This window comes from Rhinoderma darwinii, chromosome 4 (genome assembly GCF_050947455.1).
Source record: "Rhinoderma darwinii isolate aRhiDar2 chromosome 4, aRhiDar2.hap1, whole genome shotgun sequence".
NCBI lineage: Eukaryota > Metazoa > Chordata > Amphibia > Anura > Rhinodermatidae > Rhinoderma > Rhinoderma darwinii.
Window position 1 is genome coordinate 398246066 of NC_134690.1, and position 72089 is coordinate 398318154.

At 44.9% G+C, this 72089-nt stretch overlaps 2 protein-coding genes across 9 annotated transcripts in view; one reads left to right on the forward strand and one right to left on the reverse strand.

Annotated features, from left to right (window-relative positions):
• The first annotated feature begins 1203 nt into the window (after positions 1 to 1203).
• On the forward strand, positions 1204 to 50805 carry COQ8A (coenzyme Q8A). Its single transcript, XM_075863425.1, has 15 exons — positions 1204 to 1323; positions 19582 to 19783; positions 20643 to 21020; positions 24324 to 24390; positions 28840 to 28917; positions 33318 to 33440; positions 43503 to 43588; positions 45330 to 45470; positions 45620 to 45701; positions 45983 to 46076; positions 46983 to 47124; positions 48411 to 48518; positions 49545 to 49610; positions 49831 to 49917; positions 50121 to 50805. The coding sequence occupies exons 2-15, from the start codon at positions 19607 to 19609 to the stop codon at positions 50409 to 50411; spliced, it is 1920 nt and encodes a 639-aa protein (XP_075719540.1). The 5' UTR covers positions 1204 to 1323; positions 19582 to 19606; the 3' UTR covers positions 50412 to 50805.
• Positions 50806 to 67005: 16200 nt separating this feature from the next.
• Positions 67006 to 72089, reverse strand: part of CDC42BPA (CDC42 binding protein kinase alpha) — a 177600-nt gene continuing 172516 nt past the window's right edge. For 4 of the 8 annotated variants that reach the window (XM_075863428.1, XM_075863427.1, XM_075863431.1 and 1 more), the window contains 3 exons: positions 70289 to 70406; positions 69627 to 69781; positions 67007 to 69150 (listed from right to left, as the gene is read on the reverse strand). In XM_075863428.1, coding sequence (XP_075719543.1) covers positions 69019 to 69150; positions 69627 to 69781; positions 70289 to 70406 — 405 coding nt within the window. In that variant the 3' untranslated portion in view covers positions 67007 to 69018. Of the gene's footprint in view, positions 69151 to 69626; positions 69782 to 70288; positions 70407 to 72089 lie in introns of those variants that run through there. The other 4 variants (XM_075863426.1, XR_012883290.1, XM_075863434.1 and 1 more) reach the window with 4 other exon arrangements.

Genomic DNA, 72089 nt, shown 5'->3' on the forward strand with positions numbered 1-72089 from the left:
ATAAGTATGATGCTAGGAGCCCGGCTCCCTGCACTGTGTTCGGTCCGGTACTTGCGGCCGAAATACGTCCGTCCATTACGGAAGTAATTAGTGTGTGTGCACATACCCTGAGGGTATGTTCACACGACAGCGTCCGTATTGGCTAAAATTACGGGGATGTTTCCGCCTGAAAACATCCCCGTAATTTCAGCTGTAACGGCATGTGCAGGCGCTTGAACGCCGCGTCCATTACGGACGTAATTGGCGCTGCTTTTCATTGGAGTCAATGAATAACGGCTCAAATTACGGCCAAAGAAGTGACAGGTCACTTCTTTGACGCGGGCGTCTATTTACGCGCCGTCATTTGACAGCGGCACGTAAATTACGCCTCGTGTGAACAGACAAACGTCTGCCCATTGCTTTCAATGGGCAGATGTTTGTCAACGCTATTGAGGCGCTATTTTCGGACGTAATTCGGGGCAAAAACGCCCGAATTACGTCCGTAAATAGTGCGTGTGAACATACCCTGAAAATCAGGAGCTGTTTTCCCTTGAAAACAGCTCCGTATTTTGAGATGTTTTTTATTTTGTGTGTGAACATAGCCTTAGACTCCCGTATGAAACGCTAGTCTTGCAATAATCGCAAATTGCATGACATTTTTCCTCTAGGCGTCCATTGAAATCGTATATGGTTTTGTGCGCTCGTGATTTCACGCAATATGGCAATGCAACTTACATTTACCTCTAAAAACAAGGCTCCTCCCCCTAAGTTGCACGATGTAGTGATCACACATGATGTCGCGGTGCGATCCCAAGACATTACATGCAATAAACTATCGTGAAGCCTGAGCCATATTACACGACCCCTTCACGTGCAGCTCCTTATTTTGACCTGCACACTCAGGCTACGTCTATGTTCTCGTTTAGCGGCGGTGACTTCTGGGCCGGCATCTGGAAGGCGCTGACAAGTGACAACTTTCTTGTTATTGCGGACACCTGGGGTGTTCTGGGATTGCCGCGCTCTGATTGGCTTTCGGACTTGTTATTGCTCTACCGACTGACATGCCCATCGCTATCCGATTGGCTGAGCCGCTATGCACACGCTCTAGGCACGCTCCGTGACCGGCAGCAGCGTTAACCAATCGGTTTTCAGCTCAGCGTTTGTGCAGCCAATAGACGAGGTTCATGAAAGAAAAGGGGCGGAGCCGCAGAGGAGGTCTGGGGTGGTTTGGTGAGCGCCGCTGGTAAACACAGAGCACCTCGTGTCAGAGAGAGGAGGACGGGAGAAGACAGGAGCCTGCAGCCCGGAGAGGAGACGGGTGGGCCTGCTGGTGTGCACGGTGCTGTACGTACTACATAGACTGCTGTGACCTTACAGTCACGTGTGCACATACATACTACACACGTCACATATATATGTACACACATGCAACATGCAAACACCCCCTCTTAGTATACATACACATGTAATATATGTGTAGATATTGGCATGCGCCTAAAAAGGTGGAAAAAAAAATTCAATTCTGCGTTTGTGAAAGATGTGCGTCAATTTTAATGGTAGTATGTATTTGCAAAAAAAAAAACGCATGTAGAGGGGTGCTGATAGACTTTCCATGTTTGCGTCAAATTTATGTGCTCCAAATGCCTCTGTAATACAAGTTGGATACATCGTAGCTGCTGTGGTTTGCAATCTGTGACTCTTTGACAGTTGTAAAACTTCAACTCTCAGCATGCATTGACCGCCACCTGCTGGGAGTTGTAGTTTCCCGCCTGGCGGAGCGCTGCGGGATGCTGACCTACGTGGATGCATTGTGTTTCTGTGAATATTTGTGCCAGCTGGAGGTGAGGGGTGTGGCAGGACCGGGGCAGAACGGGCGGTGGCGAGGGAACGTTTACTTGTATCTGCGCCGATGATTGTAACGATACGTTGTGTGACAGTTTTATAGCTGCTGTGTGATTGGGGTTGATATTTAGTTTTGTCTTTGCGTTTAAAAGTAACTTTGTTGCGAGGAATCTCCATACACGCTGGCGTCATGGCTGCAGGATCCGCTATGATCTGTCTTGTAATGGATCCCATTAACCTTTTTGATAGGCTAATGTTTTTTTTTTTAATTTGATCTTGGATAGTATGGCGGTACCATCAAGGAGAAAGCCTCACGGAACGGAGAGCGACTTAGTGTGAACGGAGCCATATTCTGTGTGTAAAGATAGAGGTGACGAGTGTTTTCTGTCTTGTGCGGGTTGTTTTTCTTCCACACCATTGGATAATGGGTTCAACTTCATTGATTTTTTTTTTTTTTTATTGATTTTTGTTATAAATTTTTTTTTTCTACCAGCCAGTTTTCACCCTGTATCTATAGGGGTCTATTGACCCGATGTATCCTGGAAATTGTGTTTAGTGTAGTATCAGATCCCCTATCTGCCCAACATACCTCCGACAGAAAACTGAAACGCACTTTGTTAGGGCCTGTTCACACCTGCGTTGGTCTTCCAGTTCTGCTCCGTCAGAAGAGCAGAACAACGATAATACTGGAAGTGCCAGTTCTGTTGCACGACTGGCACCACCGGCCCCTGATAGAACACATTGACTTTAATGAGTACCGTCGGGGTGTCCGTGGATTTACTGGAAACAGTAGAGCAACGTGCTGCGCTATAGTTTACGGTATTTTCGGCCGGATCTGCGGCGGAGACAGATGTGAACAGACCCTTACTAGCATTATTCATGTTTTTGTATCGAATGATAATAGTAACATTGTTGCGAGGGAGTTCCTGTGCACGCCAGACGGGAGCTGCGCAGCGACTCGAGGCTGCCCATGTATCACGGTGAAGTTGCGGCACAATTTTGCGATATGGTCACGTTTTGTGCGATGGGTGCAAGGTCGCTTGCGACATTTTCCCTATAGTGAACATTGTAGAGGTGATCATAATTTTACCAGGACTCTGGGTGAACCAAAAAGTCATAAAGCGGCCGCCAACCTGCTGCAAGACTACAACTCCCATCATTAGTGTTGTTGCACATCTGGAGACCTAGGGGCAAGTTATGGGCTTGAAAAGGGGTCCCCTATAGCATTGACTGTAGCATTGACTGCTGTTATAGGGGGGCACTTATTTTATATGAATATTTGATTTATAATAATGGTCATTTTGTATCACGAGTCGTTGTGTGTAGCAGTTATTGGGGGGGGGGGTATTATGGTCGTTGCTCTTTTTCTCTCCGTATAAGTTGGTTGCACAAGATTTGGCTGAGTTTTTCTCTGACTTGGCACAGACTTGAGTAGCCGGAGGGAGTGTTAGGAATCTAGGACACTTCATTGTCTGATGCCCTGGGACTTGCAGATCTTTCATTATTGATGACTATAAATGACGTTGTATCAGAGCCGGGGGTGGTTGTTGTTGTTTCTATGACTGCTCTTGGCCCAACTGGTGATGCCCTCTATGCCACCTGCTCTGTTACTACTGGGGAATGCCCTGTTTTGACCTTGGCAGAGTGACCTTCTGTGCAGCTCAGGGGCACATGGAGTAGATAGTGAGCTCTGAATGTAAACCTGATCTGCATGAACGCTGGTGCATAGTAACGACGCCCTACAAAGGAAGGGTGAAGCGTCTAATTTTGGCGCAGCTTGCAAAAGATGTTACGCTGCATAACAAATTGATGTAATCCATGTTTCTCACAGCTGAGAGTTTGCTACATTTGTATCCAGACCATCCTAAACAAATCAGCAACACAAATCTCTTTGGGCTTTAAAGTTTGCAACAATGTATCAGCCTGGTTTTGCTCAGAGGACTGGATACAATTGTAACAAACTCTCAGCTGTGAAGTTTCAGGCCTCCTGCGCACAACTGCTTTTGCGGCTGCATTTTATCTGCTTTTTTGCAGACCCATTCATTTATATGGCCCCATGCACATGACCATGGTTTACACGGATCTTTGCCTTAGGTCTGTGCAAGTTTTCTGCCTCTGGATGTAAACAAGAATGTTCCCATTCAGTAAGAGCAAGCAGAGGTCTTGAACAGGGGCAAAGAATAGAAACCCAATATATTAAAGTGGCATAATCGATCATTGTACAATAATTGGAGTGTTTGTCCCATCAGGAGTGCGCAACTTGGGGTTTATTCCCCTTTCCTGGGAGAGGAGGTGGAGAAATAAAATATATGCACTTCTACCGTGAATACCGCGCTTTTTCACACAGTTTCTTCTGGCGATTGTCAATACACCCCTGATTTCCGTAACGTTTGGCCGCTGCGTCTGTTTCCCTGTGGTCCAGATGTTTGTTTTTTTTTGTAATGATTACAAGGTCACTCTGACTTTACCCGTAGAGAAATCTTGAATTTGCGACACAATTGCGATTTGATCGACAGAAATGGTTCACATCCAGTTGCTTGTCCAATAGATAGAAAAACAGTCAAAAACATTTGGTAGAAGGACAAAGATCTTGAGGAAGGAAGAATTATTACATGACCGCCCTGACATTTACAGCAGGGTGATTATTATACGCTGGAGGGGGGGGGGGGGCTCGGCTATTAGACTGCAAGCCTGAGGACATTATAACAGAAGAATGCCCCCTACTTGTGTTATGCCGGGTGTGATACATTGTTTCTAGTTATGACTCAATATGTGGGATGTAACTATATGGAAGTTCTGCTTCTTGTGGCGCTGCAGTCCTCTGTGGGTCGGGGAGGACCTGGGGAAGGGGGAAGGGAGGTTTGGTTCTTTTTACCCCTCGTTCTCTGGACATGTCTGCCCCTTGTTGTTCCAGTTCTGGCTGCTGCCGGCTTCTTCTTCCAGGTCTGTATTGTTGTTGTTGGCTTGCTGCCCTTTTTAGCTTATAAATGTCTGTGCTTGTTGGGATGAGATGGTAGAGCAGTTTGTGTTAAAATGTGTGCACGACGAACCAGATTTTGTTTTCTGCCTTAAAGAAACATGACCCTTTTACTGTTTTTTTTTTTTTTTGTGTGAATGGTAATGTCTTGAGTATCAGGTGCTTTTTATAAAGTAATCTCATGATGCAGCATAGGTAAAATTACATATATTATGAGCAGGTGGTGTTTTGCAAAATTCCCTTTTTTACGTGATCTTGATTGAACTACGTTTCTTTTTGAGATCATGCCCACTCTTCATATCCTTCTAACATGCCTCGCGTCATCATACGCCAAAATCTTGCATAAACTGCTTTAAATAATGTTGTCCATTGTCTTAATGAACAAAGCTACATCTATTTAGTGCTCCCTATATACAAGAATATAACTACTATAATACTGCCCCAATATACAAGAATATAACTACTATAATACTGCCCCTATATACAAGAATATAACTACTATAATACTGCTCTTGTATACAAGAATATAACTACTATAATACTGCTGCTATATACAAGAATATAACTACTATAATACTGCCCCAATATACAAGAATATAACTACTATAATACTGCTGCTATATACAAGAATATAACTACTATAATACTGCCCCAATATACAAGAATATAACTACTATAATACTGCTGCTATATACAAGAATATAACTACTATAATACTGCCCCTATATACAAGAATATAACTACTATAATACTGCCCCAATATACAAGAATATAACTACTATAATACTGCCCCTATATACAAGAATATAACTACTATAATACTGCTCCTATATACAAGAATATAACTACTATAATACTGCTCCTATATACAAGAATATAACTACTATAATACTGCTCCTATATACAAGAATATAACTACTATAATACTGCCCCAATATACAAGAATATAACTACTATAATACTGCCCCTATGTACAAGAATATAACTACTATAATACTGCCCCCTATATACAAGAATATAACTACTATAATACTGCTCCTATATACAAGAATATAACTACTATAATACTGCCCCCTATATACAAGAATATAACTACTATAATACTGCTCCTATATACAAGAATATAACTACTATAATACTGCTCCTATATACAAGAATATAACTACTATAATACTGCTCCTATATACAAGAATATAACTACTATAATACTGGCCCTATATACAAGAATATAACTACTATAATACTGCTTCTATATACAAGAATATAACTACTATAATACTGCTTCTATATACAAGAATATAACTACTATAATACTTCTCCTATATACAAGAATATAACTACTATAATACTGCTCCTATATACAAGAATATAACTACTATAATACAGCCTCCTATATACAAGAATATAACTACTATATTACTGCCCCCTATATACAAGAATATAGCTACTATAATACTGCCCCTATATACAAGAATATAACTACTATAATACTACTCCCTATATACAAGAATATAGCTACTATAATACTGCCCCTATATACAAGAATATAACTACTATAATACTACTCCCTATATACAAGACTATATCTACTATAATACTTCCCCCTATATACAAGAATATGACTACTATAATACTGCCTCTATATACAAGAATATAACTACTATAATACTGCCCCCTATGTACAAGAATATAACTACTATAATACTGCTCCTATATACAAGCATATAACTACTATAATACTGTCCCCTATATACAAGAATATAACTATTATAATACTGCTCTTATATACAAGAATATACTGCCTCCTATATACAAGAATATAACTACTATAATACTGCTCCTATATACAAGAATATAACTACTATAATACTGCCCCTATATACAAGAGTATAACTACTATAATACTGCTCCTATATACAAGAATATACTGCCTCCTATATACAAGAATATAACTACTATAATACTGCCCCCTATGTACAAGAATATAACTACTATAATACTGCTCCTATATACAAGCATATAACTACTATAATACTGTCCCCTATATACAAGAATATAACTATTATAATACTGCTCTTATATACAAGAATATACTGCCTCCTATATACAAGAATATAACTACTATAATACTGCTCCTAGATACAAGAATATAACTACTATAATACTGCCCCTAGATACAAGAATATAACTACTATAATACTGCTCCTATATACAAGAATATAACTACTATAATACTGCCCCTAGATACAAGAATATAATACTGCCCCTATATACAAGAATATAACTACTATAATACTGCCCTCTATATACAAGAATATAACTACTATAATACTGCCTCATATATACAAGAATATAACTACTATAATACTGCCTCATATATACAAGAATATAAGTACTATAATACAGCTCCTATATACAAGAATATAACTACTATAATACTGCTCCCTATATACAAGAATATAACTACTATAATACTGCTCCTATATACAAGAATATAACTACTATAATACTGCCCCCTATATACAAGAATATAACTACTATAATACTGCTCCTATATACAAGAATATTACTACTATAACACTGCCCCTATATACAAGAATATAACTACTATAATACTGCCCCTATATACAAGAATATAACTACTATAATACTGCCCCTATATACAAGAATATAACTACTATAATACTGCCCCTATATACAAGAATATAAGTACTATAATACTGCCCCCTATATACAAGAATATAACTACTATAATACTGCTCCCTATATACAAGAATATAACTACTATAATACTGCCCCTATATACAAGAATATAACTACTATAATACTGCCTCTATATACAAGAATATAACTACTATAATACTGCCCCCTATATACAAGAATATAACTACTATAATACTGCTCCTATATACAAGAATATAACTACTATAATACTGCTCCCTATGTACAAGAATATAACTACTATAATACTGCCTCTATATACAAGAATATAACTACTATAATACTGCCCCCTATATACAAGAATATAACTACTATAATACTGCTCCTATATACAAGAATATAACTACTATAATACTGCCCCCTATATACAAGAATATAACTACTATAATACTGCTCCTATATACAAGAATATAACTACTATAATACTGCCCCTTTATACAAGAATATAACTACTATAATACTGCTCCTATATACAAGAATATAACTACTATAATACTGCTCCTATATACAAGAATATAACTACTATAATACTGCCCCTTTATACAAGAATATAACTACTATAATACTGCCCCCTATATACAAGAATATAACTACTATAATACTGCTCCTATATACAAGAATATAACTACTATAATACTGCTCCCTATGTACAAGAATATAACTACTATAATACTGCCTCTATATACAAGAATATAACTACTATAATACTGCCCCCTATATACAAGAATATAACTACTATAATACTGCTCCTATATACAAGAATATAACTACTATAATACTGCCCCTTTATACAAGAATATAACTTCTATAATACTGCCCCTTTATACAAGAATATAACTACTATAATACTGCCCCCTATATACAAGAATATAACTACTATAATACTGCTCCTATATACAAGAATATAACTACTATAATACTGCCCCTTTATACAAGAATATAACTACTATAATACTGCTCCTATATACAAGAATATAACTACTATAATACTGCTCCTATATACAAGAATATAACTACTATAATACTGCCCCTTTATACAAGAATATAACTACTATAATACTGCTCCTATATACAAGAATATAACTACTATAATACTGCCTCCTATATACAAGAATATAACTACTATAATACTGCTCCTATATACAAGAATATAACTACTATAATACTGCCTCCTATATACAAGAATATAACTACTATAATACTGCCCCTATATACAAGAATATAACTACTATAATACTGCCCCTATATACAAGAATATAACTACTATAATACTGCTCCTATATACAAGAATATAACTACTATAATACTGCCTCTTTTTCTATAGGTCAGATCGTTATATAACGAGACATAATCCATTTTAAAGGACAAGTATTATAAGAATAGCTGTGTAATCTTGGCAGACAGATTCAGACCTGCTGTGAGAACAGATTTACTTGTCCTTTTTTACGTTGTTTTGCTGTACCAGAGAACTTTTTTGGGAAAAATATATAAAACTTGAATAGTGACTTTTTGAGAAACCATCATGATCAATGTGCTGGCGCTGTGGACAAAGATCGGGAGATTCTTTCTTCGTGGTTTTGTTCTCGCTGTAAATCCAGATGAAGTTTTCAGATTATTTAAATCAATGATATGACGGAGAGAATCGCACCTTCTCCCTGTAGAGACATCTGGTGAGGGCAGAAAGAGCCTCCACCCCGTCCCTCTGCGTTTATAGGGTAAATGACATAACGAGAATAAAGACTCAATGACTTTTCTCCAGCTGCCCTGAAATAAAACTTACTGGCCAAAAGTATGTGGACCCCTAATCACATCTATATGAACTTTATGGACATCCCATTCCAGAACCGTGGGCGTTCATTTGGAGTTGGTCCCCTTTATGTGGGTTGAACAGTTTCTTCTTTTCTTAAAAGGCTTTAGGACATGATTTTTGGGTTTGTGTCAGTTTGTGCCCACTCAGCCAGAAGAGAATTTGAGGCCAGGCGCTGACGTTGGGGAGAAGCTCCCAATCGGCGTGTCGATAAGGTGCCCGCTTTATGCACAGTAGCGGTCATACTAGAACAGGAAAGGGCCGAACCCCAAACTGTTACCACCAAGATGGAAGCTACAATTCAGTAAAATGTCTTTATGGACGGCAGCATTAACAAAACCCTTCACAAACCCTGAAAAACAGCCCCAAACCATTATACCTCCTCCCCCGTATGTTACTGTACTATGCGTTCTGGTAGGTAGCGTTGTCCTGGCATCTGCCTGATTCCTCCATCACACTGCCAGATAGTGAGCCGTGCTACATTACTCCAGAGAACACGCTGCTCCAGAGTCCAGTGACTACGTGCTTTACACCTCTCCAGCAGCCACTTGGCATTGTGTGTGTGTGATGATCTTAGACTTGTGTGCAGCGACCATAGAAACCCATTTAATGAAGCACGGTTCTGGTGCTGTAGTCACTTCCAGAGTCAGTCTGTAGTGAGTGATGGAGGATAGGCGATTATTACCGCCACGTGTTTCGGCACTCTGTGACCCCGCTCTGGCAGTTTGCGCAGTCTACTTCTTCGTGACTGAGTGGTTTTTCCTAGACACTTCTACTTCACAATAATAACACTTAGGCCTAGTTCATGCAGCATTTTTTGGCGCTGTTTTTGATGCAGAAAGTGTTGGAAATTGCTCTGAAAATGCCTCCTATTGAATTCAATGGGAGGTGGAGGCGTTTTTCCTACTCGCTCTTCAGGCGTTTCAGTCTCTGACCTCCCAATGCCGTCAATGGGAGGCAGAGAAAGTGTTTTTTGCTGCGTTTTTGTTTTTTTTGCCCACAGCGCTTAAACGCCACGGACGAAAAATGCAGCAAAAAACGCAGCAATAAGTGCAGGCAGGTTAAAAAATTGCCTCAAAATTCCTTAAATTTTGAGGCAGATTTTTCTGCCTGCAAAAAAAGTCAGTGTGAACATACCCTTACAGGTGACCGGAGCAGATCTGGCAGATAATAACACTTACAGGTGACCAGGTGAATCTAGCAGATAACACTTACAGGTGACCGGAGCAGATCTAGCAGATAATAATAGCACTCACAGGTAACCGGGGCAGATCTGGCAGATAACACTTACAGGTGTCCGGGCAGCTCTAGTAGATAATAATAACACTTACAGGTGACCGGAGCAGATCTGGCAGATAATAACACTTCTAGGTGACCGGGGACGATCTGGCAGATAATAAAACTTACAGGTGACCGGGGACGATCTGGCAGATAATAACCCTTACAGGTGACTGGATCAGATCTGGCTGATAATAATAACACTTACAGGTGACCGGGCAGATAACCCTTAAAGGTGACTGGAGCAGATCTGGCTGATAATAGTAACACTTACAGGTGACCGGGGCAGATCTGGCAGATAATAATAGCACTTACAGGTGACCGATTCTTTACCAGTTCATTTTAACGGTAGTTCGACATGGAAATATTTTATATTTTCTGCTTTAAACCCAAAAATAATTTTTACAAGTTAGATAAGATGATTTAGCCACTCGCAGAAATTACCCCAGAACAAATGGCAAAAGTGGTCCAGTAGATTTGGGTGCTGTTCTTGATCAGGTGGCTAAAAAAGGTTAACCTGCAAAAACATGACCCGACACAAAAACGTATCCACACGTAACGGAATTGCTGCGTAATTTTCCGTCCAGAATTGCAGATTGAAAATACGCAGCAGAATAAAGTAGCAGCAAAGTGGGTGAGATGTGACAAATATCATCCACACGCTGCGTAAAATCTCCGACCAGAAATTGGTGCGTATCACAGCGTGTCAATTCCTGCTCCGGATAGTGGACTGAATTGCTGCGTTTTTCAAAGGAGATGTCGCCATCCCCAACATTGAGGAAAACCCTGCAAAATCCGCACCATCTTCTGAAGTAAAAAACGCAGGAAATGGTGCGGTTTTTCCGAAGCGGAATGTCTACTAGTTTTAGGTCGTATCCACACGTAACGGAATTGCTGCAGAAACTATCAGGATAATGGCGGCACTAACTTTTTACGTGGCCAAAAAATAGCCATAGACCGAAGAGCCAAACTATTATTCGGCCGAACATTACGTTCCCTGACTCCCCATAAACCTGTCTGATCAGCTCCACAAATCATTTGTAAGGAGGAAGGGAGATAAGCGACAACTAGACACCTCTGGCGCCATTTACCTACAGTGAAAATGTCCCTGAATGTTTACCACCCCCTCCCCCACTCTTGGATGTGTTCACCATAAAGTTGGACAATTCCCATTTTCACGGTACTGTCCCTGCCAAGGTCCAAGTGGGGAAAAACCCCCCACAAATTAAGTCTGAAGCCCGGAGAGACCGTCTAATGTAAAGCAGCTAAAACGTCCTGTGACCACCTCTGCTCATGGAGCTACATGGAATAAAATGGTAGTCACCCAGACGGAGTCACGTGGTTGCTAGGTAACCGGAGTCGTGTAATAGTCATGTCGCACTGATTATGGGACGGGCACACAGTGGAATCTGAGGTTTACCTATATCCTGCTCATATCTCCGCCTGCCCACTCTCCTCTCAGTAAATAATTAAAAAAAGAAAACTCCTGCCCCTGTAATCCCATTAAGCAGCTTTTCATCGGGCAGAGCAAAGTCTATCGGATTATTCAGTTACCGGCTATTTAAAGAACAGCTCAAATGGTTACTCGGGGAAACAGCGACAACCACGACGCCAGTAACGGCGAGACACCGATTAGTAAAAACTGGGGGGCACTAAATAAAAGGCGGCCATACTGGATCTGTAGTGGGTAATGTGTGTGTGTGGCCTGTATATATCTTATGTATACACTAATCCAGCAAACGTTTGTCTGGAAATCCCTTTAACCCCTTGGTGACAAGTCTATTTTAGGCCCTAATGACCAAGCAATTTTTTTTTTTTTTCGTTTTTCTATAGTCGCATTCAAAGAGCTAGAAGTTTTTTTTTTATTTATTTTTCTGTCCGCATTGCTGTATAAGGACTTATTTTTTGCGGGATTAGCTGTACTTTTTTTAATGGCACCATTTTGGGGTGCACATAACTTTTTTTATTGACTTTTTTTTAGGGGGAAATAGAAAAGAAACTGATATTCCGCCCCTTTTTCTATGCATTTTTTTTAAAATTTCACGCTGTTCACTGTGCGGCATAAATAACATGTTACCTTAATTCTATAGGCCGGTACGATTACGATGATACCACATATGTAGAGGTTTTTATGACTTTTTTTTGCAGAATACAATCTCTTTTGAACTAAATTTTATTTTTGCATAGTCTTTTTACGTCAATGTAGCGATGTGAGGGCTTGTTTTTTTGCGGGATGAGACAGAGTTTTGATTTGGTAGTGTTTTGGGGTACATGGGACTTATTGATTAACTTTTTATTATGATTTTTTTTTTTTTTTTGTATTGCAATGGAAAAATAGCAATTTCGCCTTTGTTTTGCCTCTGGCACGACCTTATAGATATAGATAAAGCCGGGGCAGGCATAGGGGCCTTCATTAGGCCTCCGACTGCCATAACACCCCATCGTAGGCTTACGATTGCATTTGCGTGCTGCCAATGGGTGAGCGGGAGCTCCCTCCCTATGTAAACAAGTTAAATGCCGCGGTCGCTATTGATCGCAAGATTTAACGGGTTAACCGGCCGCGTTCTAAGTAAACTCTGATGGCTACCGTTGGAGCAGGAGCCCGGCTGTCATGAGAGGGCCGAGCACCCACCCCAGCCTGCACGGGACACCCATGCAGGACTTAGGCAAGGCTGACAGCTTTTCACGGCAGCCTAGATGAAGGCCCCTCAGCCGTTTTCACGGGCCATGCTCCCATTATAAAGTATAGGAGCACGGTCTGTAAAATAAAAAATAGGACATGTCCTATTTTTTTACGTCCGGTTTCTACAGCTGGGACATTCTGCCATAGAAATGAATGGGCCTGTAATTACGGGCGATTTTACGGTCCTGTGCGTGGGGCCTTATATTTTATATGTTTCGTCCCCTCTAAAAGACCATTTTTCATGGCAATTTTGGGTGGTTGTCCGAGTTTTCGCTGTATTTGTAAGTCATCCGATAAATAGGCCAAAACAAATATACAAAATCTTTATACAGACTTTCATGTTCCTTCACATTAGTTTTCTCTGAATAATCGGACAGGGTTTTATGTAAATGCCGCTCTTATCTTCAAGAACTGTGCCTGCTGTCAATGAAAGGAAACTCGAATATGTTCCTATAGCTGCGGTTTGTTGTAATGTACCCAGTCTAGCTAAACATGGCCATACAATTCTTTCCTCTTCAGGCTGGAACCTCTTACCTACACTGTAACAAAGCCTCATCTGTCAGCAGGGATGTTCAGAAATCTTCCTTCGAGGCATTATACTGCGCTGTAAGTTATGCCCTCCTGTTGTACCACGCTCTCCGTATTGAATATTCCGGTGTCCTGATCATGTACATCTTATTTTCCTGCCTGTGTGACCTGGGGAATATTGCGCGATGTGAGTGTCTGATTCCTTCACCAAGGTCAGCAGGAAAAGAGGACGGAAAAAACCACCAATGATTTACTTTAGTGGAACGATTAGAAACGTTACCAAGGACTTTGGTAGGTTAATTTTTTCGCTCGTTGTTTTGTAAAGATGCCTTGAGGATTAATCATTCCATAGTGTCCTTCATAAAGTGACCCCTCCACATTATCACCTCTCTACTTGATGCCGTTATTTTGGACATTTTGTAAATCCTAGCGTTACAAATAATGTACCGGTAAGGCTCTCTTCACATGACTAATTTACCTGTTTTTTTTGTTTTGCTAAATTAAAGGGGACCTATCCCCGCTCCTGACAGTTCTTCATCTTGATTCTTAGACTTCCCCAGCTTTCTCTTCCTCTCTGCTTTGCTATCAATCCCATGATGCTTCAGCAAATGACCAGCTAAAGACCATACCATGTCTGCATGCTGGGGGACACTGTGATTATCATTCTCTCCGTATTCTCCTAAATAAGCTGAGAAACCATAAGTATACAGACAGGGAGGCTGCACTATATTCTTCTACACTTGTGTGACCGGAACATAAGTATCAGTGGCAGCTGATGATAGAAGTTTCTGTCCCCCCCTCTGTAATACTAGTGTGGTAGAGGAAGTGCTGAAGCCTGTGATGGGTGACCCATAGATCTCAAGTAGAGAAAGTAGTCACCGAGCCGGATCCACTGCTGCTAAGCAACCATCCCAGTCTGATATATAGAGATAAATAACAGGTGAGAGACGGACACATGGAATATTATAATGGTACACATAGTTTAGTTTTGACAGGAGTGTCACTTTAATTTGTTATAACTGGAAGACCCCTTTATCGCCTGTCCTCCCTTCCTTTCCAGGCGTAGAATGAAGATTCAGTCGAGCTTGCGCCCTGCCGCCCCATTCATAGTCTTGGCAGTTTCCATCAGATAGGTGGTAACTTGTTATAACCGGAATACCCATTTATTAGAAGGGGGGGGGGGTCCCCTTTTTTTCAGGATCCACATCTCCTGGTCAGAGTGGAGAGCGGTTACATAGTGTCTCTGGAGGACCTGGTCTGTATTACACAGACAACCCATTACACAGACAACCCATTGATATAAATGGGCACTGTAATGCTTCATTTCCCCTGTGGCGGCGCTGCAGAGAAATTACACACTTACCGCCAGGTTTCCCCACAGATTACAGCTGATCACCGGGGTTCTCAGCAGGGGGACACTTTGATCAGCTTATTGTTGTGTCTACACTTTGTCTACCATGGCCTGAAATGTGAGATCTGCACCGTTGCCTGAAGTGACTTCTCGTTTGCCTCGCGCTCCGCTTGTTTGCCTCGCGCTCCGCTTGTTTGCCTCGCGCTCCGCTTGTTTGCCGGTGAAAGTCGTCAGATTTCAAGAAAATGCACATTCCAGACGGTCGTTCAAAAAACTAACTTCCAGCGGACTTCTGCACAGTACATCATGTCCTGCAGATCTGTCCGCCTCTATATAGCTAAGATTTATGTTGATGGTGGTATGTGAAAGATTAGTCTAGAATTGTGCGTCTGTAACTTAAGTGTACCTGTTGTATATCATGTATAATTATATACACATGCGCACAATTTCGATTCCGTGCACCCTGAAACGGTTCGATACGCACAGCTTTGTATTGTAACACATGAATGTAGTCCATGCATGGCTGCGGTTGTGTAATACAGCCACTGCCCCGCTCCTGACAACAAGTGTGCGCGCGTGGTCAGCATGATGATGATGATGATGCGGCCGGCGCCGCACTAATGAGCGACCGCACTGAAGACAGAGAACCGGGCGGGCGCACTGCAAAACACCCCCATGTTCTGTCTTCAGTGCTGACGCTCATTAGTGCAGCACCGGCTGCGCACGCACACTTGTTAGGAGCAGGGCAATGGCTGTATTACACAGGCGCAGCCCCACTCTTAACGGTGGAGATCAGAGAAACCTCATCTCTGCCGCTATTCCCTTGAATGTTGCGATCAAAGCTGACCGCAGCATTCCAGGGGGAAATCGGAAGGGGGATGCACATAGGATTTGGTCACAGGGAAACCCCCTGTGACGTGATGGAGGGACATACCATATATGGGCAGACAGCCCAGGGTCCATTGAAGGACCCCAGGGCTGCCTTACCAACAACTTCCTGTGTACTATCCGTATATAGATATAACCCAGTACATTAAAGTTTAAGGTCTCATGCACGTGACCGGCCGTGATTTTCGGTTCGGCCAGGGGCCGAGTGTTACCCGCAAGCCGCTCGCAAATCGCGGGCTGTGCACATGGCTATGGTCATGCGCATTCAGCCTTACTCTGTAAAAAAAAAAAAAAAAAAAGCTGCTTTTATTAATTTGAGGCACATGAAGGTTCCAAAAAAACACACCACTCGCCTCATCAGAAAATGGGAGAACTTTTTTTTTTTTTCTGTTTATTTCTTATTATTGTTGGCAAAATATCGTTTTGGTGTCTAATCGCAATACTACACAAAGTATTGGTATCGAAGTCCAAATTCTGTTATGTTGATCACCCTAATACGCAGAAGCACAGACGCGCAATACTTAAAAAAAAAATAACTTTCATTGACCAATAGTACATGTTAACACAAACTTTGCAATATATCTGATTAGGGGAAAGTGTCTACAGCTCCTGTCTCCATGGTTACAGACTACAAGCAACACCTTTGTAGTCTGATCCTGCAGTCCTGTATTACTCCACTACTTCTCACCGCTGTTTCTTGTTCACGTTTAGACCGTGAAGGGAATGGCGTCTGCTGTGAAAAAAATCCTTCTCTAGTCGTTTTGGGGTTTTCCAACTTGTGGTTTTCCTAATTTTTTAAGTGGCTCCCATATTAGAGCTTCATTTTAATCAGCGTTTCCCACTGAAATAAAAAGAATCATCTGTAGATACAAGTCCTTGGGGAGTGATCTTCTTGTAAAGTAGTTTCTTCATCTGTTTCTGGGAAAGCGCTGTGACCGCCAATATGGCCGCTAGCAAGTATTCCTGCACAGCAAATATGTCCTAGTATGCAGCGTTACAGGAGGAGGAAGGGGGGGGGTGTACCTAGCCCGATTCACTGTATCCGAACTCTAGGAAAGCTGGGTGACCACATCCATGCAAGCTTATTGATTTTCACCCAGCTTTCCCAGAAACTGATTGAACTAAGAAAGCGGACTGCCCTGGGGCTAAAGGGGTGGTGGTGCTGGTTTAGCCTTAGTCATAGCCGGATTCTGACATTATTACAGCTCTGGTCGTTGTATGGGTGTGGTACATGGGGGGCCCCCAATGGCTTTCTCTGTGGCCCCCTCAATCCGAACACAGATATTATTTTTGAGCTTTGAGAGCCGGAAAACTTAAATCTGCGCCTGCGATGAAATGACATAAATATGCGGCGAGATGTAACTGGTGAGAAGTCCATTCAAATTTTTTTTTTTCTTCTTGCAAATTTGTCACACTTTACCGTTTTGTGACATTTTTGTTGCAATTTACGTCAAAACCTGACGTGTACCGCTTAGTAATTCGGGGCCGTTGTGAATTTGACACTTTTTTATTTTTTATTTTTTGTTTTTTCGCACATTGACGGTTATAAAAAAAATTGCTAGAAAAAGGGGTGTGGCTTAGGAGTCGTAAAATGTACCAAATTTATTAACTGTGCGCTAAATCTTAGTGTAAATTTATACCCGCGGTGAGGTGCCGTCGGGTAGAGAAGGGTTTCCAACATGCTTAGGGAGTTACGACAAACTTATACCGGTAGCGGCATTTCAATAAATTTAGCACAGTTTGCGCCATTTTTGCCATGTTGTAAAATAAGGCATCTTATAACAACGTTGCTAAATCTCCCCCGTATTGCACAAACGATAGCGCCGTATTTATAGGGTAAATGTATCTATCTTTGTAGGACGCTGCCTTTTCCTTAGTTCCGCTATAGTGACTTTATATTTATACTGCGACATATTGATCATCCGTTACCCCAGTTCTGTTTGTTATTAAAAATGGCGGCCATGTGTGACTTACTAGAGATTCCTACAGTTCAAGTTCAGCTGTATGAGATGGGATGCAACTTGTCGCAGATGTTTGCAATCCTCCACATCCTCGTTACCCCTCCCCCCCTCGCATATATACTCACGTCTTTATGTTTTGTACACAGTGTAGCACCGTGTCTTGTAAACCGTTTCCCTCTATCGTCGCCCCTTTAGGTGGATTGAGGAATTTTACCAATAAACACTGTCTCGTGACGTCAGACTGATTATCTGAAGTGTGCAACTCCAGTCTTGTGTTTCCCATCCCCCACCCCTTCTGTGTGGACTACTTTATCATGAGTGAAGGTCATCCGTGCTCCGTGTTTTGTATCTGCTGGAAAAGATCTTAAGAATAAAACTATTGCGTAATTTCCCATTTCTCGTAGAATTGATCGCCGCTGATATTCTACGTGAAGTTTTTTCATACCTTCGAGGCAATGTCCAGCTTTTAACATCGTGTCATTTCTAGGTCCGATATTCTGCATTGATTGATTTGAGAATATAACTTTATACCAGTCAGAGCTCTGCTTTGTTGCAGAGCTCCGATTCCTCTGTATAGACAGTTACAAGATAACATTCTCTTCCTGCAGCCACCACTAGAGGGAGCTCACCGCATAGTTTTGTGTACAATATACTTACAGTATGCAGTAAGCTCCGGAGCTCCCTCTAGTGGTGGCTGCAGGCAGACAGTATGTTATGTCACTGTCTATACGGGAGATTTGGAGCTCTGTATCAGAACAACAAAGCTCCAGCCCCTAAAAAAGTTATGTATTAACAGAATAATCCGCACAGAATTTTGGCTTTGTTTGGAAGAAGGAAAAGAATGATTCATATTCACTAGGACTTTTGTACTACAATTTTCAGAGAACAAACTTCTGGTCCTGTTATGGCTTCATTCACACGGGCACTTTTTTTTTTAATTTTTTTTTAGCCCCTTCAAACAAAACAAAAAAAAAAATAAACGCTTATTGGAAAAACTTCCACTTTGCCATTGAAAATGTGCATATGGGGGGGGGGGAGGGTGGTGTTTTAGGAGGAATAAATGTTGGCCGAACAAAGGATCCGCTGACCGCTATTGTAATTGTATGGGCAGCTTTAGTTTAATCAATGGCTGAAGTCCATTCTTTAACCAGGCTGGGCAATAAGCTGCAATACCACACACAACCTGTTAACAGGTGTGGCGCTGTTTTAGAAGAAAGCAGCCATGCTCGTTTAATCCTGAACAACCCCTTTAAAATAACCCTAAATTTGCAACCTCCACCTTATTTTTATTTGCTGTACAGGTAAAGGCAGCCTGTTGCTCACTGTTATCAACCTTTTCAGGCTGGGAAGAGGGTGACTTGGCTAAATCTTTCTGCCGCCTATGATCACTGATTTATAATACACATCCGGTGCTGGGAGCCTACGGAGACGTTTACGTCTGTGTGCCGCTCCTCTTATAACGCTCCACCACTATTATAAGCTGCCGACTTTAGAGTGATCTCTTATTTTAAAAATAATTTGAAAAAATGTATTTCCAGCTCTTATCTGAACTCTCCCTCTTCGCAGGTGTTGGACGCTGTGAGCAGCCATCATGGCGGCGGACGCGATGATGCTGATGAGAGGCCTGGCTAAGCTGAGTAAGGCGATGCTGGAGGTGCAGGCTGGTCAGCTGAAGCAGGCGACGCTGGGCAGAGATGCTGTCAACTTGGTAAAGAGTTTGCAAGTAGCGGCTGAGGAACGATTCAGCGCCACCATGGGGAGAGTCCAAGTAAGTCAGTGTGGATGTATTAGGGCTCGTCCACACTTAACGGAATTGCTGCAGTATTTCCGCTAAAGCTAGCAGACCTTCCGCTGCGGAAAAAACGCACCAGTTCCTGCGTATTTTTACTGCAGAAAATGGCGCGTCTTTTGCTGCGTTTTTTTTCTTCAATGTTGGGAGATGGAGACCTTTCCTGAAAAACGCAGCCTATCTGTCCACTTTCCGCAGAAGGAATTGATATGCTGCTGTATTTTTTTTTTTAGTCAATACATAGCAGTCTAGCTAACGTCATGTATACAATGCATATTCAAAGTACATTTCCAGGCTCCTCCCCATTACCTGAACAAGCAGAGCTGCAGTGTAAAGCATGGTGGAGGGACAGAGGAGCAACCTGTGATGAGGTCAGGCTACATGATAGGAGTACTTGATTGCTACTCAGTTTCCGGGAACTCCAATTTATTTCTGTGTGAGTAATGGAAAGGGCACAGCTTGGCTGTCTTCGTACTCCTGACCACCTCTTAACTTAGTGGCCGTAGCCCAGCGGCAGACTGTAGGACGGGTGTCAGGGGGCCTCGTTCTAGAGAGGTGCGAGTCCAAGAGGTGGGATCTGCATCTTTTAAGGCATATCCTGTGGATAATCCCTAATTTAATGACCGTCAGTATGGCCACTATCTTGGCTATAGTTTGATACAGGAGCGATGTGTTGCAGTGCTCTCCAGCTGTTACAAAACAATGATCCCCAGCCTTCAACAGTCAGGGCATGCTGGGAGTTGTAGTTTTGCAACAGTGATGAAGTGTTAACCCCTTTTGATTATTGTATTACTTGTCTATTGAGTATTATTGATCTTTAAAAAAATCTTTATTTCAGGAATTTGGAAATCAGCAAGAGAACCTCTCCGGGGAGGGTATGGATAGTTTTGAAGGGCCGTCCTCTGAGATCGCTGGCATGGAATACTCGCCCTCCACCAGCGGCGCTCGGAACGAGACTAACAACCCGGAGTCTGATATTCCCAGTGCGAACAACTACTCCACCAGCCGTGGGCAAGAAGCCTTCCGTCCAGATCATGACCGGGACAATGGGGTATTATTTGGGACCTTAAGAGACACTGCGGGACCTTTTGCAGCTGCTGGTCAGAAAAGGGCCTTTCACCAGGATCATTCTTCTGTCGGTGGGCTGACAGCGGAGGACATTGATAAAGCCCGTGAGGCCAAGTCCACCCCAGAAAACAAGCCTTACAAACAAATGGTATATAGATAATTTTTTATCATCTATTTCAATGGGGTATTTGGCGCCGTAATTGCCTCACGATAGGGCATGTCGCTTCTTTCCCGCAAACCGATTTTTTTTTCCGGGGGGAAAAAACGCCTCCACCTCCCATTGAAATCAATGGGCGTCAATTTCGGCGTTTTTTTTGCCACTGTTTCCGTTGTAAAAACAGCGTCAAAACGGCGTGTGAGCAGGGCCTTCCAGGTATATGTAATCCCTTTTGTATTCTAGAGTTGAGCGATTGTTTGTCGTTGTAAATCACACATGTTGGAGCAGATGATGTGGAGTTCAGGTGACGGCCGCTCAGTTCATGGAGCCACAGTACTGTATATATAGTCACCGGCAGGACGTGACCTAAACACCGAGGAGATATCAGCCGTTATTGATTTTACCTTCAGTCCGCTTCAAAGAAATCTACGAATTATTTTTTTTAAGGAAAAATCTGATCATGTTGGGGAGAGCTGACGTGACTGCTGACGAGCCGCTCTACCCCCTTCTTAGGACATAAGCAGTTTGGTGTTGTACAGCCTAACATGTCTGACAGTCTGGTTGCTATGGATGCACTGCCTAACAACCACTCTTTGGATTGAAGTTTCCTGGCAATGTAGCCACAAATTAGGCCATAAATACCTAATAATTAAAATCCCAGAGGTGGGACCTACAACTAAGATGTCCCAATTTCCAAAGCCGTGCTCGGCTCTACTTGAATGGAGAGGGCGCGTGGTGCGCCACCTCCTAATTGAGACTGGGGCAGCCACAAATTATCAAATGGGGGTTATAGGACCCCCTGTTCTCATGATAGGAGTCCTGGGACCCTCGTCTATCAGTCACTTATGGCATCTTATCGATGGGAATTCCTTTTTTAACTGTAGGTTTGGAGCAGATAAAAAGCAAATTTTTTCCATCTGGAAAATAAATTTACTTCCTTCACGTAGTGCTGATTTTATGCTCTAGTTCTTTCCAAAGCAACGTTTATTTATTGTTCCCTGATACTTAATTGCAGTGCACTGTGGGAGATCGGGCTAAGCTGTTGGCTTTACATAAATGTCTGGAGTGTAGATAAACTGCGGTGTGTTCTCTAGAGCAGCCAGCACAATAGGTAATGCAGCTTTGGATGTGTCTGGAGGACAAGACTGGGTCAGTACAAGAAATGCATAGTAAAGTAAACCTGTCGCTTTATAAATTCAGTCCGTTCTGCTTGTAGCATGTTATAGAGGAGGACATATAGATTTGTGAGGAAAGATTCGGCATAACTTGTAAATTCTTGATCAAATCCCTGCTCATTCTGGGCTTAGGAGTCCAGTAGGCGGGCCCACTCAATGATTGACAGGTATGTCTGTGCACACACACCTACAGGAAAGGGCTGTCAATCATTGAGTGACCGGATCCCTTTAAAAAAATAAATAAGAACATAAAGTGTCCGATACAAATTGGAGGTGACGCAAATGATAAGGCAAGATATATATATATATAATATAGCTGACGCCGGCCGTCTCCCCAGACCTCCCCGTACACGTGCGCTTCCTCTCTGATCATCTTTATTTTGACCCCCCTCCTTTTCATATTGAATGTGAGATCCGTGAACAGTTACGCACGCTCGGTCATGTTTTGGTCGTGTTTACAGACTGTGAATGTTGCAAGACGCCCTTCATAGTTGATCAACTTGTATTATGTTCTGACCTTGGCGTCACCTGTGACTTTCCCGTTCTGTCACGGCGGCGGGCAGGAGGTGGTGTTGTTTTTACACTCTCATCCTAATAATTGGCAGATTTTCTATTTTGTCTCCCGGATCTGTGTTTACAAATTTTTATTCTTAATTTTGTATATAAAAAAAAAAAATCTATTTAAAGGAAGTTATTTATGTGCAGACATTTAGCCTGTTGACTTGTTGAGGGACTCTTAGTTGCCCCCAGCCTCTGTTCAGCTCGTTTTTGGGGGAGCCACTTGTTTGTTTTGCATATTTCTTTGCAGTGAATCTCTGCTGTGACTAATAGGGGTTCCCTAACTGCACTGCCCCCATATGCCCTTGTAATATATCATAGGGTACGTAGTTTATTACACAACGACCAGACCTTACCATTAGTACCACATATGTCCTATACTTCCTATCTGGACTGGTGCCATGGGGTGTCCTTTGTGAATGAAAAGTAAAGTTGACCATAGCAAAAAATAGTTTCTGCTCCTCCGCTGTGGCCAGTGCGACAGCTGATATATTAGTTAGAATCTTCGTACTTGCTCGGGGGTGCGAACCCTTCGAAATCTATCATTATTGTCAATACGGTTTGTGCCGAACCTCTCAATACACGGCACATAACTTGCAATGTTCCTGCACATTTACCCCTGGTCTTACATGTTTGATACTGAAGGAGCATGCTTTCTTGCGTGCTCTTCCCATACTGAGGGACCTACGAAAAGTCAATGCAGCCCGGAGAGGCAGTCTATTATACAGGGACCTATGAAAAGCCTGTACAGCCCGGAGAGGCAGTCTATTATACAGGGACCTATGAAAAGCCCGTGCAGCCCGGAGAGGCAGTCTATTATACAGGGACCCACGACAAGCCCGTGCAGCCCGGAGAGGCAGTCTATTATACAGGGACCTATGAAAAGCCTGTACAGCCCGGAGAGGCAGTCTATTATACAGGGACCTATGAAAAGCCCGTGCAGCCCGGAGAGGCAGTTTATTATACAGGGACCCACGACAAGCCCGTGCAGCCCGGAGAGGCAGTCTATTATACAGGGACCTATGAAAAGCCTGTACAGCCCGGAGAGGCAGTCTATTATACAGGGACCTATGAAAAGCCCGTGCAGCCCGGAGAGGCAGTTTATTATACAGGGACCCACGACAAGCCCGTGCAGCCCGGAGAGGCAGTCTATTATACAGGGACCTATGAAAAGCCTGTACAGCCCGGAGAGGCAGTCTATTATACAGGGACCTATGAAAAGCCCGTGCAGCCCGGAGAGGCAGTTTATTATACGGGGACCTACAACAAGCCCCTGCAGCCCGGAGAGGCAGTCTATTATACAGGGACCTATGAAAAGTCAGTGCAGCCCGGAGAGGCAGTCTATTATACAGCATCCTTCAGAATAAAGATAAGCAGAGTTGGGCTCTAGATGGCAGTGCCCCAGAGCGAGCATGAAGTCAATCATTTAATTTAGGTTGCCCCCCCCATGCCAAAGGAGCAGCGTTCTGCTTCATGATGGATATACCGATGCAGAAAACACGACGCAGCTGTATTTATTTTTTTTTTTCTTCCTTCTGATGTCCTCCTGTTTGTTTTGCAGCTCAGTGAACGAGCACGTGAGCGGAAAGTGCCAGTGACACGGATTGGGAGACTGGCAAACTTCGGAGGTAATGATATTCTGCTGTAACTGAACGGTCTAATACAACTAGGTCAGAAGCCGCAGCAGATGAGGGGCGCGGCGCAGGAGAACGGCCCGCAGCGCTCTGTATCCTCACCGTATCTGTGTTGCGAAAGCGAGCGTGGAGTCTTCATTTACTGTGTGTTGTGCTTCATTCATAGAAATTCTGATATAGTGATAACCTTTATCCAGAACATCAGGGAGGTGTGATCTGCTGCGTGTCTCCGCATGCTGCTGTCTGCCCTGGAGAAAGCGTAACCTCCCCTATTAGAAACACTATTTGGGGGGCTGAATGTCTCGTACGCAAAGAAATTCTTGCTTAACCCCTTTTAGAGGTTATTTGGTGGTCTATTTATAAAGCCTAATTATTAGATGCAGTACTATTCATTTTCTAAGGTTTCTGCTTGCTGTTGGTGAATGGAAACATTCGTATGTTCAAGCTGAAAAGCCGCCCAAGTGTCCCTGTTACACGGCTTGTTACAGTATCAGAGCTCCTGGGTCAGTTGATATGAGTGTGGTGGGAGGGGGGGGGGGGTTTAACGGCTGAATGTAAACCAGGATGTCTCCATTCACTGACAGCAAAGCTGAGGCCTTGAATATTAAAATTTTATTAGAAAGCCGCAGAACTTTTCATTCAGTAGCGATTTAGGCTGGAAAACCTCATTTATCATTGTATAATGAAATGTTCTGCTACTTTCTATCCTGTTAGAAAACGGTGAAGAATTTCTTGCTTACTGTCAGTGAATGGGACCATTCAGAAGCTGAAAATATGTACAGACCGAACACTTCCCACAGCTGAAGGTTTATTACAATTGTATCCAGTCTAAACCATATTCTGTAAAGTAAATGCATCAGCAGCACCAACCGCTCTCCTATCCTGATAGTTCGCTACAATGTATCAGTGCAGGGGATAAAGTCCACAAAAAGATGCTGTTGACTTGATACAATTGTAACAAACCTTCAACTGTGATCAGTATTCGGTCTAATTCAGCCTCTGGATGTAAACAGAAATGTTTTAATCCCTCATCTATGTCAAAAACTCTGCTTGCTGTCAGCGGAGTTTGAAAAATTATAGGTTTCATCTACTTTATACGTTTAGGATTAAATATTCTGCGTGTTTCCTGCTCATCTGATCACTACTGATAGTCTAAGGAATCTATAAACAAAAAAGGGCCCCTATTGTTTTATAACGTGGACAGACATCGCTTTATAGCAGCTGCCGTTCCTATGAGGCCCCGCTACTAATTATAGGGGGGATAAAATGCCTAAAATAGTTGTGTGCAGAGAAGCGCTCAGGGGACCACGTAAAGCTCCGTAGAATAGAGGTAATTGTGTCTATTTAAAGGGGGATGCATTTTCAATTATGTATCTAGCAGGTTAAAGGGGTTTCCAGGTTTAGAAAAACATGGCTGCTTCTTGAAACAGCGCCACACCTGCCCATAGGTTGTGTGTGGTATTGCAGCTCTGCTCCATTCACTGCAATCCTGGACGACCCCTTTAGTCTAGCACTTTGTGGAGTGACGGCTTATAATAGTTTGTGTTCTAATTTTATCCCCTGGGTGGACGGGATATTTGTATATATTGGGGGGGGGGGGCATTGCTATAAATAATTACACTGCTCATATGTCTTAATGCGGCTCCATCAGGTCTCCTATCTGAGCAGCATAGGATAGAGGGGAGACACGGAGCTCGGGGGATATCTAGTTTTCCATGACTTCATTCCGTATTTTCATGTAATAAGCTGTTTGAAGGATTCATAGAAAGCCTGTGAGTCCTGCTTACCTGGGGGTGCAGGACTCGCAGGCTTAATCTGAGGGGTGGGGGGGATGCAGGACTCGCAGGCTTAATCTGAGGGGTGGGGGGGATGCAGGACTCGCAGGCTTTCTCTGGGGAGTGGGGGGGGATGCAGGACTCGCAGGCTTTCTCTGGGGGGTGGGGGGGATGCAGGACTCGCAGGCTTTCTCTGGGGGGTGGGGGGGGATGCAGGACTCGCAGGCTTTCTCTGGGGGGTGGGGGGGGATGCAGGACTCGCAGGCTTTCTCTGGGGGGTGGGGGGGGATGCAGGACTCGCAGGCTTTCTCTGGGGGGTGGGGGGGATGCAGGACTCGCAGGCTTTCTCTGGGGGGTGGGGGGGATGAAGGACTCGCAGGCTTTCTCTGGGGGGATGAAGGACTCGCAGGCTTTCTCTGGGGGGATGAAGGACTCGCAGGCTTTCTCTGGGGGGATGAAGGACTCGCAGGCTTTCTCTGGGGGGATGAAGGACTCGCAGGCTTTCTCTGGGGGGATGAAGGACTCGCAGGCTTTCTCTGGGGGGATGAAGGACTCGCAGGCTTTCTCTGGGGGGATGAAGGACTCGCAGGCTTTCTCTGGGGGGATGAAGGACTCGCAGGCTTTCTCTGGGGGGATGCAGGACTCGCAGGCTTTCTCTGGGGGGATGCAGGACTCGCAGGCTTTCTCTGGGGGGATGCAGGACTCGCAGGCTTTCTCTGGGGGGTGGGGGGGATGCAGGACTCGCAGGCTTTCTCTGGGGGGTGGGGGGGATGCAGGACTCGCAGGCTTTCTCTGGGGGGTGGGGGGGATAGGTCTCCTATCTGAGCAGCATAGGATAGAGGGGAGACACGGAGCTCGGGGGATATCTAGTTTTCCATGACTTCATTCCGTATTTTCATGTAATAAGCTGTTTGAAGGATTCATAGAAAGCCTGTGAGTCCTGCTTACCTGGGGGTGCAGGACTCGCAGGCTTAATCTGAGGGGTGGGGGGGATGCAGGACTCGCAGGCTTAATCTGAGGGGTGGGGGGGATGCAGGACTCGCAGGCTTTCTCTGGGGGGTGGGGGGGATGCAGGACTCGCAGGCTTTCTCTGGGGGGTGGGGGGGATGCAGGACTCGCAGGCTTTCTCTGGGGGGTGGGGGGGGATGAAGGACTCGCAGGCTTTCTCTGGGGGGATGAAGGACTCGCAGGCTTTCTCTGGGGGGATGAAGGACTCGCAGGCTTTCTCTGGGGGGATGAAGGACTCGCAGGCTTTCTCTGGGGGGATGAAGGACTCGCAGGCTTTCTCTGGGGGGATGAAGGACTCACAGGCTTTCTCTGGGGGGATGCAGGACTCGCAGGCTTTCTCTGGGGGGTGGGGGGGATGAAGGACTCGCAGGCTTTCTCTGGGGGGTGGGGGGGATGAAGGACTCGCAGGCTTTCTCTGGGGGGTGGGGGGGATGCAGGACTCGCAGGCTTTCTCTGGGGGGTGGGGGGGATGAAGGACTCGCAGGCTTTCTCTGGGGGGTGGGGGGGTTGAAGGACTCGCAGGCTTTCTCTGGGGGGGATGAAGGACTCGCAGGCTTTCTCTGGGGGATGAAGGACTCGCAGGCTTTCTCTGGGGGGATGAAGGACTCACAGGCTTTCTCTGGGGGGATGAAGGACTCACAGGCTTTCTCTAGGGGGTGGGGGGGATGCAGGACTCACAGGCTTTCTCTAGGGGGTGGGGGGGATGCAGGACTCGCAGGCTTTCTCTAGGGGGTGGGGGGGATGCAGGACTCGCAGGCTTTCTCTAGGGGGTGGGGGGGATGCAGGACTCGCAGGCTTTCTCTGGGGGGTGGGGGGATGCAGGACTCGCAGGCTTTCTCTGGGGGGTTGGGGGGGATGCAGGACTCGCAGGCTTTCTCTGGGGGTGGGGGGATGCAGGACTCGCAGGCTTTCTCTGGGGGATGGGGGGGATGCAGGACTCGCAGGCTTTCTCTGGGGGTGGGGGGATGCAGGACTCGCAGGCTTTCTCTGGGGGGTGGGGGGGGATGCAGGACTCGCAGGCTTTCTCTGGGGGGGATGAAGGACTCGCAGGCTTCCTCTGGGGGGATGCAGGACTCGCAGGCTTCCTCTGGGGGGGATGCAGGACTCGCAGGCTTCCTCTGGGGGGGATGCAGGACTCGCAGGCTTCCTCTGGGGGGGATGCAGGACTCGCAGGCTTCCTCTGGGGGGGATGAAGGACTCGCAGGCTTCCTCTGGGGGGTGGGGGGGGATGCAGGACTCGCAGGCTTTCTCTGGGGGGTGGGGGGGGATGCAGGACTCGCAGGCTTTCTCTGGGGGGTGGGGGGGGGATGCAGGACTCGCAGGCTTTCTCTGGGGGGTGGGGGGGGGATGCAGGACTCGCAGGCTTTCTCTGGGGGGTGGGGGGATGCAGGACTCGCAGGCTTTCTCTGGTGGGTGGGGGGATGCAGGACTCGCAGGCTTTCTCTGGGGGGTGGGGGGGATGCAGGACTCGCAGGCTTTCTCTGGGGGGTGGGGGGGGGATGCAGGATTTCTGAGTTCTTTCAGCATTTAAACTGCTTTATTACATTAAAATACTGAATCGAATTATAGAAAATATCTTATGCTGCCCCTCAGATACAGGCCTTAAAGAGCCCCTGCCCCTATAATAATTTAGTTTTTTTTGTTTTTTATTTTTCTCCAGGATTGGCGGTTGGTCTGGGCATCGGAGCTCTCGCAGAAGTGGCGAAGAAAAGCTTAAGTCCAAGAAACGAAAATGATGGTGAGTCGGCTGCGCACGATATCGATACTTGACTTGTTCTGTGCAGACCCGGCCGTTCTAGTTTCTATCAGGCGTGCCAGGCTGCATTCAAAGACGTGTTTTTATGCTGCATGTTTGACTTCTAGCATTCCCCCTGCTGCTCCAGTGTCTGCACCGAGTTTTCTGCTGTGGGGTATTATGGAATCTCCATTAAGATGTTTCATATGTGTGTTGGAATCCAGCAGATTTGCAAATGCAGCTTTGGATGTGACTGGAGTAGAAGATCTATTTTACCAATCTTGCTTCGTTATCAGTAAAGCTTCGAGTACTTGCAAGGTTACGTAACATATGTAGATTTGACCCATACATTTTTCATAGTTGCAGCTACCGTGTGTGAGCGGTCGCCATTGTCTTTGAATCTAATAATAAGAAGTGTGAATCCTGTCAAACTAACACTGAAAGCAAAAATCTTCATCCGCCGGGTCGTTCTTCTCTGGGATATAATTGTTTTATCGAATGTGAAAACACTATGGGCCGGCCACCAAGGAAGGACTTGACTCTGTGCCCAGCCCCTTGCATAACCTCCGATGTTGATTCGACCTGCCGGATATGTTCTTCTCTGACAGCTGAATGCACTTCATGGATACCCCTCCCCCCCCCCCCCCCCTCCTCGGCACAAGCAAGAAAGTAAAAGGCTTCGCTAAGTGCAAAGTTAATAAACGCCTCATGTAGGGCTGACTCTAGGTCAATGGTGCCCTGTATAGTGTTTTTTTTATTCCCCCCCCCCCCCCCCTATATGGTGAACCTTCTAGCGCCCAAATAAGGGTGAGTGCGTAAATACTGCGGATTTTCAGCAACTTTTTTTTATTACGGAAAATCTGCGGCACAATACAGTAGCACCCACACGCTGCGTAAACCAGATTGACCTGTGGTATGTTATTTATATTTTTATATGTTTTATATCCACTGTATCTGTGGAATTTTTGCTTTTTTTTCCAGAGTTTTCCCCATTAAATTCAATGGAGAGGTAAAACGCGCAACAAAACGTGTCTGGTGGTATAACACCTACTCCTCGCCGCCGAGGCAAACTGGACACACAATCAGACACTGGCACCTTGCTGCAACATGCTGGCACAGTCACCCCCCCCCCCCCCCCCGCGCTGCCAGACCCTGAGGTGAGCAGCCTCCTACCACCACGAAACGCGTGTTGGAAGCAATCACCCCATGTTAGCTCGTGTCTGGCCTCTCCTTGTACCCTTTAAGTCTCCGCTCTTCATTAGTGAGTGGCATCTCTTACTGACTCGCATAATCCTCCTTACTGCCACTTACGCTTTATAATCCTTGCTGTAAACCCTCCAGGACCCTGATGTTCGTGGCTGTTTATCGCACTCCCTGCACTGCGAGGGGGGGGAGGTGTAGATTTAAACGTGAAAATGTGTTTACCCGTCCTGGTTTCCCTGGCTTGGGGACATTGTAGCCTGGATGTAACACACGTTCTGTGCCCACCACCACGTTGCTGCAATGCGTGGCACGCTTCCAGGTCACCCACAGAAATTTCCATGTCGTTATTTGATACGCGTTTTGGCCTGTCTGGTGGGGATTGAAAACTCTTCGCTGCTACTTTACAGTCAAGATCTTCAAGTTTCTTTCAAGTTCTTCATGACCTCACACTCCGCTCCCGGGTTAGACAGCTGGTGCTGTCTGCAGCTTTGTACTTGTTTGGAGAACAGGTGGTGGTCCGGTTAAACATATGCGCAACTACATTGGATAATTCAAGTTAGTCCGGTATAAGGGCCTGCTTACATCACCGTTCGCTTTCCGTTCCGGGGTTCCGTCGGAGGTTTCCGTCGGGTGAACCCCGCAACGGAAAGTAAAAGTGACAGCACCGCTTCCGTTTCAGTCACCATTGATCTCAATGGTGACGGAAACATCGCTAATGGTTTCCGTTCGTCACCATTCCGGCTGGTTTGCGGTTTCCGACGGAATCAATAGCGTAGTCTACTCCCCTATTCCGTCGGAAAACCGGAAACCAGCCGGAATGGTGACGAACGGAAACCATTAGCGATGTTTCCGTCACCATTGAGATCAATGGTGACTGAAACGGAAGCTGTGCTGTCACTTTCCGTTGCGGGGTTCACCCGACGGAACCCTGGAACGGAAATAAACGGTGATGTGAACAGGCCCTAATTTCCTCCTCCTCCGTCCGTCTATCTGCGATTTGTGACCATTGCGCAACGTTTTCTTTTGACTTCTATGGTAGGAGAAAGTCTCATGAAGCCGCGTCACGTTGCTATGTAGCCTAAGGCCTCCTGCACATGGCAGTGCCAGTTATCACAGGCGGCGATTGCGGCCGCGGCTAGCCGTCCGCATTTTTGTCCTGTGCTCCTATACAAGGTATGGGGGAACGGACTGTAAAAAGCAAGATAGGACATGTCCTATCGTTTGCGGTACACTTCTACGGACCGGACACCCGTAAATAAACTGGAAGGTGTCCATGATCAATCAAAGTGAATGCGTCTGCAATTACGGACAATTTTTACGGTCGTGTGCATGGAGCCTTAGAGGGAAGAGAGCTCTTCTGCGGGAAGGGAGTTAGATTACTATATGGTAATATCCATATGTCACCTACAGGGAGCGGCCTCGAGGATTACTAGGGTGATGGAGATCTTCGGTTAACTGATGCTTGTGTGAACTGTTGCTAGGCAACGACCCAGGAAATGGCAGTAAATCTCTTTTTAAACTAAAAAAAAGTCAAAAGAAACTCCTCCGACTTCATAGATCATGATTTCCCCGTTGACCCAGATCACTTTTTAGGATGTCATATCACTGATAGAAGGCTTGTTTGGGTGTTATGGACCCAAGATGGCTGCCGGCCCAAATGTCCCTATAAACAGATACACTTGGCTTGGGTGAACATGTCTGTCCTATGGGTAGCGAGGAAGATAATACAATTTGTCAGGAAAATTGCATCCGGTCTTATTTATGCTTTATGCTGTTAGTGGATCCGGTTCATTTTGGCAAGATCCACCATCAGAAACCAAATTTTATCTCCATAATGGGTAATGGACATACTGACACCGCTCCACTATTTCTGCTTGTTTTCTGCCCAGCAAGTACAGAGCCGTGCCCAGGAATGTGCCCCCTCTCTGCGGGCTTGGCTTGTTTGTTGTGAATCCGTTAACAGTCGGGAATTGCTTTGGTTGGATCGTTGCTGCGTAAACAACTATGATTTATGTGCTTCGTATCAGCCGCGTAGCTCTGCTCCCACTTGCTTGGCACGGCCTGGCACATAGATCAGGTCTGAAGTGATGACAACGCCGTCCTGCTCTGATTGGCACATTAATGACACTTTATTTATTTTTTTAGATTTGGTGCAAATTTAAGTGATGGATGGGTCCAACATTTATGGCCTCCACCAGTCTTCAAACTGAAGGGCAGGGAGTCCTCATTAGTTTGAGAAGGCCTAGACTTATGCATTGTGATAAATCCCGTTTGAGCAGGACTTGCTCGTGGTGTTTTGTTTTCCCCCCCCCCCCCAGCTACCTGAATCTATATTCACTGACAGCAAGCAGGGATCTTGCCAATGGTGAAGAAATGTAAAATATATTTAGAAGTTAAACATTTTGGATTCTACAATAATTTAGCTTTTATTTTACATTAAACCAGAAAACCTACTTCCCGGGACCCTCACCAATTCAGGGAATGAAGGGGCTGCAGCTCTGATTTAGCTCCCCTTTTTAACGTTCCGTGCACAGCTGCGCTCCCGCTTCACTTGCTTAAGGCCGTGCTTGGTTCTCTGCGCAGCGGGTGGCTGGGGGCCGCTACTTTTCAGGGAAATACAGTGAACGGGACTGCATATATGGCCAAAGTGGCTTCTTGGGACCTCCTGCGTCCACCCGTACCAAGGAAAGATTCTACAACATCGGCTGAAAACCATAAACTTGGCGGATTAATTTCTCTGGAGAACAGCGGTGGAGTCTCCGTCAGATTATTGCTGGATCCTGACAAATATTTGGGTTTGTGGAAAATGTAATGGCATTTTATGGTGTCTGTAAAAAGTTCTTGTGTTTATATAATAGTTTCTGCACATTTCTAATATACTTGGCGCATCAATTCCTCGCCATTTCTACCATCTCTGCTTTCTGTCAGCAAGTGGATCTTTATTTTTTTATTCTATATAAATGACGCTCATTCCAAGACCTCTGATACACTAAAGCCAACCCTGCAGCTGTGTAAGCAGGATGTGTTTTTTAATCCCCTGGATGTAATGTGCAAATTTCTATTCACTAACCGAAAGCAAAGGTCTTGAACATCGTGAGGAATTGAAACACAAAGTATATTAACTTTTTTTTTTTCTTTTTTTTGTGTGTACAATACATTCATGTTTCATTTTTATTTATTTTTTTCCCCTCCAATTTCAGGTAAAAAATCTGTCATGGAGTCCAGCCCCTTCCTATCAGAAGCAAATGCTGAGAGGATTGTGAGCACCTTGTGCAAGGTTCGTGGAGCTGCCCTGAAACTCGGCCAGATGTTGAGTATTCAAGGTAATGTCGCCATGACAAATCAATTACGCCGAGCGCACACGACCTTTCATCGGCAGTGTAATCTGGGCTCTGTATAAAATGATGCACTCAAACGCCATTCTTCTAGTTAATGGTTAATGTTGTTCTGTGGGCCGTAAATGGACTCTAACTTTTCAAACATCTTCTGCTACTCTAATAGTATACGTGATCTATCAACTTATTTACTTACTGTTGAAACGTAGCGGTTTTAGCCATGCAAATGTTTATTTACTGCCGCTAGGTGTCTCCCTACCTATACGTAGCCGTCCACTGCCTGTTAAGCAAGTTCCGTTCCGTCTATAGTTACAAAGCAGAGGAGACGGAGTGCAGGAAGTGGTGTGGGGGGGGGGGGGTTTCACTGCCTGCCGATGGAAATCTTTGGAGAGGTGAGGGGGAGCGTGAAGAGGGAGCTGGAAAAGACCAACACACTGCCCATACAGGTCTATGGAGAAAAGGAGGGGGGGAAGCAGGATGAAGGGGCAGGGAGGGACAGACACTGCTGCCTATAAAAAAAAAATTAAAAAAATCTAAGGATAGGGGGGGAACAGAAGCTGAGTGAGACACACACACAGATGTGCTGCAGATTTCTGGTAAGAGTTCTCATCCCAGTTCTGGATTATCAGCTACATTGCTCATTACTGCTGCATAATCTCCTCCATGCTACTGCATCTTGTATGTATGATAGAAGAGGAGAATTACGCTCTTATCTCTGTGTGCAGTGTATAGAAGACTTGATCGCCTTTAGACTCCGCCCACTAGCTCTGAGACTATTGCGAATTGGAGCCTACAGAGGGGAAATTGCTAAACGTCATAGTGCCAGGAAATAGTTATTCTTCATGTGTACACACAAAAGTTAGGTACGCTTTAAGGGTGTATTCACACAAGCCGGTTTTGTTTTTTTGCCATGATTAATGAACAATGCAAAATAATAATAAAAAAAATCTATGATTACGCAATAAAGCAGTGTTACATACCCGAAAGGCAGCATTTGCATAGTCTCCCATCCAGGTAACGTGATCATCAGATCATTGAGCCATGAGTGATTCATCAGATTTTCTGTGTTTTGTTAGACCAATGGTCCGTGCACAAAGGCTGCCTCCGTTTTTGTGGTGGTGGCGATGTTGTTGTACATAGGGGTAATTTACTAATATCTTCGACTATTTGTGCATTTTTCAATTCTTACGTGACGGGCACAGGTCTGATATATTGTGCCCAGAACCCATAGGTTATGTGGCATTTCTTGTTGTGTTTTTTTACGACCAGAAACTGATACCCGATATACCAGGAGCCCCTATAGACTGCAGCGTTGCTTACTGATGCCAGATCTACCAGGAGCCCCTATATCCTGCAGCGTTGCTTACTGATGCCAGATATACCAGGAGCCCTTATATCCTGCAGCGTTGCTTACTGATGCCAGATATACCAGGAGCCCCTATAGACTGCAGTGTTGCTTACTGATACCAGATATACCAGGAGCCCCTATAGACTGAAGCGTTGCTTACTGATGGCATTAAACTGGTATAGAGTAATAAATGCCTTCATTTTGCTGTTCAAATGTAGTTTGTCTGTCCCTCCTACATCCCACCACAATAATATGCACTGAAGTCTTCCCCCTTTTGGATGGGACCTATAGGTCTGTTCATCCTTAGCCTCTGATTCATGAATATCTGTTGTTGGGTTGTTTCATGGTCATGTTTTTGGAATGCCATGTATTTGCATGGCAATGTCTGGACATTGTGGGGGCACATGAGTGGGGTCCTCCCACAAATTTGTAGAAAAGATGGGCCGCTCAGGTCTATTTGAACTCCATAGAGCCACCATCCGCATAGCCCAGAGATCAGAAAATATATATGTATGTTCTACTGATCGAAAATGGGGTCCCTGCTCATGTACCAGGTGGAGGTAGGCTTTAACCCATTCTCCCAAATGGGCATACCGTTACGCCCTAATTGCAGTTTAATGAACACAATAGGGTGTAATAGCACACGGTGGATGGCACGGGCACAAGAGCTGTGCCCGTGCAATCCGTAATACACAGCAGACACCCCACTGCAACGGTAGGTATTGGAGTTACCTCTGATCCCAGCCGCTTAACCGCTCCCTCTGTCACCAGATCTATGCCCCACAACATGATCGTGGGGTGACGGTGGGTTGCCATTGCTACTGGAGGCCTAACAAAGGCCCACAGCCGTGCCATGGCTATATGCCTATTAAGGTCTATTCACATGTTGTGGTTGATGTTCGGTTCGAACCGCATCCGAAAACCGTATGCACAATTTGATGTGGTTGCAACCAAAAAATCATTGTGTTGAGCGCTGGCGGTGTTTTTCGTTGCGGTTCTAACCGCACCTCAACCGCAATGTGTGAATGGACCCTTAGGCCGTGATTGCCTGTCTGTATTACACTGATAAATCATTGAGTGATCAGTAGATCACATCACGAAGTCCCCTAGTACTAAAAAAAAAGATAACGTTTATTAGGATAAAAAAATGTTCACAGAAATTACATTTAGAACCCGTTTGGTTTAATTTAGTGTTTAAATATATTTTATTTTCCACTTTTTTTGCTTCCCCTCCCCCCCCCCCCCCCGTTACGTGCGCTCAAGAGGCTTTGACCTTAAAGTGTCGCCTAATTTACCCCATTCATATATTACATGTCGAGTGGAGTTACATAATCAGTGGAAAAATGCCCATCAGCATAATTACTTTGGGAACTGTAAATCTCTTTTCCGCAGCTGCCGGTGTGAGGCTCTTAATCCGTGCAGAACGTTCCCTGCCCGCTGTTTACAGACGCGATTGTGTCCCCGATGGTTCTCCGCAGTCGTTCTCTTCACCGCATTGTAGACTTTCCCATCTTGGCAAATTGCAGCGCTCAGAAATCACCTTAACACAGGACTCATTGTACATGGCGACAACGGGGATCGGAAATGACTGTCCGTACTGAGTAGCGTCGCCTACTGTGGGGCTGGAACGGTTTATAACGAGCGTTACGCTTTCTATGGGGCTTAGTAATGAACTTTCGCTGGTTGCCAAGGAGATCTTTACCATTGTCTTAAAGGGGTAGTCCAGGTTTATGTAAATAACTCTTAATCTGGGTATAAATGCAAAGGTCTAACAGTTTCTAATACACAAGGCCTCAAAACTGTATAACCCCCCAAGACTGGCCTCGTTGCCCATAGCAACCAATCCGTGCAGCTTTTATTTTTACCAAGCAGTTTAAGTAATAAAAGCTGAACTGTGATTGGTTGCTATGGGTGACAAGGACAGGCTTAGGCTATGTTTACCCTTCGTGGGGTTTTCATCGGGATTTATGGACGGAAAATTAGCAGTGGTTGAGAAGGAAAAAAAACTCAAATTGCAGATTTTTTTTAAATCCGCAGCATGTCCATTTATGACTTCTTGTCTTCAATGGACTATCCCTACTGCCTCAAGGGCATCTCATCAATTTTAAGAAAGTTTTTCATATAGCTTTAGTACCTCCGTACCAGTGTGGATTTGTAGCTTCTCTTTTCGTTACTTTGAGTCGGGCTGTTTTAGTGAGCAGGGCCGTTTCCAGGTTTGTGTGGGCCCTTGGGCGACACTTAGTGGGCCCCTTTGCGGGGGACCTCACGGCGGCAGTAATCGGTCGGAAAATGTCAAGTTTGTGCCCTGTAGATAGTGCTGCACAGCCAACCCCTTGTAGATGGCGTGATTGGGGCTCCCTATAGAAGTGGAATACCTGGCCAGAGCATTGCCGACGCTCTGGCCGCAGATCCCTCTCCTGGTGAAGCACCTGACGTCCCTGTCCATATATGGATGGTAATGTTGGGCTTCTCCAGGAGCATAATCCCTGGCCAGAGTCTCTGCAATGCTCTGGCAGGGGATTTCGGTTCTGGAGAAGCCCCTGATGTCCCTGTCCATATATGGACAGGGATATCAGGGGCTCCCTCTAGGAGCGGAGTCCCCGGCAAGAGCGTTGGCAACACCCTGGCCGGGATTCCGCTCCTGTAGGAGTCATGACTGCAGCGTAAAGCACGCGGTGGCCAAGTGGGCTCCCCCAATGGTAGTGGGCTCCGGCACGTTCGTGTGTTCACCGGGTTCTGGCGGCTCTGTTAATGTGCCGTTCCAATCACCCATTCATATCCGGCACATGATCATTATACACTCTGATCTACTACTCATCAGGAGTTTTTAGCACTGTCAGCAGCAATTTGTTGATGGCTTCCAGGTAGCAACAGATTATTATTTTTTTTTCTATTTCAGAGTTCAAACCAACCAGGATTACAAAAAATACACAGGTTTGTTAGAAACTCTGGATTTTACATTTGCTGTTAAAGGTGGAGTTTCTCTTTACCTTTCTCTATCCCTTCCCCCAGCCTTTGTTTACAAGTGGACGGCACGTGCCATCTGCGGTATTCAGCGGTCACGTGCCGTACTATTGACGTCACCGCTCGGATATGGGTCCATTATGACACGTGTAGCGACTGGTTTGCTGCGAACATCTCTCCTTCTGCACTCTGTGCCACTTCCCTGGCAAAGTGCAATGATGTAGTGTGGGGGTCTCGTTTGCAACTGGTGAGACCCATATAGTTTTGCCACTGGCGACGAAGTGACGCAAGTCTTAGTGCACCTACAGATCCGTATAAATGTTGCGTAAGAACGAGACCACAAGTTCTCCCAGGATGCAGCTGCTGTCGTATTAGGCGACTGATCTAAATTTCACAGTCCGACTCCCATTATTGAAAGCCCCTCTGCTGCTTCCCGTGCACTCTCTGTACTCGGGAGGAACGCTCTGCTCCTGTGCCAGCTCTTCTTGTTTTCACATATCAAACTTCTAACCTCGCCTCTCCCAGCAGCAGTGACCTGAAAGCCGCCCCAGCCTAACCAGATAGAGAAGATTAAACAGACATTGTGTGTAGATCTATTTACTGGGACCTGACTGGTGCTGTAATTTTTTTATTATTAATGCTGACAGTATCTGCCATTAATAACTTTTGGGGTAGGACATTCCACGGTTCGACTGCTCTAACTGTAAAGAACCCTTTCCTATATTGATGTCTGCGTTTTACGCAATGAATGTCCTATGTACCGTACTCTGAATCAATAATCGTTTTTTGTATTGATCACCCAGTTTTACAGCCTTTGATTGTAAGGGACACCTTCCATCCCATTTAATGATCTAGTTGCCCATCCTTAAATTCTTCCCAGCTCTCCTATATCCTTTTTACATTCCATATTCAAAATGCCATACAAGGCATTTATAGAGGGTTATTACACTGTAAAAACCTGTGATCCTAATCTGAAATTGTATTTGCTTTTGCAGCTGCTGCTTGACGTTGAGCACTGCAGTTTAGCTTTCTTTTAACCAGAATACTCAAGGTTTTTTTTTTTGTTTTGTCATTTGATGTTATATCTGGCCCTCAAAAGTTAGTGTGACGTTCTAAACTTGGCCGTTGTTTTGTCAAACTTGCGAAGCTTGCCATGCCTGTCTCTTATTGCTCGGTCAGGAACCAAAGGTTTGCCACACCAGCAGTGAATTTGTACCAACGCCAGTTTTAGTACTGATATAGCTTCTATTTTACAGGACCGGTTAACAGATTGGCGACTTTCGCAATAGAATTCTCCTAAGAGGAGTACACTGTGTGTGCCTGCGTCTTGTTGAAAAAAACGGTGTGACTAAGAGGAATGGTTAAATTTATTAAACTGGCGCCATTTTTATTCAGATTAGTGGTGGAAGTGTACAACCGCAATGAGGTGTCTAATCTGCCTAGCAAGTTGCGTCAAATATTTGACACGTGACGCAACTTGCGCCATTTTTGCCGGCTGTTTGATTCTACGTATGAGTCGAACTCTCTGCTTTGTTTGTCCTTGGCGTTCCCGCTGTCCTGGGAACGACCCCTCCTCTGTCCTAGTAGACCCTGCTCAGTACATTTCCAGTATTGGTAGCCGGCAGCTTGTAATGCGTTATAAATAAACGGTCAGATAAACGCTGCTGGAGTTGGTCTTTAGCTCTTGTGGTTTTTTGCCCAACAAAGTCAATGACGGTCCTGATCTTTATTCAGCTGTCTATTGTAACGTTATATTGTTCGGCAGCTGTTGTCCTGTCGGTGGAAGCGCCGGCCTCAAAATAATCCTGGGGAAAGCCCACCGATGTTCAGATGAGAATCATTTGTCATCTTTTAGTTAAATCTGTATATATTGGGCACTTAAACATACAGGAAAAGAACAAGTGACATAAAATTGTCTGTTACATACAAATGGTGCGTCTTGTCACTGGGTAGTACCTAGAAATATACAAATGTCAATATACACAAGCCCATGAATGAAGGGCAAGACAACAAGTACAAAGGAAGGTAAGGAGAAGATGGAGCACGCTCGAGAAGAACTCTGCAAAGGAGACGGCAAATATTCCTCAAATCCCGAGGAAAATAATAAAGAAACAAATAAAATAGGTTAGGTAGCAAAACTAAGAGTCACAAGACTGAGGAGTGATATACGGGAGAGGCTGGAAGCGTAGTCCAAGGGAGCCGCTGGGGAGAAACACCGCATATGTTGATTTTTCTGTGGAAATTTTCTTATACACGCATTATATTATGTAATTCAACCGCCCAATGTGACCTAGCCAGGGAAATATGGACTTCCAGAACCTGGGCAAAACCATTCTCGGGGCCGACGGGAAGGAGCGCAATAAATTCTTCTTTATTACTATGGTCAGACCAGGGAGCATAGACAGGAGGGCCGTTTCAGGGAAAAGTTGGACCCCCGAAGAAAATGAGTTAAACAGCGCCATAAGGACTCATGCACACAACTGCATTTGCGTCTGCTGTTTTGCGGATAAATCGCAGACCCATTCATTTCTATAGCCCCATGCACACGATGGATCCGTGCTGGGGCTGCGAATCCGGAACGTAAAAACTCAGTCACAAGTCTGGGGAATTTTTTTTATTTTTTTTTCCCACTGTAAATCTGGATGACACACTGATCGGATGCAAAATAAAGTTGTTGTGTTTTTTTTTTTGCGGTCAAATGGACCACAAAACCAATAGTCATGTGCAAGAGGCCTAAGATCTCCAGAGGGGATGAATAGGAGGACAGCTCTGCCATATATGGTCCGCCTAGCACCCGAACAGCACCAGCCCGCATCTGGGTGGGATGGGAAAATCAAAAGCATCTACAGGATATAGACCTCTGTCGGAGAAGAAAAGGCGTGTTCCCTAGCGCTCTCCCACCCAGATATAAATGCCAATGAAGTCAAAGTTCCTGTTATTCCTTCTCCAAAACAGCAGAGAACCTACAACCTCTATGAACTTTTCAGAATGACTGGGACGGCCTCTCTGGGGTTAGTGAGCATAAGGTCCTCCGCAAAGAGGGAGTTTCTGCCCAGTAGGATCTATTTGGATGCCTGGAAGCGATACAAAAGCTCACAGAGCATTGGCCACTGATTCCATAACCAGGATATACAACCGGTGAGATCGGGGGCAACCCTGATGAGTCCCGTTTCGAATCTGAAAGAGTTTGGATATGTGTCTAATCCTAGCCACCTACCCAGATCAGCAAAGAGCCGTTATCCTAGTTAGACCCAGTCCAATGCTCTCGGATAAGTAGCCCTCAGGAGATCCCAACTCTCACGATCAAATGCTTTCTCTGCATCTATAGATGAGAAACAGAGTAATCCCTTTAGATCTAGCCCAGGAGGTCATTGACAAGGATTTAATGGTATATTCTCTAGCCTCACGACCCGGGACAAAGCTCACCTGATCATTATAGGGAAGGGCCTGTTCCTATCACCATTGCCCTTCCGTTGAGGGTTTCTGTCAGAGGTTTTCTTTCGGGTTAACCCTCAAGGGAAAGGCAAGCAAACTTGAGTAGACTGCGCTATTCAGGCTTCGTTCACATTTGCGCTAGGTTTCCGTTCCATCAGAGCTTTCCGTTGGAATGGAGACCTGACCGACACAAACTGAAAGCAGAGGTAGTCGACTGCGCTCAAAACGACGGAGCCCTTGCACAACACAAACAATTGGAAACCATTTGCACCGGATTTGTCACTATTGAAATCAATGGTGATGGAAACGGAAGCCTCTGGTTTCTGTCAGGTCTCCGTTCCGACGGAAAACTCTGACTGAACGGAGCCCTAGCGCAGACGTGAACGAAGCCTGATTCTGTCAAAACGATGGAACCCAGTAACTACGGTGAGACGGAAACCATTAGCTAGGTCTCCGTCACCATTGAGTTCAATGGTGAGTGAAACGGAAGCTGAGGTTTCTATTTGCCTTTCCGTTGAGGGTTTAACCTGACGGAAACCCTCAGCGGAAAGCGACGGTGATGTGAACACTGTTTTAGGGTAGGAGCAAGTCTTCCTAATCGGATAGCCAAGATTTTGGCGTAAATCTGGATGTCACCATTTTATTAGGGATATCGGCCCATAATTACAGTAGTGAGCCGGATTCTTCCCACGTTTAGGAAGTGTGAAGACCTAGTCTAGGAGAGCTGGCGATGAGCAGGGTATCCCTCAGGAACCGCGAGAATAGGGCTCAGATATATACATTTTATTTGCGAAGCCTACGGGTCCCGGGCTCTTCCGTGATTTAAGATCCTTAATGACCGCTTCTACCTCCTCCAGGACCAAATCCGCCTCCGTTTCCACATCCTCCTCCAGGATTAACTCCTTTTTAGATTCTCCATAATCTTTGGCCTCCTTTTCTGCATCATCTGAAGAAATCTCTAGTTTGGAGATTATATAAATTCTCATAGAAGATGGGAGACTCCTTCTTGGATATCTTGTGTAGCGTGCATCTTCTCACCGGAGGACGACTGGATAATCGTAATATGGGAGTGGGGAAACCTTTGGTGCGAAGCTCTGGCCAGCCGTTAACCTTATTTTCCCCCATGCTAAAAAAAAAAATCCGCCTCACTTTAGCCTATCCATAGCTCCCAATAATCTCTGGTCTAATATATGGAGAATCTGCTGACGCAAAGATGTCCCGAGAGGTAGCAGCCGAGGGAGTTCTGATTAGCGGCTTCCTGCAAAGTCTCGTGCCAGCTGTAATAACTCATCAGAACGCTCCTTTTTTCGGACGTGCTTCATGGGAGATGAATGCACCCCTTTAATACACATTAAAATACCTCCCACTTAATTGTAGGGCAAGTATCATCGTCCTGATGGGTGAGGCCGAACGTACGGATTGCAGCATTTCTCAATATGCCGGACCTGACCCTGAAATGTAAATCACTTGTTTAATAGAATTTAAGGGGGTTTCCAGGATATTGATGGCCGGTCCTTTAGAATAGAATAGTCCGTCTATCCGGTCTGGGGGGCGGGGGTCTGACTCCCGGCCAATCAGCTGACTAGTGGCTGCTTCCCATTTGTTAACCCAGTTTCCGCACTGTACACTTGGTTATGGCTCTGCCTGCCATTGCTGCTTAGTCCCATTTACTTGAATGGGACTGTTAACCCAGGCATAGCACCGTACATTTGGTAGTGGCAGTGCCTGGTACTGCAGCAATGCAGGGGAGCAAGGGATGACCTTTTATTTAGCTGATCGGTGGGGGTGCTAGGAGTCTGGATCCCACTGATCAGATATTGATTCCCTGTTCTAAGGATAGGCCATAAATATTATAATCCCGGAAAGCCCCTTTAAATTAGATGTTGTACAATGTTGATGTTATATACTAATACAAATATATATTTAAACTAAGATAAAGGCAAATACAAATTTAAATATAAACCTTTCTTGGCATCCCAGCATTCACGATTTTATTTTTGATAACCATCCTAATAGATCATATGAAAATTGCCTAAATTATTTATATTTATGATTTTATGTATTTATATTGAAATGAACCAGAATATATTTTTAAATATTAAAGAATTTATTGACGTGAGAAAAATTGCTTCTATGGGAGTGTAGTGGGCATGCTCTGTCATGTAGTAGTGAAGAAGAGGTGATCTCTATCTCCATCTTTTGTAATAGAGATGTTACCTGCCCTCTAATAAGATGACTGCAGATGTCTGTGTTCCTGGTTCTATGGTGATGTTTTAATCTTCTTCTTCTTTGCCTCTGTACAGATGATGCCTTTATTAATCCGCAATTGCAGAAGATCTTTGAAAGGGTTCGTCAGAGTGCGGATTTCATGCCTATCAAGCAAATGACGGTGAGTGTTTGATTCTTTTCTTTACAATTTTCAAGGATTCAGAAAAATTCACTTCAGCAGAGGTCCATTATTTTATGACCCGTCATCTTAAAGTATTAGTAATCACTGAGAACTGACTAAATCTTCTAGATAATTGCGCCGTGTATTACTGTAGTATTGGGATCTTAAAGAGGCTGTCACCACATTAGTGCCCTATCTCCTATATAAGGAGATCGGCGCTATAATGTAGGTGACAGTAATGCTTTTTATTTCGAAAAACTATCTATTTTAAGCCACTTTATGAGCGATTTTTAGCTTTATGCTAATGAGTTTCTTAATGCCCAACTGGGCATGTTTTTACTTTAGACCAAGTGGGCGTTGTACAGAGGCGTGTATGACGCTGACCAATCAGCGTCATGCACTCCTCTCCATTCATTTACACTGCAGATAGTGACATGGTTATATCGCTATGTGCAGCCACATTCACAAACACTAACATTACTACAGTGTCCTGATAATGAATATACATCACTACCAGCCTGGACGTCATGTGTATTCAGAATCCTGACACTTTTCAGATTTTTTTTCTGTGAGATTCCAGCAAGGCAAGCGTAAACTCGTTTGAAATGACAGGTTACATCGTAATCTCGCGAGATTACGCTTGCCTCGCGGTAAATCTCAGACGCTACAGACGTGTCAGGATTCTGAATAAACGTCACGTCCTGGCTGATAGTGATGTATATTCATTATCAGGACACTAAAGTAATGTTAGTGTATGTGGCTGCACATAGCGATAGAACGATATCGCTAGTGCAGTGTAAATGAATGGAGAGAAGTGCATGACGCTCCTCTATACTACACCACACAGGAGAGCTGACAGCTCCTCTATACTACACCACACAGGAGAGCTGACAGCTCCTCTATACTACACCACACAGGAGAACTGACAGCTCCTCTATACTACACCACACAGGAGAGCTGACAGATCCTCTATACTACACCACACAGGAGAGCTGACAGCTCCTCTATACTACACCACACAGGAGAGCTGACAGATCCTCTATACTACACCACACAGGAGAGCTGGCAGATCCTCTATACTACACCACACAGGAGAGCTGGCAGATCCTCTATACTACACCACACAGGAGAGCCGACAGCTCCTCTATACTACACCACACAGGAGAGCTGACCGCTCCTCTATACTACACCACACAGGAGAGCTGACCGCTCCTCTATACTACACCACACAGGAGAGCTGACAGCTCCTCTATACTACACCACACAGGAGAGCTGACAGCTCCTCTATACTACACCACACAGGAGAGCTGACGGCTCCTCTATACTACACCACACAGGAGAACTGACGGCTCCTCTATACTACACCACACAGGAGAGCTGACAGATCCTCTATACTACACCACACAGGAGAGCTGACAGATCCTCTATACTACACCACACAGGAGAGCTGACGGATCCTCTATACTACACCACACAGGAGAGCTGACGGCTCCTCTATACTACACCACACAGGAGAGCTGACGGCTCCTCTATACTACACCACACAGGAGAGCTGACGGCTCCTCCATACTACACCACACAGGAGAGCTGACAGATCCTCTATACTACACCACACAGGAGAGCTGACGGCTCCTCTATACTACACCACACAGGAGAGCTGACCGATCTTCTTAGGATAACAATACCAAAGATAATATTATTCAAAGTGGATTGTTTATATATGTTGTGACCTTCTCTACAGAAAACCTTAAACGCTGACCTGGGGCACAACTGGAGGGATAAGCTGGATTTCTTTGAAGAACGGCCATTTGCTGCCGCCTCTATCGGACAGGTCCACCTAGCTCGTCTGAAGGACGGAAGAGAAGTCGCCATGAAAATCCAGGTTTGTTTTGGGCTGTTAATACCATTATCGTGATCATAGCGGTCACTTACTTTCCGTAATTACTAAATCTTCATTCAAATTTTTTTTTTTGTATCGTACGATACTTTTTTTAGTAGCTTTCGTAATTCTCATTTTTTGGGGATTTTCAGTATCCCGGAGTGGCTCAGAGTATTAACAGCGACGTGACTAATCTCATGACCGTCCTCAATATGAGCAACGCTCTACCTGAAGGTAAAAAAAAATGAGACGTTTGTGCCTCCTTGTCATTCCTGCCTTTTGTACACTGGATATTATGATATTCTCTATAGTCCCGAGTCTCTTCATCCGTGCCATCTCTAAGGACTAATGGGGCCGGTACATTGAAGCTTTCTGTGCTTGTCCTTTTATCCGTCTCGCTAATAATACCTCGCTGCCCGCTGTTCCGTGACTCCTACAATGAACCCATTTGTCGGACGCCGGTAACCTATAGACACGCGCTGGATTGCATGATGATATTTGTATCTTATTTAAAGGGCTGTTCCCTGAGCATCTGATAGAAGTCCTCAGCAGAGAGCTGGCTCTGGAGTGTGACTACAAGAGAGAGGCCGCGTGTGCAAAGAAATTCAAGTACGTCTTTGTCTTCACCTGTTATGGCGAGGAACTTCATTTAAAGGGGTTGTCTGGTTTAGAAAACCCATTTTCAAATGCTGTATTAGTGAGTACAAAATCAATAGAGGCAGGGGGCATCTGTCAGGCCGAGGACCCAGCACTGCTGTACATTACACAGACCGGTCATTAATTTAATTGCGCAGTGTTATTCTTAATTTGCCCTGTGGTGGCGCTGCAGGGAAATGCAACACTGGATGATGGGTTGAGCTGATCGCTGGAGGTGCCTGCAGCGGGGACTCCTCTATTGTGGACAATCCATTCCTGTTTGAAAAGTACTCCCTACCATGACACGAGATCCTTCTACTGACCCAGGTGGGGGCTGGCGTCCTCCAATTTGATGCTCCTATTCATGTTAGGTGTGGGTCTTTTGGCTTACCCAGTGGCAGTAAACAAAAATGGCTGACCTCTTGCAGGATGTCTGCGTGATGTTCCCATAAAAGAGCCCGGAGATCCTAAACTCTGGACCCTTACTTTTACCCGTCTCCCTCGGCACGGTGCAGAGTACTTTTTTTTTTTTTTTTTTTTTTTTAAAGATGTGCTCCACTATATAAATTTGTAGGTTGAGTGCGATTATTTATAGTAAGTATTTCACATGTTAAGTGTATGATTTGCGCTAGATGTAGGTCCCCTGCTGACAGCCCCACCGCTGTGCGCTGGCTGCAACTTGGGGTAAAGCAATGGACACAGTAGCGGAATGAAGTAGACATGTGCTGAAATTGCATCCCTACAAGAAGCTGAAGTAGTCATGTAACCCTGGCCTGAGGGTGTACATGTGGGAAAGGCTGCAGATGTAGCAGAGCTGGGGTTTTGCAGAGCAGAAGATATTGCCCCGACTTCTCGTACTGACTTCTCGCTTTGATGCAGGGAGCTGCTGAGTGATCACCCCTTCTTTTACGTGCCCCGAGTGGTGGATGAGCTGTGTAGTGCACATGTCCTGACCACGGAGCTGGTGACCGGTTTCCCACTTGACCAAGCCGAGCAACTCAGCCAGGAAACTCGCAATGAGGTAAGACAAGTTCGTAGTAATATGCGGAGCACAATGTGAGGGATATGGTGACGTTTGTAAATCCACCATATAATACTATATATCCTGGTGGACGCTGTAGGGGATATATATCAGCTGCTTCCAAATAAATGTGGACTGTCTCTTTAACAGCAAACTTTCCTTTATTTTATTTTTTGTGTAATATTCCGAGTTTGTCTCCGTTCTGCTGTTTTTTGTTTTTGGAGAAACATGTTTTTATCTTCAACAATCCCTTCTGTCCACTCTCCAGTTCACCTTCAGGGGAGCAGGACCCAACCAGAGCCCCCTCCCCTCCCCCCTCTGTCATCTGTATTTTGGCATCTAGTTTTTGGGTGTTTTTACTATATTATATGTTACATTGTAGCAAACCGATACAAAAACAAACAAACCTTCTGTGACCTTGAAGCGTAGGGCAATGTGTCTGCTGTGACAGATCCTGCTCTACAGCTGCTCTTCTGGAGCTCTGCCACATCCCGCCTCCGACTGGCATCACCGCCCCAAAATAACTTCCTTACCCTCTTCTATGTGGCACAAGGGTCCTGGAAAGTTACTGCTGGTAAACAGTGTGACGTTACTGAGGGCATTCGAGCACCTGGACGGATAAGCTGCTCCTGTGCTGGGTTGTGGCTTCAGTGTGTCAGTGTTTGGTTCTCTCGATGCAACGTCGTGGGTCAGATTTGTCACCCGCAGAATAATCGTAACCACGTAAATGGATCCTGGGGATTTGGGAAATGGGGGGTGGGGGGGGGTCTGCTGCTTGCTATGGGTCCCCCTATTATGGTGCCAAGTTTTATGACCCAAGACATAGGGGCCTGGTATTTGTTACCCCCTATATAAATCAATGCAACTGCATCAGGATTGTATGACAAACTGGGCTCTGCTACATCTGTAACGTGTTACTAGACTGAATTTCTGTGGTCCCTTGTATTGTTGCCACTAGTTCTAGGTGGATCAGTCAGATTGTATAGACCAGCGGCGGCAGCTTTCTTGCCACGTTGGGAGTTGTGCTTTTAATATAAAGTCAGCACCTGTGGCTCCGAAACTACATCTCTTAAAGGGACAGGATTGCTAAAGTATCCAGGGCATACGGGGTCACCTTGGCGTACTGTGCTGGGATATTCAGGGACTCTCCAAGGCGTATAAAGGGGGAAGCCATGTTTCTATATAAATGATCCCCAGCGATCCTGCTCTTATAACAGATCCTGACCGCCCTTGAGTATTATATGAAGGTCACAGGATAATACTCATCACCTGTTCTCTCCTTCCAGATCTGTGAGAACATCCTCAACTTGTGTCTGAGGGAGCTGTTCGAGTTCCGCTTCATGCAAACCGACCCCAACTGGTCCAATTTCTTTTATGACCCAGAGCTGAAAAAGGTGAAGTAAATGTATCTTTAAAGGGGCACTCCACCTCGCATCCACACCGTCTGTCTAGCCGGCAGATGTAAAATCCAGCCTCTCATTATCGCTTTTTTTTTTCTGCTGTTTTTCTACTTTAATGTGCAAAAAAAATATCTGTTAACATCTGGAAATAGTCAGTAAGCTGCTGTTGATGGATCTGTTCTCTATTTGTTTTACTTTTTAAGTTTAAAATAAAATATATTTTTTCTCTTAATATATTTAGAAAAATATCCAGTTACTATCTGGAAACAGCCAACAAGCAGGCTGACTGCTAAGCAATCTTATAATGGCTTTCTTTTTATTTTATCGGTTGGTGTCATTATCCAGCACAGCTGAGCTCAGCAACACATAAATATCCAAATGGGCCCCATGGAGTGGCTTTGACAACAGTCCGGACAGCAACTTGTTGATGGTTTCTATGAATCAGAAATTGAATTGTTATTGCCTTTTGTAGTTTGGCTGAGTTTTGTGGAGCTGTAATACAGCGACCATAGAAATCTATAGGGCTCTAATGGTACTTCTGTTTTTCTATGGGATACAACCTGAATAAAGTCATGTTCTTTAGGAACCTGTATTATGGAGGTACTCTCCCCTAGAAGCATTGTAATACACGGAGTGCGTACAGCTCTATACTACAGGACCGCAGGGACTCCATGTGCTGCCATACAGCAATCATGCACACCGCCGTACCAGAGCATAGAGCTGATACTGGTCTCTGTAGGGTTGTAACATGGAGCATTGCTGCCCCTCCTGGACATAAACGGTACTGCAAATGTTATAGCATAGAGTGGATACTGGTCTCTGTAGGGTTGTAACATGGAGCATTGCTGCCCCTCCTGGACATAAACGGTACTGCAAATGTTATAGTTTTTATTTAAAGGGGGTTGTTCTGCTCCATCTGCCCTGTTAATGAATGATCCATAGGGGAGAGCTGCGCATGATATTAATGCACCAGGTGACGCTTTTAATGTCCGTAGCCATGACCCTCTGTTTATGCCGTAGGTCGCCCTGCTGGACTTCGGAGCAACGCGCGGCTTTGATGAGGAATTCACAGACTTATATATAGAGGTGAGAATTTTATATAAGGTCGTGTTCTATTGGTTTTGGGCTATTCTCATGTGACGCTCTAGTGCTGCCTTGTGTCATGGCCACCTTCAGTGGCGCCGCGTTAATTTTTTCATGAAATGCGAAAACCATCAAAAAAAATTTAAAAAACTAGACCGGACTGGACAGACGGACCTCCCTCCGCCTCTTATTGACCCCCTTCCACGTGTTTTTGGTTTTTCAGGTAATTCGCGCTGCAGCCGACAAAGACAGAGAGAAGCTCATGAAGAAGTCGGTGGAGATGAAGTTCCTCACTGGTTACGAGTCGAAGGTAAAGCAACAATTCATGAGTCTTCTGAGAACATGGCCACCCACCGGGTTATTTATCATTTGTAACATGGAGACACATCGGTCTGCATAAGAGCTGTGTACACAAAACGAAAGATGTTTTAGTTGTTTTTTTTTTTCACACAAAACTTTTTCGTGTGCTTCATTTGTTAACCAGTCCTCATTGTTTTGCCTCTCCCACCTCAGGCCATGGAGGCCGCCCACCTTGAAGCCGTCCTGATCCTCGGTGAGGCCTTTGCTTCAGACGTACCGTTCAACTTTGGCTGCCAGAGCACCACGGAGAGGATCCACCGCCTGATCCCGGTCATGTTAAAGCACCGGCTCATCCCCCCGCCGGAGGAGACCTACTCCCTGCACCGCAAGATGGGCGGATCGTTCCTCATCTGCTCCAAGCTGAAGGCCGCGATCGCCTGTAAGAATATGTTTGAGGCGACTTATAAGAATTACTGGAAGGGGAAAGAACATAAGAAGCCTTAAAGGGCCCAGACTTATTTTTTTTCTTGGTTGCGCTCTAATCACCGCGCCACATTGTTGTTAGAGCGCGACAGGGAAGGCCGGGGCGGCCGCCAAGATGGAATCAAACCAAAAGACTTCCTTGGCCGCTGGCTCCTTATGGGCCCTGAATAGGAAATAGACTGTGGATATCCGGAGCTTTTCCTGGGCGTGAAATATCCGTGAATGTATCTCATGACGACGCAGTGACAGGTGGGAGGCGGTTTCACCCCGACTGCGGCGGAATGGTCGGGCAGCTCGGAATGTTTTGTATCTCGGCTTTTTATGTAAGCCGATCCTGTAATCTCGCTTTGTGTGTTCTGATTTTTTTGTTTTTCTTGCTATTAAGTGGAATTAAATGCTTTTTTTACTGTAAGAACCGGCCTTGTAATGAATCCGTCTAATCAGCGGGGGAGGGGATCTCTATTTGTAAAGTGATTAACCCTTAATTACCAGGTTTGTATTTTATGTAGGGAGAAGTGATAGATGGAAACGCACTAGTCACCTTAAGCGCTGAATATGAGTCCTGCGTGTGATCTTTGCGTGTTGCCCCTCCCCCGCCAGACGCTTCAGTAATAATCCCCTGGGGGCCTGACATTTAGTTTTATAGACTCAATCTTCTCTTCAATGTTTTTCAGCAATTAAATTGATTTATGGCAAGATGTCATACCATCGGACACCCCAGGATGGCGCCAGCGCAAACCTCATTTTGCAACATTTGCAGCAAACAGGATTCTTGGGTTTATTTTGTGAATCTTGTTCCCTGTGAATAGCGCTGCCAACATATAATAAATGACGCTCTTAGTTGTACATGTTTTTGTGAAGTTGAGGGTTGACCATTGTAGCTGCCATTACAACTCACGTGTTGGGTGGTCACCCAGCTTTCCAAGAATTCTGAATGGCAAATATGCCTAGTAATGCTGCTATATGGATAACATATGGTGCATCACTATGATTTTACATTCAGAGTTCTGAAAAAGCTTTCGACCTATAAGTCATATTGATTACTCAAAGGTGACGTCACCCAGCTTTCCAAGGACAGAGATTACAAAGAAAAATGCTCTAATAGTCACCATTATGTGAGCGGAACCTCAGTATTTGAGTGTTGCTCTAGCTTTCTTGTGGGCGCTGAATGGCTCATCACATTACACATCCTGTACTGATCCGGAGTTATATCCTATATTCTACTCCAGAGCTGCAATCGCTATTCTGCAGGCTTCAGTGCTGAAATTTCCCAGCATTCCCTGCTTGCTCAGTGTCTGCACAAAAACAAACTGCCCCCATACAATATTGGAGCTTGGCTAGGCTATAGGAAACCATCAGATTGTCTTCAGACACTTTCTAATAGCAACCAGTGAGTGCAGCTCTGGAGTATAATACAGGATGTGACTCAGGATCAGTACAGGATAAGTAATGTATGTACACAGTGACTCCACCAGCAGAATAGTGAGTGCAGCTCTGGAGTATAATACAGGATGTGACTCAGGATCAGTACAGGATAAGTAATGTAATGTATGTACACAGTGACTCCACCAGCAGAATAGTGAGTGCAGCTCTGGAGTATAATACATGATGTAACTCAGGATCAGTACAGGATAAGTAATGTAATGTATGTACACAGTGACTCCACCAGCAGAATAGTGAGTGCAGCTCTGGAGTATAATACAGGATGTAACTCAGGATCAGTACAGGATAAGTAATGTAATGTATGTACACAGTGACTCCACCAGCAGAATAGTGAGTGCAGCTCTGGAGTATAATACAGGATGTAACTCAGGATCAGTACAGGATAAGTAATGTATGTACACAGTGACTCCACCAGCAGAATAGTGAGTGCAGCTCTGGAGTATAATACAGGCTGTAACTCAGGATCAGTACAGGATAAGTCATGTAATGTATGTACACAGTGGCTCCACCAGCAGAATAGTGAGTGCAGCTCTGGAGTATAATACAGGATGTAACTCAGAATCAGTACAGGATAAGTCATGTAATGTATGTACACAGTGACTCCACCAGCAGAATAGTGAGTGCAGCTCTGGGGTATAATACAGGATGTAACTCAGAATCAGTACAGGATAAGTAATGTAATGTATGTACACAGTGACTCCACCAGCAGAATAGTGAGTGCAGCTCTGGGGTATAATACTGGATGTAACTCAGGATCAGTACAGGATAAGTAATGTAATGTATGTACACAGTGACTCCACCAGCAGAATAGTGAGTGCAGCTCTGGAGTATAATACAGGATGTAACTCAGGATCAGTACAGGATAAGTCATGTAATGTATGTACACAGTCACTCCACCAGCAGAATAGTGAGTGCAGCTCTGGAGTATAATACAGGATATAACTCAGGATCAGTACAGGATAAGTCATGTAATGTATGTACACAGTGGCTCCACCAGCAGAAAAATAAATGACTAATAATCATATTCTGACAGTTTCCTTGACATATGGATGTATATATTTGGTAGCAGCCCGTACAAGACGGCGCCTATAGATTAGAGTCCTCGTATTTTTGTGATTCCCTTCTATTGAGAACTTTGATGTGACGTATATTGCATGAGGATTTGATATAATATAAATGTGTTCTAATTCCTCACCGTTTTTAAGATCTCTGCTTGCTGTCGCTGAATTTAACCATTTTTATTTACACCCGGACTGAAAATCATGTAAAAAAACAAAAAAACCTAATACTTCTTAAAGCTGATGGTTTGTTGTAATTGTATCCAGTTGACAATCCTCTGAGCCAAGTCCATGACCACAGGAAGTTACTGACCACAAGACAACCAGTAGTTTAGAATATCTGCTTATCCGGCTGCATTTTGACCCTATGGAATCTATTGGAACTTCTCAGTGTATAGATCTGTATTTTAATGTTTGGTAATGACCTTCATCTACGCACAATCGTCAGACATTTTACGTGATGAATCGCAGATGGTCAGATTATCACCATTAGTTTAAGGGGTTAATGATCCTTACATAAACATAATCCCAGTAAATAAAGGTCCTGGAGCCGTTCAACTTGGCGCACAAATGTCGCATCGTAAGGGAATATCGTAGTTTTTTTTGAAAATCAGAGGAAATAATTTCCGTGAGTAAACACTATATTCTGCATCATTGTCCGCTCCATAGCGGTCGCCGATTAGCCGTCCTTGTACGTGACCGTTGTCCTGATTATAAACCTTGCGTTATATGCATGTTCTATTTCTGCTGTCATCTGAAGGGTTAATCATCCAGGAAGGTTTTGATTTCTTCCCGTTTCTCCTCGGGCGTCCTCTATATCCTGACCCTGCCGCCCGTGTTAGGCTATGTTCACACGGGGTATTTTGCTGAGTTTTTTGACGCGGAAACCGCGTCGCAAAACTCGGCAAAAACGGCCCGAGAACGCCCCCCATTGATTTCAATGGGAGGCGTCGGTGTCTTTTTCCCGCGAGCAGTAAAACTGCCTCGCGGGAAAAAGAAGCGACAGGCCCTATCTTCGGGCGCTTCCGCCTCCGACCTCCCATTGACTTCAATGGGAGGCAGAGAAAGCGTATTTCGCGCTGTTTTATGCCCGCGGCGCTCAATGGCCGCGAGCGAAAATCGGCGTGCAGGGAGAGGAATATCTGCCTCAAACTTCCAAACTGAATTTTGAGGCAGATATTCCTCCCCCAAAATACTCCGTGTGAACATTACAATGTTTTTAATGAGGGTTTTGTTTTGTTTTTTTGCCTCCATGTTTGTCATTGATTTTTGCATTAAACACGATCTCCACTTTCTGTGTCGTTTCTGTGGTAGAATTTTCTGTATTTGTTTTTCTTGGGGTGCCTTTAACATTAGACTGACCCTAGTGTAGGACCTGATGAGGCGGGGCATGACACCGATCCAAACATAGTTGTCATGCCCCGCCCCTTCAGCTGGCATGTCCGTTCCTGGAGTGTTCCTTTTAAAATCTGGATCATCTTCTGTTTTTACTGCTATGGGTGGAAACTTCAGTCCTTAAATCTCTGCACCATGTGCTGTCTTTATTATACTGGTGTGGCAGAGGGGCTTCTTCTACCACCGCACCCCCCCCCCCCCCCCCCAATCGCTACACCCCTGCCTTTTTAAAGGAGTCAACCAAAATTGAGAAAAAGCTTCATCTTTGTAAAATGAAAAGTTCTGCAACTTTCTTCTATGCTTAGGGGATAATGCATCAAAAGGTTAATCCATATTTCTGTGGCAAGAGTTGCAAATTTTGGCGCACATTATAGTTACACTTAATTTTTTACTTACATTATGGTAAATCTGTTGAGCCATGGCTTACGCCAAATTTTCACATTGGTCATAGCCGGCATAGATTTGTATTTCCAGTACATCCCTCATGACATCACCACAGGAGGTTGCCCTATTGACCTCTGTAGGGACAGGAAGACAGAGAGGTTAAAAGGCCCCTCCCACTTACCAGTGTTCTTCCTGTCCCTACAGGGTCAGGAGCAGAGAGACGTCGCTCCTGTGTTGCTGCAGGAAAAAAACTCGGACAGGGGGCAAGATCGGGGGGTCCGTGCACTCCCCCCTTCTCTTCCCCCTAAAGCCCAGGCTAACACCCCTCGAACGAGAGGTCCCTTAGCTCCCACCGAGACACCTACCGGAGGAATCCTAGGCAGGGTTCGGGTAGTGTGTGGGGGTTGGGGATTCCCAAGCAGGCTTCGGTCTGGCCGCGTGACCAGGCGGGGACCGGCAGCTCCATAAGTTTGGACGCACCGGCAGGGATCCTCGCTGCGCCGCATAGCAAGCCTCAGTCGCCGGCTATGGCGGCTGCACTCCAACGAATAGCTGACCGGAAATGACGTCGGGCTACTTCCGGTCCGCGGCCATCTTGGAAGGCGGGAAATGCAAAACGCCCGCATTTAAAGGGACACGCACAGGTATGTAATTAGAGCTGACAACTCTAACTTGGATTATTTTTGTGGGTTGCATATTGCATTGCCTGTTACCTGTCGCGGTATGGAACTTCCTCGTCCTGATGGAACTAGAGATATGTCCCAGGGTCACGTGAGTCTCACCCTTGGGGTAAGGGTTATGACTCCTTATGTATGCACACCATACTTTACCTACCTTCTGTTTTCTCTAGGATAAAGATCCCTCTCAGAGAAAACTGATAAAAATTAGGTTAAAAAATGTGCGACTTCTTCAAAAAAATTGCCAGTCACATAGGAAACAATTGTGTCAGGATTGTATTGCAAAAATACTAAAAGAGGAACAACCAACGTTCATGTCTGAACTTAGGGCTATGATTCGTGAAGAAGTGAGTCAGTCAGTCAGTAGCCTCCCTCGCCCCTCCTCAAGAGGCTCCCTGTCACTCCTGGGCAAAAAGACCACGGATGGAAGTGGATCAAAAATATTGTCCTCCCTCTCAGGGGTCTGACTGAGCAGGAGTGTTATTACCTATCGGAGGGTGAGTTAGAAGAAGGAGAGGAACTCTTGCCTTCAACTTCCTCCACTCCAGAGAAAACTTTTTTTTTTTTCTTCTTTTCTGAGATGTCTGATACCTTAATTCAGGCAATACGGGAAACCATGGATATTCCCAAAGACCAACCACATACCATCCAGGATGAGATGTTTGGAGGTCTAACGGAAAAGAAAACGAAGATTTTTCCGGTAAACGAAAATCTCAAAAGAATGGTGACAACTGAATGGGAAGATTCAGAAAAAAGGCTCTTCATTTCAAGAGATTTTAATAACAGACTTCTCTTTGATCCAGAGGACACTAAGCCTTGGGATGAGATCCCAAAAGTTGATGTCCCAGTAGCCAGGGTTGCAAAAAAAAACGCAATCCCATTTGAAGATTCCTCGCAGTTGAGGGACGCCATGGACCGAAAGGCAGACGGACTACTAAAAAGAGCGTGGGAATCTTCCTCTGCTTTGATCTCGACTGATATCGCGGCCACATCAGTAGCAAGAGCAATGTTTATATGGCTAAACCAGCTAGAGACCAATTTGATGATGAAGACATCACGACAAGATCTATTAGAATCTCTACCCTTACTAAAGATGGCAACCGGATTCTTGGTAGACGCCTCAGCGGAATCTATTAGATTTGCTGCCAGGAATGGGGCTCTCTCAAATGCTGCTAGAAGAGCATTATGGCTCAAAATGTGTTCAGGAGATACGAAGTCCAAGAACAAATTGTGTTCTATCCCGTTTACAGGGTCTCTGATGTTCTGTCCTCTCCTGGATAACATGCTGGAGAGTGCAGCAGATAGAAAAAAGGGGTTTCCTGAAGAGAAACAAAAAAAAAAAAACTCAGTTTGGGAGGTTTCGCCAACAGACAGATCCTACCTTACAGAACTACAGCGGGAAAGGAAAGTCGGGTCGCTGGAGTTACCCCAAAGGAAGAAGGGGGTCGAGGATATCTCCTTAACCCCAATAATTCATTTCAACCCTCAAAGCAATGACGCCAAGTGCGTAGGAGGAAGACTCCTACAATTTTATCCCAAATGGTCAAGAATAACCCAGAACCCCTGGGTTCTAAAGATAATAGAAGAAGGATACAAAATAGAATTTTCCTCCATTCCTCCAGAGAAATTTCTAATAACCCAGTACCAAGCAAAAGATCTTCATCAGATCCTTATCCGGGACGTCCAGAAACTACTCAAATTGAGAGCCAGTTCCCCACAACGAAATATGCAAAGGCCACTATTCAAAAATCTTCTTAGTCAAAAAGCCAAACGGTTCCTACAGGACAATAATCAACCTGAAGGTCCTAAACAAATGGGTGAAATATCGAAAATTCAAGATGGAGTCTATCAGATCGACTATTCCTCTAATAAGGGAAGAGGCATCAATGTGTACGATCGATTTAAAGGATGCGTATTATTACGTTCCTATCCACCCCGCGTACCAGAGATTCCTCAGATTCGCAATTCAGGACGGTCCTTCCATTCTCCACTTCCAGTTTGTCTGCCTCCCCTTCGGCATTTCCTCCGCCCCCAGAATTTTTACAAAAATTATGGCAGAGATCATGGCATTCCTAAGAAGTCAGGGCATAGTAATTATCCCATACCTAGACGACTTCTTGTTGACAGCAGATACTCCGGCTACCTTAGTCAGTCATCGGTCACAGGTTCTTTCCCTACTACAAGAATTGGGATGGGTAATCAACTTTCAGAAGTCGAGTCTTCCTCCCCAAAAACAGAAGGTCTTCTTAGGAGTACTGCTAGACTCCTCCCTTCAACATTCCTTCCTCCCAAGAGAGAAACAAATACTCCTACTGGCAGAAGTAAGAAAATTTTGGGGGAAAGACGCCTGTTCCATAAGGGAATGTATGCGGATGTTGGGAATGATGACGTCTTGCATCCAATCTATTCCATGGAGTCAATTTCACTCCAGACCCTTACAAAATCTGATCTTGTCCCAGTGGGATCGAAAACAGAACTCCCTGAATTCAAGAATTCAAATTTCCGAGACTGTGAAATCATCCCTCATGTGGTGGCTCTGCACAAACAACATAGACAAGGGAGTCCCTGGAGAATGGTCCCTAAACAGGGAAGTCTTTCTGTCCTTAACCCGAAGGTGGGGTTATCCACAAATAGACCTGTTTGCCACGAGGAAAAACACTCAAGTAGAGACATTCTTCTCCCTAAATCTCAGAGACAACCCATTGGGAGTAGATGCATTGTCCTAACCCTGGGACATGGATCTGGCCTATGCCTTTCCTCCGTTTCCTCTAATACCAATGGTGTTAAGAAAAATCCAGGAAGATTTGACAAAGCTCATCATTATTCTTCCCTATTGGCCAAAAAGAAGTTGGTTTCCAATCGTAAAATACCTAGCGTTGGAAGACCCTATCAATCTCCCAGTCAGGGAGAATCTTCTCTCCCAGGGTCCCTTATTCTTTCAGGGAATAGAAACTCTGAAATTGTCAGCCTGGATCCTGAAAGGCAGATCTTGAGGAACCACGGTCTGTCAGACGAGGTAATTTCAACTATCTTATCAAGCCATAAAGAAGTTACCTCAAAAATCGATCAAAAAATTTGGAAGAAATTCTGTTCCTGGTATGGAGACCCGGGACCAGACCCCTTTCGCAAAAATCCTAGATTTTTTACAATCGGGATTCAAAAAAGGGCTTAGCCCTAGTACCTTAAGAGTACAGATTTCAGCCTTAGGAAATTTTTTTAACACTCCCCTGGCTGAACATCGGTGGATCAGAAGATTCACCCAAGCGGTCTCTAAACTGAAACCTTCCCTAAAGAAATCCGTTCCTACCTGGGATTTGAATGTGGTGTTAACGACTCTTTGTGAGCCCCCCTTTGAGCCGCTCGACACAATTAGTATGCATTTTTTAACTCTAAAAGCTGCATTCTTAGTCGCTATTACTTCAGCAAGAAGGATTGGAGAAATCCAATCTCTGTAAGGGTATGTGCACACACACGAATTACGTCCGTAATTGACGGACGTATTTCGGCCGCAAGTCCCGGACCGAACACAGTGCAGGGAGCCGGGCTCCTAGCATCATAGTTATGTACGATGCTAGAAGTCCCTGCCTCGCTGCAGGACAACTGTCCCGTACTGTAATCATGTTTTCAGTACGGGACAGTTGTCCTGCAGCGAGGCAGGGACTCCTAGCATCGTACATAAGTATGATGCTAGGAGCCCGGCTCCCTGCAGTGTGTTCGGTCCGGTACTTGCGGCCGAAATACGTTCGTAAATTACGGACGTAATTAGTGTGTGTGCACATACCCTCAGTCATAGAACCGTACCTAAAAAGTACAAGAGAATAAGATCATCCTAAAGCTGGATCCTTCCTTTATTCCAAAGGTATCTACTGCTTTCCATCGGGAACAAGAAATAATTCTACCTTCCTTTTATCCAGATCCAAAAAGCCAACAAGAAGAAAATTTCCATTGCCTGGATGTCAGGCGAACAATTCTTCAGTATCTGGATAGAACCTCCTCCTGGAGACAAGATAAAAATCTATTTGTCCTGTTTGGGGGAAAGAATAGAGGAAAGAAAGCCTCAAAAGGCTCTCTAGCGAGATGGGTAAAAACCGCCATACAAGAAGCCTACAAGTCCCAAGGACTATGTGCCCCACAAGGCATCAGAGCCCATTCAACGAGGGCAGTTTCGGCATCCTGGGCAGAAAGAAGAGAAGCCTCTATGGACCAAATCTGCAGAGCTGCCACTTGGTCAAGCCATCATACGTTTTACAAACATTATAGACTCGATGTGCTGTCCGATACGGATTTAAGTTTTGGACGGAAAGTCCTCCAATCCGTAGTCCCGCCCTGAGCATTATAATCTGGTATTGCTCCTGTGGTGCTGTCATGAGGGATGTACTGGAAAATAGCAATTAGACCTACCGGTAATTGTATTTCCAGGAATCCATCATGACGGCACCATTATATTCCCTCCCTTATTGAATTCTGATTTGTGCATTTAACATGTCAGTTATTATCCCTAGAAATAAAATAGGGATATGTCCATCCTGGTGTAGTAATTGAAGAACACTGGCAAGTGGGTGGTGGGAGGGGCCTTGTAACCTCTCTGTCTTCCTGTCCCTACAGAGGTCAAGAGGGCAACCTCCTGTAGTGCTGTCATGATGGATTCCTGGAAATACAATTACCGGTAGGTCTAATTCCTATTTTTTTTGTCCCATGGACAGCCAGAGATGCGCCAAATTTATTGAGGTGTGCAATTTGCCATTCTCCGCTGAATGCAAATCTGTTTTAGGCTGTGTTCACACGACCATGTTACGTCCGTAAAGTACGGAACGTATTTCGGCCGGAAGACCCGGACCGAACAGAGTGCAGGGAGCCGGGCTCCTAGCATCATAGTTATGTACGACGCTAAGAGTCCCTGCCTCGCTGCAGGACAACTGTCCCGTACTGTAATCATGATTACAGTACGGGACTGTAGTTCCACGCAGAGGCAGGGACTCCTAGCGTCGTACATCACTATGATGCTAGGATCCCGGCTCCCTGCACTCTGTTCGGTCCGGGTCTTCCGGCCGAAATACGTTCCGTACATTACGGACGTAACATGGTTGTGTGAACCCAGCCTTACTGACGTGTGAAGCACCGTTAGTAACATCTTCCCCCCCCACTGTGATTTGGATCCTAAAGGACTTTTTACATGAGCCAATTATAGGGCAAACGGTCGGTCAGCTGCTGATCGTAGTTTAAGGGTCAGTTCACACGTTGTGGAAAATCCGCAGCAAATACAGTAGCAACAAAGTGGAAGAGAAAACAAATCTCATAAATACGGAGTGGGAAAAACGCTCAAAGTGACCTGCGGTTCAGAGTTTTAGGCTCTGTTCACACGCTGAGCCAAAAACGTCTGAAAATACGGAGCTGTTTTCAAGGGAAAACAGCACCTAATTTTCAGACGTTTTTTGAGCAACTCATGTTTTTCGCGCCGTTTTTGGAGCTGTTTTCAATAGAGTCTATAAGAAAACGGCTCCAAAAACGTCCCAAGAAGTGTCCTGCATATAATGTATATAAGTGTCCCGCATATAACGTATAGAAGTGTCCCGCATATAACGTATAGAAGTGTCCCGCATATAACGTATAGAAGTGTCCCGCATATAACGTATAGAAGTGTCCCGCATATAACGTATAGAAGTGTCCCGCATATAACGTATACAAGTGTCCCGCATATAACGTATACAAGTGTCCCGCATATAACGTATACAAGTGTCCCACATATCATGTATATAAGTGTCCCGCATATAATGTATATAAGTGTCCCGCATATAATGTATAGAAGTGTCCCGCATATAATGTATATAAGTGTCCCACATATCATGTATATAAGTGTCCCGCATATAATGTATATAAGTGTCCCGCATATAATGTATAGAAGTGTCCCGCATATAATGTATATAAGTGTCCCGCATATAACGTATACAAGTGTCCCGCATATAACGTATACAAGTGTCCCGCATATAACGTATACAAGTGTCCCGCATATAACGTATACAAGTGTCCCGCATATAACGTATACAAGTGTCCCGCATATAACGTATACAAGTGTCCCGCATATAACGTATACAAGTGTCCCGCATATAACGTATACAAGTGTCCCGCATATAACGTATACAAGTGTCCCGCATATAACGTATACAAGTGTCCCGCATATAACGTATACAAGTGTCCCGCATATAACGTATACAAGTGTCCCGCATATAACGTATACAAGTGTCCCGCATATAACGTATACAAGTGTCCCGCATATAACGTATACAAGTGTCCCGCATATAACGTATACAAGTGTCCCGCATATAACGTATACAAGTGTCCCGCATATAACGTATACAAGTGTCCCGCATATAACGTATACAAGTGTCCCGCATATAACGTATACAAGTGTCCCGCATATAACGTATACAAGTGTCCCGCATATAACGTATACAAGTGTCCCGCATATAACGTATACAAGTGTCCCGCATATAACGTATACAAGTGTCCCGCATATAACGTATACAAGTGTCCCGCATATAACGTATACAAGTGTCCCGCATATAACGTATACAAGTGTCCCGCATATAACGTATACAAGTGTCCCGCATATAACGTATACAAGTGTCCCGCATATAACGTATACAAGTGTCCCGCATATAACGTATACAAGTGTCCCGCATATAACGTATACAAGTGTCCCGCATATAACGTATACAAGTGTCCGGCATATAACGTATACAAGTGTCCGGCATATAACGTATACAAGTGTCCGGCATATAACGTATACAAGTGTCCGGCATATAACGTATACAAGTGTCCGGCATATAACGTATACAAGTGTCCGGCATATAACGTATACAAGTGTCCGGCATATAACGTATACAAGTGTCCGGCATATAACGTATACAAGTGTCCGGCATATAACGTATACAAGTGTCCGGCATATAACGTATACAAGTGTCCGGCATATAACGTATACAAGTGTCCGGCATATAACGTATACAAGTGTCCGGCATATAACGTATAGAAGTGTCCGGCATATAACGTATAGAAGTGTCCGGCATATAACGTATAGAAGTGTCCGGCATATAACGTATAGAAGTGTCCGGCATATAACGTATAGAAGTGTCCGGCATATAACGTATAGAAGTGTCCGGCATATAACGTATAGAAGTGTCCGGCATATAACGTATAGAAGTGTCCGGCATATAACGTATAGAAGTGTCCGGCATATAACGTATAGAAGTGTCCGGCATATAACGTATAGAAGTGTCCGGCATATAACGTATAGAAGTGTCCGGCATATAACGTATAGAAGTGTCCGGCATATAACGTATAGAAGTGTCCGGCATATAACGTATAGAAGTGTCCGGCATATAACGTATAGAAGCGTCCGGCATATAACGTATAGAAGCGTCCGGCATATAACGTATAGAAGCGTCCGGCATATAACGTATAGAAGCGTCCGGCATATAACGTATAGAAGCGTCCGGCATATAACGTATAGAAGCGTCCGGCATATAACGTATAGAAGCGTCCGGCATATAACGTATAGAAGCGTCCGGCATATAACGTATAGAAGCGTCCGGCATATAACGTATAGAAGCGTCCGGCATATAACGTATAGAAGCGTCCGGCATATAACGTATAGAAGCGTCCGGCATATAACGTATAGAAGCGTCCGGCATATAACGTATAGAAGCGTCCGGCATATAACGTATAGAAGCGACCCGCATATAACGTATAGAAGCGACCCGCATATAACGTATAGAAGCGACCCGCATATAACGTATAGAAGCGACCCGCATATAACGTATAGAAGCGTCCCGCATATAACGTATAGAAGCGTCCCGCATATAACGTATAGAAGCGTCCCGCATATAACGTATAGAAGCGTCCCGCATATAACGTATAGAAGCGTCCCGCATATAACGTATAGAAGCGTCCCGCATATAACGTATAGAAGCGTCCCGCATATAACGTATAGAAGCGTCCCGCATATAACGTATAGAAGCGTCCCGCATATAACGTATAGAAGCGTCCCGCATATAACGTATAGAAGCGTCCCGCATATAACGTATATAAGCGTCCCGCATATAACGTATATAAGCGTCCCTCATATAACGTATATAAGCGTCCCTCATATAACGTATATAAGCGTCCCGCATATAACGTATATAAGCGTCCCGCATATAACGTATATAAGCGTCCCGCATATAACGTATATAAGCGTCCCGCATATAACGTATATAAGCGTCCCGCATATAACGTATATAAGCGTCCCGCATATAACGTATAGAAGCGTCCCGCATATAACGTATAGAAGCGTCCCGCATATAACGTATATAAGCGTCCCGCATATAACGTATATAAGCGTCCCGCATATAACGTATAGAAGCGTCCCGCATATAACGTATATAAGCGTCCCGCATATAACGTATATAAGCGTCCCGCATATAACGTATAGAAGCGTCCCGCATATAACGTATATAAGCGTCCCGCATATAACGTATAGAAGCGTCCCGCATATAACGTATAGAAGCGTCCCGCATATAACGTATATAAGCGTCCCGCATATAACGTATAGAAGCGTCCCGCATATAACGTATAGAAGCGTCCCGCATATAACGTATAGAAGCGTCCCGCATATAACGTATAGAAGCGTCCCGTATATAACGTATAGAAGCGTCCCGCATATAACGTATATAAGTGTCCCGCATATAACGTATATAAGTGTCCCGCATATAATGTATATAAGTGTCCCGCATATAATGTATATAAGTGTCCCGCATATAATGTATATAAGTGTCCTGCATATAATGTATATAAGTGTCCCGCATATAATGTATATAAGTGCCCTGCACTTCTTTTGACGAGGCTGTATTTTTACGCGTTGTCGTTTGACCGCTGTCAAACGACAACGCGTAAATAACAGGTCGTCTGCACAGTACGTCGGCAAACCCATTCAAATGAATGGGCAGATGTTTGCCGACGTATTGGAGCCGTATTTTCAGGCATAAATCGAGGCATAATACGCCTCGTTTAGGCCTGAAAATAGGTCGTGTGAACCCAGCCTTATTCCACAGCTTGTCAATTGTATTTGCGAAAATGCTGCTGATTTGTTGTGGGTTTTCCCCATTGAGTTCAATGCGGAGGTAAAACCCGCGACAAATAGAAGTTGTTGCGTGTTTTGCGGCAGGTTCGCAGCGATTCTGACACAAAAAAATACTCTGAAAAGAAAAAAAAAGAAAAAATCTTCCACTTACCCAGAACTCTGCAGTTTTCGCCAGCGGACAGTCCGGGTGCAAAAAACGCACCAGTTTGGTATGGGTTTTCACCAGGAATTCCCGGTGGCGCACAGCCTAAGGCTCTGTTCACACGCTTAAAAACATCTGAAAAATACTGAGCTGTTTTAGGGAGAAGATGGAAACAGCTGAGGGCAGCGGCAATTAAAACTCCTAAATGGGCAGGAAGGAGGAATAGGGGTCGGCACGCCTTTTTATTAAATCCATCTCTGGCTGTTCAGGAAAAGTACCTATTTGCATAGATTTCCGCTGTGATTTGTGCCATTATAGTAAATTGGTTGGGCTGTTGTGCCGTCACTAAGCCTTACCCACTTTCTTAAAAGTTGCGGCGGCGTAAACGCATAAAGTTGCAAAATTTTGCACAAATTACGTTTTTTATGTATTTGCGGCTTTTACACCAGTAAAGCGAATTCTCCCAATTGTTACACTAGTTTCAAGATCTCTACTTGGCGTCCGTGTTATTTACGCAGCAGACTGTTTTTTTTCCGCTGAAGAATGGATACATTGTAACAAACACACCAGCAGACAAAGCTCTGTCCTATCCTGGACTCCAGGAAAAAAAGAAAACTCTGAAAACCTGACCTGCCTGGTGTCTCTGGATGTAAAATTATGAATGTTCCTATACATTGAAAGCAAGCAGAGATTTTGAAGGGTAAAGAATTAATGTTGCAGAACTTTTCATTATAAACACATTAGGCTTTAGTTACAAAATCACAGCAATTACTTTTTAAAATCAATGGAATCTATTTAGGGGGGGGAAAAAAAAACAATCACAAATTAAGATTTTTTTTTATGTTGTCTAATGCAACAATTTTGGCAACAGGCAAAAAACGAAAAGCAACACCGAGTTCTGATCAGTGACGCCGGCCCATTTACAATGCTTTGTGTAGTCTGCCGTACTACAGAGTCTAGAATTCACCTCCGGTCATATTTATGGCAAAGCCAGAAGCTCAGGTTGCCCACCATGCTTTACCCTGCAGCTCTGCTTGTTTTGATTAGCTGCTTTGTATAATCCCAAACTTAAGTATTGTTTTAAACTACAAGCAACTCTACCACCAGTGACCAAGATTATCCTGAAATGACGGCACGTAGACTGAGATCTGCGATCGGTATTCCACGAGAAATACAATGACTTTTGTTAAAGGGAAAATGTATCTAATCCTGTATTGTGCAAAAAAAAGTTAATTGGGGAAAACACTGGAGAGAATTGTGTAAATGAGCCCTTAAAGAGTAACGCCACTTTAAAAAAAACAACCTGATATGTCAGACCTATATTAGCAGTTTTGATCGGTGGGGGGTCCGGGTGCTGAAATCCTCCACTGTCACTGAAACAAAGGTGCAAAAGCGCTCAGCTGAGCACCCTACATATCCAGCTGTGATTGGCGCATCTTGTCAGGCTGAAGACAGGCTCATACATGTTATACGGTTCTGCACCTTACTTCAGCGACGGGAGGGTTTCAGCACCCGGACCCCCACCGATCAAAACTTCTGATCTGTGTCTATGACAAATCAATAGTTTTTTTTAAAGTGTAAGTAAATCTCCACCGTAAAACAGAATTAGTTTTTTAGGCCGAAGATCCCGTGCTGGTTAATTACATAAAGCTAGAAGTTAAATGATAAAATTGTCTGCCTACATCCACCACTAGGGGGAGCTCACGGCTTACGTTATTTCCCTTGTGTTATGTTTTGTTTATTTCTCCAGTCAAAAATTCTGCTGGTTGCCTTCGGAAACCGTGAAGTGGCGCTAAACTGTTGTCGGTCTGTCATGTGACTAGCTTGTTCTAACCCACAATGCACTGCTTCATTATGACTACAGAATTATCAGGAGATGCAGTTTTGGATGTGACTGGAAAGAAAAAAATGAAAGGTTACAGATCTTTAACCTTCTCTCATCTACGGGTCACACCCAGAAAAATATCCCCCAAAGTCTTTAGGGAATGTGCACACACACTAATTACGTCCGTAATTGACGGACGTATTTCGGCTGCAAGTCCCGGACCGAACTCACTGCAGGGAGCCGGGCTTCTAGAATCATAGTTATGTACGATGCTAGGAGTCCCTGCCTCACTGCAGGACAACTGTCCCGTACTGTAAACATGATTATACTACGGGACAGTTGTCCGGCAGCGAGGCAGGGACTCCTAGCATCGTACATAAGTATGACGCTAGGAGCCCGGCTCCCTGCACTGTATTCGGTCCGGGACTTGCGGCCGAAATACGTCCGTCAATTACGGACGTAATTAGTGTGTGTGCACATACCCTTACTATCGCAGCTACTGACAGAAATCTATATATGAAAAAAAACATGGCATCAGGTTTTTTTTTGTTTTTTTTTAATTTTTCAACCTTTTTTTTTTTGTATAGCATTAATTGTAAAAACAAAAAATACCAGCATCGTGATTATAAATATATTAACAGATAAAATGACATCTCGATTGTAACAAACACAAAGAAAAAAATAATATTATTTTGCAGAGTCTGCGCAAAGCACAATACGTGGATTTATACAACGCAGGAAAGGGGGAGGGGCGTCAGAATACTTTGGTGGGAGGAACGGTGACAAAAAAACCAAAAACCTGATAATAAATAAATAAATACAAACAAAGCAGATGGATGTAAAATACAATGACCTACATGCAAGGGGTGCGGAGCGTGGCCCGAACGTTCTTAAATGTGATACGCAGTTTTACGGGAGGATCTTGGTTGCGTCCCAGATTTTGACAGTATCTTTTATTTAATTTTTTGCGGTCAGACAGGAGATATTACTGGGCGGTCAGCAAGAACGAGGCCTATCAAATGCCCCTTTGGTATATTATAGGCACAGGAAAGTTGCATGAAGCGCCACCAAGTGGTCAATAGTCAGTATTACAGATGAATATTCTTCAAGCAGCATCTAAAGCAGCTCAGTTGGGCTCCCTGGGCTACTGGAAATGGCAAAATGGCCACCAGATCTCTATTTATGGATCCAAAACTTACTTTTTTTTTTTTTCAGTGTGTTTATTATTAATCATAGTGGAACAAGTGATTAATCAGCTGCCTAAATAAAATCCTCAGTCTCCTTTCTGCTTCCAAGCAAAATGCTCAGCCATGTTCATGTAATTGACAACTCCACCTATGCCACCCCCTTGAAATATAAACTACACCGGCGTTTTTATACCATCCTACGTAATAGCCGTCAGTCTTACTAGTAAGACTGCGCAACCAAAAAAACACCCGTGTAGCTTAAATCCTTGATACCTCATTGAAAAGGCTTTATCACTATTATTATTATTATTATGTAACTATTCCTCCTAATAAAACCTAAAACAATCTTAACCTTCCTAGTTATTCTCAAAGCTTGTACTTACACCTAGCAGCCAGCAGGTGCCACTGTTCCCCTATAGTTAACCATTCAAACGCAACAGTGACATCTGCTGGCAAAAGGGAGTATTGCCTCCATTAAAATTTCCTCTCATCCATATGCAATGAGTTATGCATATAGACTTTATAATCAGAAAGTTCAACCATTGTGAACTGTAAACAATCATTGAATATACGAAATATAACCATTATTAGTAACGGGTCAGAGGTCTCTTGTATCGGCGGGAGGGCGGCAAGCAACATAATTTCCTGAGAAATTAAATATTCATGTGGAATGGTAAATATCAGTGATGTGATGCCTTTAAGTAATGGCCGCACCTCGGTGATGCAAAACAAGATGGCGGCCGCAGATCACTGATGACGTAAAAACAACGGTAGTGGGAAAAAGGAGTATAACCTGGTAATGTCCGTGTGAAGCAAAACGTGAAGATTATGTGATTGTACGGGACGCCGTCTGTTCCGTTCAGCTGGTTTATCCCATATCAATGATGAACGCAAACAATCGATCATTAAAATGACGTAATATCTCTTTAAATAAGCCTCTATTCTCCGCGGAATACGCCATTCTTCTATATACATATGCAATGTACTATTTAGATTAAACTCTGATTTGTAGTAAAATACGTTATTGATGACGCGAGCTGACGGCGGCGGATTGACATTCAATGTGCGGTCGCACACCGGACGTGTCCTCCCGACTTCTTCTCACCCCCCTCCCCCTGAGCCTCCACAATGGTTCATTCCGTGTCCCCCATCTTCAGCTCATTGCCGTCATTTGTGGCGATGGATTTCGTAGCACAGAAACCGCTTGTAAACCACACGAAACGTGACCAATCCTATAATGTGGCACGTCTGTCCGCGGACGCGCTGCTCGCCGGAGGCAATGCGGTGCTGCAATGGCGGATGGAGTATCCTGTTGGCCGTTCCTGACCAGTCCGGAGCAGCTGGGTAGAAGACGGGACCGGGCGGGGGAGGAGCGGAGTGCAGCGGGAAGGGGCGAGAACGTTCATGCGTCCCAGCTGACGTGGTCCGAGCTCTCTAAGGAACTGCTCTTGGTCTTGTGGGGTGACACCGGGCTCGGGGGGCTGCTTAGGTTGGAGCTATTCGAGGCTGTTGAATGTCTTGGCGAATCTGAATCCTGAGGATCAATAATAACAGAACGGGTTTAACCTTTGAACACAACACACAGATAATTCTGTTACTGGGGGTGCCCCAAAAATGACTGGTCATTGGATTCTGACTAATGGGAAGACAAACGAATCCCCTCTCTAGTCACATCCAGAGCTGCATAGAATCTGTCAGCACAGTGCTGACCGATACCCCTCTAATGTCACTGCATTGTGGGAGATGTGGTGTTTTGTCTATATAAGACTAACAAACATCCAGGTGTAAACACTACATCTCCCACAATGCACTACTAGAGCCAATTGTATAAGACAATGAAGCAGAGGTGGGTAGCAGTGAGGTCAGGCAACCGGAAAGCTAATAAGAAACTAACAGAATTTTGAAAGCGGCTCTGGATGTGACTGGAGTATAAGATTTGAACAGGACAAGGTAAATGAAGAAACGTATATATATATATATATAGCGAGGACGGTGACTTATTGGTCTCACCTCTCGTTCATAGTCTCGAGCTGGTGCGTCACTCCCTTGGTCAGGTCCTCCAGAAGACAACGAGCCGTCAGATGGGGATGTCATGGGCTGTCTCTTTGCTCCGTAGCTGCCACCGGAGAGTTCTCGCCGTAAAGCGCTGCCGTTCTGCGACGACCCTGCAATGTAAACGATGTTATCAGCATGACCATGTATATTCCATATGATGTTTACTGCCCCCCGGGATCATTTCTACAGCCCCCCCCCCCCGACATACTACGGAATCCAATGTGAAGTAATGGAACAACTTCAAGGAACACGGGGTATTTAAAGGCGTATTACAGATTCAGAAAATAAAGCTTATTCTTTGTATAACGAAATGTGACACAATTTTCCTATATACTTTGCGTATCAATTCCTCAGTTTTCAATATCTCTGCTTGCTGCCATTTAATAGGAATCTTTATTGTTTACTTTCGGGGGATAACAACCTGTCCCAGCCATGCTATATACGACGTATTATAAAAGGTCATCTCAGCTAGAGTGTTTCTAGGGCAAGATACGGCCGACATAACGGGCGCCATTGTACAGGGGACCTTAAAGGGACGCTACACCTATATTTGATCGCCCCACCGTACGCAACGCAGGTGAATGCAGTCTGTTGCTTGCACGGTCGCTGATACTTACGTGCAGCTAATCCGCTGCTGGCGCTCATAGAACGGCCGGGCTCCCCGCGGGACTTCGTGATTGACGGAATGCTGACAGAGCCGCTGAACATCGTCCGACTATCCTGGGTCCGGAGGTTCTGTACAGGGCAGAGAGGGGACATTGTTATGTCTCTACAAGCGTAAACTTCATAAAGAAGATGATCTAACACGATATTTATAAGCGCAGCGGACGGTAAAGCTCCAGAAGGCGGAAGCCAAGACGATCCAGACGGAAGCTTCTCTATGGGCAGATCCGACACGGAGACGTCACATGAACACGGAGACACGCGATGGTTCAATGCACAGATCGGATCATTATGGGATGACATGACGTTCCCGTGACGGAAGATGAAAAACTATACAGTGACTTCTATGTCAGAGGGTGAAACATGGCGGCCCGGAATATCAGCCCCCCTCCCCCGAGCTGTGTGGCTAAAACTGGACTTATTGCATAATGGAGGCTGGAATGGCAGTGATCAGCCTGAGGCCCGGGGATGGGACATTGTGGGGTTTCACTATAGGCACCAGAAGTGGGGAACCTGCGGAGAGGGGGTGCTGCTGCCCCCTACTGCATGAGGAGGGAGAACCTGCACGGAATTCATCACAATTGTATAGAGAGAGATTGGGGCGTCCTAGAAAGCGGGGTGCACGGTAATAATAGCAGTACCGGCCTCGGTTTACACGTGGGCTTATACCGGATTGAAATTCCATAGTGTTTAATTCTACACGTGCGCTGCAATGGGAAAAGAACAAAAATGGGAATGAAAAACGTTTTTAATGGGAGCATCACAGGTACTTTTACACTAACAAAGCATTAGCCCCACAGCCGGCGTACAGATGGAGGGTTACTTTGGACGACATAGCAATCAGGTGGAGGCATGAAAAGCAGTGATGAAGATGTTCGAGGAGCGGCGACTGGGAGGAGCGGCGACTGGGAGGGGCAGTGACTGGGAGGAGTGAGAAGTAGTGACTGGGAGGGGCAAGGAGCGGCAACTGGAAGGAGCGGTGACTGGGAGGAGAAGCGACTGGAAGGGGCAAGGAGCAGTGACTAGGAGGGGCGAGGAGCAGCGACGGAGGAGCGGTGACTGGGAGAGGCGAGGAGCAGTGACTGGGAGGGGCGAGGAGCAGTGACTGGGAGAGGCGAGGAGCAGGGACTGGGAGGGGCGAGGAGCGGTGACTGGGAGAGGCGAGGAGCAGTGACTGGGAGGGGCGAGGAGCGGTGACTGGGAGAGGCAAGGAGCAGTGACTGGGAGGGGCGAGGAGCAGTGACTGGGAGGGGCGAGGAGCAGGGACTGGGAGGGGCGAGGAGCAGTGACTAGGAGGGGCGAGGAGCAGTGACTGTAAGGAGCGAGGAGCAGTGACTGGGAGGAGCAGTGACTGTAAGGAGCGAGGAGCAGTGACTGGGAGGGGCGAGGAGCAGTGACTGGGAGGGGCGAGGAGCAGTGACTGGGAGGGGCGAGGAGCAGTGACTGGGAGGGGCGAGGAGCAGTGACTAGGAGGGGCGAGGAGCAGTGACTGGGAGGAGCGAGGAGCAGCGACTGGAAGGAGCGAGGAGCAGTGACTGGGAGGAGCGAGGAGCAGTGACTTGGAGGAGCGAGGATCAGTAACTGGGAGGAGCGAGGAGCAGCGACTGGGAGGAGCGAGGAGCAGCGACTGGGAGGAGCAGTGACTGGGAGGAGCAGTGACTGGGAGGAGCGAGGAGCAGCGACTGGGAGGAGCAGTGACTGGGAGGAGCAGTGACTTGGAGGAGCGAGGAGCAGTAACTGGGAGGAGTGAGGAGC

Coding starts and splice junctions, on each gene's coding strand:
- COQ8A (XM_075863425.1), top strand. CDS start 19,607: ATGGCGGCGGACGCGATGATGCTGATGAGAGGCCTGGCTAAGCTGAGT. Junction 28,918..33,317: donor TCCAAGAAACGAAAATGATG/GTGAGTCGGCTG, acceptor CTCCAATTTCAG/GTAAAAAATCTGTCATGGAG. Junction 49,611..49,830: donor TCACAGACTTATATATAGAG/GTGAGAATTTTA, acceptor TTGGTTTTTCAG/GTAATTCGCGCTGCAGCCGA.